The 72,089-nt window shown below is 40.9% G+C and overlaps 1 protein-coding gene across 1 annotated transcript; it reads left to right on the forward strand.

The window, feature by feature from the left end:
• Positions 1-5,026: 5,026 nt before the first annotated feature.
• On the forward strand, positions 5,027-54,877 carry T265_00422 (hypothetical protein; the record flags this gene model as incomplete). Its single annotated transcript, XM_009164195.1, has 15 exons — positions 5,027-5,307; positions 11,809-11,858; positions 11,954-12,010; positions 17,907-17,999; positions 22,278-22,373; positions 28,532-28,612; positions 30,236-30,331; positions 32,127-32,228; positions 33,444-33,542; positions 35,899-35,988; positions 37,296-37,469; positions 45,274-45,360; positions 45,478-45,561; positions 52,278-52,514; positions 54,500-54,877. The coding sequence occupies 13 exons, from the start codon at positions 11,986-11,988 to the stop codon at positions 54,526-54,528; spliced, it is 1,293 nt and encodes a 430-aa protein (XP_009162459.1).
• Between the last annotated feature and the right edge of the window lie 17,212 nt (positions 54,878-72,089).

A 72,089-nucleotide genomic window follows, 5' to 3' on the forward strand; every position in this document is an offset into this window, starting at 1 on the left:
GAACTCAGGATTTGCGTTTATGCCTAATGAATTTAAACATTTACAGCACATTCTTTAATGAGATATTCCTTACTTATTTCGTGTTGTCACAACTCTGTGGAAGGTGGCTATACTATAACTGCTTCCCTTTGAATAACCATTTGTTGCTCTGGCAGCGTCTAATGCTAACAAAAACCCAACTCAGTCGATTTCGACAGCATATCCGAAAAGACGAAATTAGCGAAGCTTTCGTAGATCCGAAACTTCTTGCAGTTATTGATCGCAGACGCCGTCAATACTATTGTGCCTACAGACCAACTGATTAAGGGTTCCGTATATCGTACCATATTTTGTGAACAGCAGGACGCTACGTACTTTGCAAGTTTATGTGATATCACTGATAAGTGCCAGTAAGTCTTCTTGGAAGTTTTTCACAAGTTGTTCAAACCATAACATGCTGTTTAGCTTTTCGGCAATGCACTCTCCATCCTAGTATTTCCAGCCTTGGATAATCACAGCGTTTGTGAAACGTTCAGTATGATGTGCATCAGGAAACCGACAAAAAGGTCTCCAAAAACGAAGTGCAAATGACTTCTCAGTAATACTTAAAATAACTAAGGTGGACCTATATCCTACTAACCGGCATTTTCTATATCGGTTTTACACATCCTTTAGTTTAAGCTGAGTACCAAGTCTGATAACCATTCTGCTCTGATTCGCTGCACAAAAAATTATCTGGACAAATTATAGTTGCCTTTTCATTTAGGCACTTGGTTAGAGTTTAATTCCGTACCGTGTGGCAAGATTCCCAAGGTAGCCCATGTAAGTTTTTGATATGCGACTCTATACTGTTCCTTCCTCTTGCCTTATAAAGCTTGTCAAGCTTCAGTTCCATGGAAAAACTAAAGCTGGGTTGGAATGATCAAGCGATTTGTTCAGTTGTGTCATTCATTTAGGCTAGGAATAAATGCTTGGCAAGTATCGGATCGTTTTTGACCGTGATGTGTGACTTATTTTTTTTACACTGACCATACCCGCAAGAATGGAACCAGATGGAGATCGGAAGGTAACTCCGTCTTTTTTTAGTACTCTTTATTTTTAAATCCAAATTAAACGACTAAAGTGCAAATTTCTAATAGTGCAGCGAGAATATCAACACCTCCACTGCAATCATCAAGGGTATCTTTGTAGCTTATTGTTTCTTTCAATAGCACGTTGGTAAAGAACAAGGCGGCATCATGCCGGTTAAAGATCTTTAAAAATGTCGATAAACAGTGAAGTCTGGAACTTCTATTCTTACCATGCAGTAGGTTAGTTAGCTAAAGCAATTTAACCAAAAAAGATTGACGAAGAACTCAGCTCGCAATGTAACATTGGTGTGGCCAATATAAGTTTCGGTGGAGATGCCAAAATATCGCAACAGACTATCGTATCACGTTGTGTGATCCCCAAGTGACTTATCGCTGTGGGTTTCCTGCAGCGAGTTTCCTCCGTCTTTATAGGTAGGCAGTCAGAGTTGGTAATACTAGCTCGGCTGTTGTTGGTCTCCGGTAACGTTTAGGCAAACTGAGTTTGGAGATATCGAGAGCATTTTCACTTGGCTGCATTTGCTTGAAAGAGTTTACAGTGTCTCCTCAAGTGTCTCACTGTCTTCATTGCCTACCGAATAGGAGGAATGGAGGAGAAAAACACTTGGGGGGTTTAAGCGGCCCGCAGATATGTGTTTTATTTTGCACATTAAACTTCCAAAAACAATGTTTGCCTCAAAATTTCTTTGTCCTACTTTGTTTTATATGGAGATTATTGGTCCCTAAATAGGACGACCGTGCATGAGAGCAACTGCGATCTCGGTGAAAATCACAGGACGCAGCTTATTTTGACTCAGAATTGTTCACACGTTGTGACAAATGAAAATTTCCAGCTGGCGGAAAACTACCTGAAAACTACTTAAAAAGTTAAAAAACCAAATCAGTTTGCAAAACGGTGCATTTCGCCAATTTCATGCAATTTGGTTTCAAGTGAAACACAAGACTGACGGAAATTCGGAGACTGCGCTTAACTGATGAACACCAAGAAGGACAAAGCCGGTCGTGGTTTGTCGAAGAATTTTCAGTATCCAGATGAGTAGTGCATTACGAATATACATTTTTCGCGATATCTCGATTATCGGAGCGACCGAAACATGAGACGGACAGGTACAGCACATTCAGTATCCTGGAAACATCACAAATGAGAGAATCAGCTGCGTTCCAGACGGCTCTTTCGTAAAACCAAATTAGTTTGCAAATGAATGTGTTTCACTACTTAAAAACCGTTGCATCACTATGGAGACACTAGTACTAGGAATCACAAATAGTGGTCTCTTCCGAGCCGGAATTCATCACCGAAATACACTTCACCAGATTAACTAGAGTGGATTAATTCTCCGTATGGGCGAACAGTTCATGGAGAACGACAAGTTCGAACTTGACTCGTAGTAACTCAACCATGTCTTATCTAAGACAGTGTTTTTCTGGTTGAATAAAAGAGTCAGAAGAATGAGGGAGTTTTCGCTTGTAAAGCAAGCGCACTTCAAGGTGATGAAAGTCAAGCCACTTATTGGTGGTGCTTGTGAAAGTGAGTGAGATTACTGACTAGACTGTACCACCTTTATATTCCTTACAACTGTCAAGTTTGTTTAGCTTATTCTACCGAGACAAACATATCCCTTTACATCTAGACTTCGTCCAGCTTGAGTGGTATTCTTTAGCACTAAATTATTGTTGAGGTCCATCTAGAACAGTGGCACAAAAAGGGTAGGAGGCGTATCACCTAGTTTTTAAATATCTTTATAAGAAGTCAAAATCGTGATATCAGGAATGTGCGTTTGTCTTTCCGTATCCTTAAACCCACTGTTTGAACGCACTGGTTGGGGGACAATCACTTTCTACTAATGTATACCAAGTCATTGTTCCACGAAATAAAACTTCGTAATACGTTTATTTCTTAACTCAGGCAACTGTTGTCACACGTAAAGTATTTTAGGCTTACAAGGATGACAAAAATTTACCAACACTCTGGTTTGCTCGCGATAAACCTAGGATATTTTGGTATTGGAGTGAACCAAGCCCGCATTGGTTAAATTCTAACTTTTCCTCCCGTTAGACATTTTGTTAGTAAAGGTAAAACAATGACATTTAGTGGGAGCAAAACTGAGCATGTTTCAGTTGCACAGTATATACGTGAGGCAGAATACTAAAAGAAGCGGTCAACAGTAGTTACTGGGAATTCGGTCATTGACCAAATCAGCTACAGTGTTATATTATAAAGTGCCTTGTTACAATATAAGCGAATCTATTCCATGAGTTTATTGATATTTTTCGGTGAGGATTCCCAAACCTCAATCTTGTTAGAGACTACTTTTTTGTTTGTCAGCTGACATTTAGAAATGGTATGCGCATTCGTCGTTCATTTCAGCAGACAGTTTTTGCATTTTGTAATGTCAGATTTGGGTTCCGAAATCCCGAGCCGCTTTACTCTCGCTCGGTGCGAGTTTGGTCTAAAGTGCGTCGGTGCATTTTTTCGACAAGCTTCATATTTTCCTGCGTTAGACAATTTTGACTGATGTGGGGACTCTTTACCTGGTCAGTCATTTATTGAAATCAAAGTGTGTGTAAATACCTCAGAGCTGGCATCCAACTGTCATTCAGACCAGTGCACTTCGCGACCGAACCACAGGACAACCGGTATTCATCAGCAGGCGACATAAACCATCACAAATCACACATCAAGCACACAAAAAACGAAACGGTGAAACCGGGTATGGAGAAACAATCATACAACCCAATGATGCCTTTTAAAGTCCTTTTGAATCAGCGCAATACACTCATTTTCAGACAAATTTGGTTTTGAGACAGACTCATCTGGAACCAAATTTGTTTTTAGGTGAGTGTATTTCATGAACTTCGTGCAATTTGGTTTTAAGTAGAACAAGTAGAACGGAAACTCGGGGACTGCGCCTACCTGATTAGCCCCAAGAAGGGCAAAACTGAAGTGATCAAGCTTTTGCTCCTTGAAAGGGCTTAGCAAACGCAATAAACCATCAGGTTCCTTGTGGATTACACTGAAGGGAGAAAAATTGCATCAAAATTCAAAGAAAGTCCGAACCCAAAGCTCTAGAACGATTCATTAAAAAATAGAAGGCCAAACCGCAAGTTATCTTTTATCAGCTATAAGCTTGTATGTCTTCCTGCGCACACTTCTGTGTCTATAAATAATACATTTTTGACAATCGTTCGACTATTTCTTATTTTTATCGTAGAACTGATCTATTTCTATTTTCCTTTCATATGAGACTTATGAACCCTATGCTTTCTCTGTAGAATATGCATAATGAATACATAATTCAGTATGTACACTCTGGAAGCACCGTAGGGCAATGAGTCTCCGAAGGTCGGTGTTGACGACAGTTTCTGTCGACGATAAACCCTCATGAGCCAAAGCCCAGCAAGCAAGGATGTAAATCGCCAATAATTACTAAAAAATAGCCAAGATGCCAAACAATTAATACTTCAGTAGTCCTCAGGAATGTGTCAAAACAAGTAACATGCGTCGGTATGTTCTCTACTGGCACGGCCCCTGTAAAATTCTGTTTGTCTATCGGTTGAGAATCCGTACAAGTATCCATCTTGAACAACTGTCATCTAGCTGAATTAGTTATTTTTGTCGTATAGATTGCTTGCTTCAGTAATTATCGTCTTCATCCATCTGACCCGCTGTAGGCACACAATCTCATTCTGTCTGTCGTAGGAAACAGCAGGGTGAAATGTTAGCGGGAATTTCCTCGACTGTGTGGCATGCTGCAAAATCCGATGACAACAACCCGAGGACGACAATATTTGATCGATCAGCTGACTCGCAGCCACTAAAATCGTAAATTCGGTTTGGATCGAACAGTTTGTCAGCAAGATTCTCCCATTTCACAACTGGCACGTGGGCACGCGTTCAATCACGCAGACGTACACAAACACGCGTGTACGCGTGTATCCATAGTCTAACGACCAAACGTGTGGTTTTCCTGGACGGTGCATACGCGCGACTGTCGCTCTTGATGTCAGCCGGCAGTCGGGTGAATTCCTTACCGGTTAGTCAGTTCTGATCCCACAGTGAATTTTTGGACCATTTGGCCAATCAGGTTTCTTTGGTGTTGTTGAAGCATGGACTGACCAACCGAAAATCAGCTGTTACCGAAACACGTGTGTTCAGACTGTATAATTAGCCTAACAACAGGTGAACAGTGCTCACAAGAACCTGAGTGATACTGTTGTACTAAATTTTGATCGGAATTTGGTGAGTCGGTGTACTACTCCTGTGGAATATTCTTTATAGAATTTTAAGGTTAGATTTTTATCAGATTGTTTCTTTTGCGCTTATCGACCCATGTAGAACGGAGGTGACGTTTACGATGAACCTAGAACACAAGAGCTCCAAAACGCATTCCGAGCGCTTCCAACAAATCAACCTAAAAATATTATGGTATGACTGCAGCAGGTTAATAAATGCGTTAGTTTCTGAGACTACACTAACATTTATGACAGTATCCACTAGCTATCAATGAAAATTCCATAAAATCAGAGTGAAAACTCTGCGCAGTCACACAGGAGTCCGCTCGTCAAACAAATGAAACTGTTCACTTTTCACATAATTACTTTCCGTTGTTCTACCGGATGGAGCGCAGCTAGTTTGTAGCTCATGCACCGGCCAATTTCGGCTATTTCAACTCCAGACAGAAAAGCTGTGTGTATATCATCGACCGAAATGTAACGATGGTCTCAATATTTCTTGAGGAGGATATGCTTGCGGAAGAGTGACATACTGTCCCATCTTAGTGTTATTTGTCCAGCCAGAGGAGAATTACCTTAAGATAGGTGGACCGACTAATCTGCCAAGGTCAACTTACATTCCTATCATGTAGCACGCAATTTAGTTAACTGTAGTTTTCTTTTGGTCTTTAAGATGGTGTACACGACATAAACGCTTGCAGACCAGACTTTCGTCCAAATTTTTTCCAGTATACTCAATTCTTGTATATCTGTTAGAGCTCTATAATCCCACTGCTCACACCTGAATGTCCCGCCAGGATTTATCTGTTCCATGGAATCCTTATTCCATCATCCACAAATCTGTAATGAGGAAATTAGTGGGGCCTCTTTAATCTTTTGTTGTCGAGCGTCTCCAGGGTAGCACTTGAAACTGGGAGTTTTCTATACTTCATTTGTATAAAGACCTCATGTTCTACCAACAGTGGAGGCAAGAGTTTTAACCAAAGTTTATGATATCGCTTAGGTTGAAAATCGAACAAAACTGAAGAGCACCACCCGAGTGTTCAAATACCTTTAAGTAATTCAGGGCGCATCATCGTGAAAAGTTTTTTTATGGATTGTGTGCTTTGATACGATGACTGACACTAATCGTTTGACAGCAGTAGAGAATCTGTTTTGAAAACTCCACTCAGATGAATGCTTTTCTACGCAGTAAGCAAACCCTACTTACCACTTCCGCGGACCGCACTCGTGAGAAAAAACGATAACTCGATGTAGTCATTGGTGATCCTGTGGATCGTGGCCATAAATGGTAACAATTTTACACTGTGGTGGGTCCCGTTTTATTCGCTTTCAAATTATTCAGCATTTTCAGGACAAGAAGATCATCCTTTTGTAGGAAGATTCCGCATATAAAACCGATTTTGAAGGCCCTGTTGATCCGGCTGCTTACTGGTTACGTTCACGACCCAGGAACCCCATAGCGCTAGGCTAAAGTCTTGGACAGATATCATCGTTTGCTTTTCATAGTAACCTGCAAACGTTCAGTTGACCTTCAATGTATTTCAAACTACGAAGCAGCCTTGGTTAATTAACTGCTATATGGGATCAGCTGATTCCGAAGTAGAAACAGGTTCATTCAAAAACACTACTTTGATATTACTATTATTTTTAGTATATTACTATTATATTACGTTGATAATGTTCCTGATACAATCTCTTCACTTTATACAAAAAACTATTGGAGTTAGTTATTTGGCTTCTGGCTAAGAAATATGGCTTATATAACGGCCAAGCCTGAAGCAAAATCACGGAAATGTCACTCCTAAAAATCCAGGGCAATATTGACAGGCCATGTGGTAAAGCTTGCCACTGGTTTATTCGGTGACTTGGAGAATTTGGTTGCGAACTCTTTGTTACTCGTCTGGATGATAGCCTCAGGGCGTTGTGAATGTAATTAGGTGAGTGTTTCAGGTATGTCACCGCTACTGGTGATGTAAATTGTGTGGCCAAATTATCCACCTCAGCTCTACCGGAAGTGTAAAACTTTGTCATGATCACTAGAAAAACACATTCTTAACAGTTCGAGGAAAATATCATTTTGTTTATGAATGATAGGGACTATCTTTAAGTCAAACAGACCATTAGCTCATCTTTGCCGGGAGAATCTTCTCCATGATAACAGGGTTTTATTTTTATGTTTTCAAAACAAATTTCAGGTCTCAGTCCAGGCAGAGCCTACGTGTACAGTGTTTCCCGAGAAACATCACTTTAATCCTTTAAGCAAAAGATAAAATATCCACTCAATACCCATCAGGAATATCCCTCTTAAGCCGCTGCACGATATTGATTGAAGCGATGTGGGCTTCTTCAACGGCAAGTTGACAACCAGTCGATGTGTCTTAGTTTGTATTAGAGGAGTGGAACTCAGTGAATCTCTATCTTCTCAGTGAAGGAAACAACGTCACGGTCACAGATGGGGTTCTTATGTATTGAGGATGTGGCCCCCATCTGCATTTTCATTTCTTAAGGCAAAATGTTTCAGCCTCAATTACTGAGGAGCTTGAAAGAAGTGATACGCACGATTTGCTACTCCTCAGACTGTTTATTGTTGAGACGAGATGCGCCGTTTGCATTGTACGAATTTAGGAGTGTTATCTGTAAAGGGTGGGCATATTCCGCAAAGACGATCCCCCGGGTAAGTGGAGGTGATCGCCTTTTGAAATCCCAAGTAAAAGAGGGAAACTATAAATACATGCTCACCTATTGCTGTTAGACTACTGGCTACGTATGCAGTCATGAATTTATTATGCCACTTGTGAAGTGGTAGAACAGATCTTGCAGAGTTTCTGTCCAGCCATAAATAGTAAAGCCGTGAGCAGGTTTCATCACCGTAGGTTGTATACCATAGGTCCTTAAAAACCATCTACCAAAACTTGTGTGCTCGGTTGCACGCATGCCGAGAAAGCAACAGTCTAAAAACAGGAAAGTGAACATAAGTTGAAAGTTGAACGAGTGCCTGCGTTTCTGGCAGCCGTGCCATCGTCGGATACACATCTGGTTCACTACCTATATGTAGGCTTTGACAAGAACCAAGTCTCCATCAGGTGTTCGCATTGGGTATGACTGAGTAGAATTTTAGAGACAGCAGTTTTCTAACTTTACGACACTGATACAAGCGCCCTTAATAGCGCTTGCATCCAAGCTATTGCCTTCAAGCATAGCTCCCACAGATACCTACCCCCCCCAAATCATCGGTGAACGAAACTGCGGCAGCTAAAACCACTGTACGACGAGTAATCGGTTATTACAGCTGACAATGATGATTATGATGACTGAAACGAGCTGTCCCTATCTTTTGAAATCAACAGTTGCACTGCAGTTTCTTGTAGAGTTAGGTGATACTAATTTCAAAGCCCCCAGTTTATCACTTCAGACATTCCTTTTGACTGAAACGCCCAAGAAGTTGACAAGACTCTTTTACTTAGCTTCTCAAATGGCCAATCAGCTTTTTTCATGTTATATAATGTTTTTCATCGAAAATATAGTCGAGGTCTACCTATTCGAATGGGAATTAAGTAGCAAAGAACAAGGTCTATTAGTTCCACTGTCAACACTAAAATAATGTCTTCGTAATGGTAGACAGGGGAATTACCGTGTTGACGGCATTTGATCCATTGGACACTGCTGAATGAGCAAGGTTTTGCTATGGATTACAATATAAAGCTGGAGGCTTAACTCCCGTATACTATCAAAAAGAATGCGCATGTGAAAACCAGTAGGAACGACAGGACAGGGGAAATAGTTGCGGCCTTTTCCTCATCTTGTCTCCACATTCACGAAACATGAATGCGTTGAGTTTGTTCTGGGCACACTGGTTACAAAATGACCAAATGAATGCTGGTAAGGGCAGGCATCAGAATGGAAAATTCTGCAGCATGGTATCAACATATGGCTCCTGGACTAGAAGGAGTCGTGTTTTCGCCCCAGAGAGTCCAAGAATTACCACAGTCATACAAATATAAGGCCAAATAACTAGCCAACTATATCCGTCTTTCAGGAATTCACTGAAACCACTGTTTGTTTAGTTGGAGCCAAAGGCTGTTTTCCATAGGGTTGCGTTATACGCCAGGCGGTTCGGCCAAGTTTGTGTACGGTTACCTTTCGGCCCGTTTTACCGGATGTCAAAAGCCTGAATAAGTTTTTTCGGGCACTTTTCACTGCTCACGTAGCCACCCCGATAACCGATTTGTACTGCGGCTGGTAGGTAAATAAGTCATTTGCCTAATGTAACTCACCCTAAGTGAAGCGAAAGCGAAAAACTCAAGGTTTTCAGAGTTTGGACAGAGCTTGCACAATCTGGCATAAATGTTTATACTACTGATGAAATACGCTAGTAGCAACCGGTCAATCGTTAAAGCGCCGTCCATGCCTCTGATGAATGGTTGTTCATTATTGTTCAATGTTTAGACAGTGTCCAGGAAATTTCTGGGATACGCTCAAAGATGTTGATTGTTCAGAATCGTTGTGCAAATGAGATTTTTGCCTTCGTTTGCGTAGTTTGTGACAGCTTATTTCGTGTTATTCTCGCCGGCAGCGCCCACAGATTAAGTGGCAGTGGTTTTAGTTAAGGAACTGCGTCACAGGTGTGACCCAGGTAATGTTTGATCCAACCGATACTTTCCGCTCTCCTTTGGAATTCGGTATCCAACGCTTGATTAGCCTATTTTCGAAATAGGTTTGTTGCTAATGTAATAAGCTCTCACAAATTTTGGGTTGTATTTAAGAGCGAAGAGGGATTTAACAAAACAGGTCTGTCCAATAAAACAAGCCACCACTCGGGCGTTGGGACAGTGCTCACAGACATGCCCTTCTTTGTCAGCGGAAATTGATCAAAACATGTATTTTCCATACATGGAGGCAGTGCGAACAACTCTCCAGTCTGAAACAGTCGAACCAGTTTAACCGCAAGAAATGTCTTTAGAAAGCTGGGTGGTATTTTAATCGCTCTTATATAAACTGAAAATATTTTATGCACTTGTGAGCACATTTGACAAAAGCAGTTCACAAATTCTCACCGGAGTCGGACGTCGATGAATCTTATTGTTTGACTTGGATTGGAAACAGTCGGCTCAAACAAACCACTTAGCTATGCACGATGGATGATCGCAAAACAATGGATGGACGTCCTCTAAATTGAACTCCCATTTTCTCATCGCTTCATCGTGAGTTCGCTTCAAGCCAACTGGAAACTGCTTCGCTTGCCCGTGAACTGACATCTAGGTCACGTGGCCGTTCCACTTGTTTGATCCTGGATAATGCATGATCACAGTCACGTGCTCAGATATGGAGTAATGCTGAGCTCACCGAATCTCAGTTACTTTGCATTTCTTATCATCGTGACGAGGGCATCTGGCCAACGCACTGCAGTGCGCATACAGATGCAACCAGAACAATTCGGAAACGTGTGCAGTAGTGCAAAAGTACTTCAGCACATAATGTTTACTGATTTCAACATCAGCAGTTTTTGTTGCCGACACTGAAACGAAGTTAAATCACACTGTTTGTAGCCATGACACTTTGTTTCCCTCTAACCATGGTAATTATTAACCACTGTTCAGAATGACCGAAAAAGCTGCACTGTATCGATCAAGTTTCAGGACTGATACTGTGAACCACTCTTTCATTCTCCGTGAATCTTGCATAAACAGTACTACCCGTGGTCACATCCGTCCTACTTTGTGAATCAGATACACGGTGGCTGCATGTGGAAGATCAGTGAGGTACGCTAAAAGGTTTTCGGGAACGTTCACTCTCTATCGGTAGATCAGCTGGACGCACACGACAAATTATGGTAATCAGGCCAGTATGTCAGATGACTGTTTGCCTCGTAAAGCCCTCCTTGAGCAGCCTTGTTCGGGATGGTGACAACCCAAAGGTGGTCAGTTCCTACATTGGCAACGAGACATGAAAGCCCTTACCGGGCGACTAAGTGGCTTGGTAACAGCCGTCTCTGCAACTGGGGAAAGCGGGACGAGACAGGCCAATGGCTGGTGACCCTGACAGATTTTACTGCTTCGCGCCAAAGCTATCGAGTTCATTGTGAAGCTACCGCACTCTGCCATACCAGACAACCAGAACCGCCATATTCAAGTGAGTTGATTGGACCAGCGCTTCCGACGCACGACTCTCCTACCCTTATTTTCCTTTAATTCGGTGAACAATGCTACTTCAGCTGGAGTCATCGCACTTCGGTGCATGGTTTGTGACTGAACCCGTTGGTTGGTTGGACTGAACCCGTCAGGGCAACTGACAATCCTGCTATTTTATCAGTGCAATGTGCACAGGCACTGTAGTACACAGGAGTTTAGGATGCTTAGACTGGGGTGATAAAGATGGTAGTCTGGTAGATACCTCACTAGGTACCTTTAAAAATCAAATATTGCCCTTTACCGAATTAAATTTCCTTTTTGAAGGATGTATCACTGTTCAAGCTCTGCATCGGCTCATATAGTGTGATATTTTCCAGGTAATCGAAAACCTCATCTGAGAACTCAACTATAGTCCTGAACTACCAAGGTATGTTGATTTCTTGTTCATTCTTTCGATTATTTTAACTTCCTGCCGTCAAAACGGTCTAAAAACGTTTAGGTTTTTGCTTTTTTGTTTTCAAGATATTGCCCCAAATGAGCATTTGAATTTGATAATGCCCGCACCAACAACAAATTCTGGTGAGTCACCCGATTTGTGTTTACCTCCTGAGCTTTATCGTCACTGTTTCTTTTGCAAACATAATTTGAACCCAAAAACTCCGGAAGCAGTGATTCATCAGAGTGGGACTCATAGACCTAGTATCGCCTGACCAAACTTTGCAATCGGAAATGAACATGCATTATGTTTCTAATGGGAACACTTCCTTGCATCATCCTGCTAAGCAATATAAAGCTTTGAAAAGAACTTTCAAGCACATTGTTGTGAAAATAAATTTACTATAGGAAGTAAGGTAGTAAAACTATTACTTCCCTTGCTTCATTTGCTAGTTTTGCTAGTAGACTATGAATATTGTTCTTTAGATAGGAAGGGTTGGGTTTTGAGCTACAACAAGTAACTCACCAACTTGTATACTTTGGCCTACTTTGAATTCCACTCTCTAACAAATTAGGTTAGTTCCCATTTTCGATGCATGAACCGTAGGCGTTTGTCTGGATCTATATGTGATGAAGCACGTCCTCGGGCTTTCAGACGTTTTCGGCACCACAATGTGACCAGGCTAAGATCCGGGACTCATTGTCATGATCACGTCACATTACATCACAGTACATTATCGTGAACCAGATAATTAAATTATCCAAAATGCAACAGGAAAACAACAGGATCAGTGCAACAAAGGGAACTATCTATGAGCAGCTGAGGTGGGTAGCACAGAAATGCCATATTACTGTTACGTTTTTTGGACGAATTCCGCCAGTTCAAATTCATGGTACATAATTGGCGGTTTTCGGAAACCTATGAAGACAAAACCCCCCTCAGGTGAATCGTCCGCAAACGGAACACATCGTACATCTCCTGACAAGCTGACTTGGTAGATCCCTACAGCCGGTTGGTTTACCAAATAGTTGTGAGATGATATGCATTGCTAGTCGAACGATGTTTTATCGAAGTGACTTCCCTGTTTACCAACCATATACCCGAAAAAGGAAAAAAATATGTCGAACAACATAGATTTGGTTGTTGGAATTTCTACTGAGGGCCTTGAAGAATCGTCACTGATGTGGACTGAAACAGTTGATTTCCGGCCAGAGGCGAACTTTTCCAATAAACAGTGAAAATGAGATCATGAACATGACCTCTAATCGCACCGTTGTCACAAACCGACTGGAGGACAGTGAACGACTGACGATTCAATTATATTTTTTGGTTAGGCCGACAGGATGTTCGGCCCTATGGATGATCATGAAGACAATCGCTGTGGCATCAATCGTGCTCACTGCAACATTGAGTTCATGCAGTAAACATAAGAAAACTGTTAATTAGACTTTCGAATTTCCACGTAGCACAGACACGTGGAAGGTGAACTAAGAGGGATGTGTTTAAAAAACCCACCTGAAAAAGCCCGTAATCTCGTTTGGGAAGCTTCAGTTTACTTAATATAAACCTCACATGGTGTGATACTGACCCAACATAGCCAGAAATACATCCAAGATAAGTGCAGTCTAGGAACAACTGGCGTCAGGTTATTGCCAAGATTTATAAAGCTGCGTACGCCTATGTTTCCTTAGATAGCTAAGACATTTCAGATCCAGTCTGCATGAGTGCATGTATAAAACAGAATACAAATACAAATGGACCTTCGAGAAATACACTCATTTGCAAATCAATTTGGTTTCCACGAGAGACTCAAACTGAATCTCTCGTGTATGGTGTTCTTCGACTGAATGTGCTGCACAAAAGCTGCCTCACGTTTCAATTGTACACGTGTGGATTTCTAGAAATCAGTCCAATTTGGGTTTAAGTAAACCATAGGGTTGACGGAAACTCTAAGACTGCACCTTCCTGATGAGACCCGAGAAGGGTGAAGCAGGTCGTTGGCTGTCGAAGAGTTTTCAACATCCTTGTGAGTAGTTTGTTTTATGAGAATATACTACAATATCTCGAATATCGTGCCAACTGAATCATGAGGCGGTCTGTGTGCAGCACATTCAGTTGTAGAATATCATAAACGAGAGATTCAGTTGAGTCTGTCGTGAAAACCAAATTGATTTGCAAATGAGTGTATTTCTCGGAGGTTTGCTTTATATTTGTATTGCTTTATACATGCACACATGCAGACTGAATCCGAAATGTCTTAGCTATCCAAAGAAACAGGTGTACGCAGCTTTATAAATCTTGGTCATAGGTAAAGTATTGCAGCTGACATCTAGATTTGTCCTCAGCTACTTCCTTAATTCCGTGCGTGCGCAATGTATCAGAAGCAGCCGAATAAAAGGGATGTGAATTTGAAATTGATGGTTAGCGTGCTTTGTGTTTCAGGGTGTTGGTGTACGCCCTGGTTCTATTTACAGAGTTTCAGTTAACAAGCAAATCGTTTCGGGGACAAAGTAAATGGTGCGTTCCAAATAGATAGAAATGACAGTTTTGTAGCTGTTCTTCAGAAACCGACTTAGCAACCCCATTCTTGGCGTTCACTAGTGTCACGCTGGATGCGAACGCACGAGAAAAACAGTTTGTTGTAGCAAGGACAGATGGTGAACATTCAGTCAACTGAATTCAACGTTCTTTGAAAAAAAAACACCCATTGTTCATTGAAGCGACATCCGTTGGTTAGAGTTCTTTGCATTCAGTCCTGGTCTGATAAGTCTATTTCTAGCATAGCCCGTTTATACGGATGTTCTTACTCTGCAAAAGTTCCTACTTGAAGTTGGAAGTCCACTTGTGCGTTAGGGTGACAATGCTAGCTGGGGTTTGATGACAAATCCCAAATATTTCACTACATTCTATAGATTCCTTCAGTGTCAAGCTATGCAATGATCGTATTGAGCTTCCTTAGCTGTCCGCAACTATTCACCAAGGTTTGGTTTTCGAAGGACAATCGCCGACTTCCTGCGTTGTTCACACCTTAGTGGAAGCATTTCCATACAACACATCTGTAACTATCCATCTATGTATTAATCATTCACAACGTGCTTTCAGGCCAGTCTTGGTTTTTCTCTTGTTGGTACATTAGCCCCAGCAATTTAGGCAATGAGATTGCATTTTTCACACCTGAACAGGTGGGCCAAGTAAATAAATCATGGGTATTTACATCACAGATTCATACCTGATCTGAATTATGTAAGTTTTATGGGCTTAAACACAGTAATGTTCGGAAATCGCTTCTGATCACGGCCTCTATGCACAATAATGTGTAGCAAGGGTTGCCATGGTGACTACCGTTATCATTCCCGTTGACTCAAACGAACTTGTTGAAAACATGCTGTTATAGCTACTGGGGATAAATGCCTACTGCTGACCTGTCAGGTAGTGTTTGGATAATTGACTATTTCAAAACTGGGGTTGCGGTGACAAATGCAGGTGGACTGAATCTTCGAATCATTCCTTGGATCATGATGGATTATGGCTGTCAGTCATAGCCTTAATATAGTTTGGCTAAAATAAGTCGTAGTGAGGACCTACAAGACAGTCGCAAATGTTTCAAAGCAACCTGTTCCTGTTTGAACGTTAGAATCATACTCATTAGTTGTAACTGATATAATTACGGGTAAAGTGATGTATGCTTTTAGTAACTTTGAAATTATTACTTGCCGCAGCTCACGATGTCCCCATAAGGTCAAAAAAACGACCTTCCTTCTCAGTCAAGGGGACACGGCTCTGCCGACAGGCTTATTTTGGGTTTCCGTTAAGCTTTTCACCATATATATTTTCAAAGTTGAGTGATTACTACACACTGAACGTATAAATCATTTTATTGTGTAAACTCGTATGAGCTGCGTTGGTATTCCGTAGCCGGCCGCTCCAGATGTTTGAGGATGAATGGAAACGCATCCGGCAAGCAATCAGATTTTAATGCACTGGTATGAAACTTGATCACATGTTCCGTAAGTTCGGGCAAGTTTGTGGGCTATGGTTCACTGATATGACTCTCATTAAAACGACCGGTTTTTTAGTTGTCGTGTACTCTTTACTCTGATGCTTAGATATCGTAAAGGTCTTAGGCATTCTAGCTACCCTGTTCAGGAAGAATGACAGAAGGACTGAAAACATTCCGCAGACTGACCTCAATTATGTATGGCAATCGATTCACTTACACGCACGTCGAGATAAAGTCATTCATTTGGCCAAACCTAATTAACATTGCTGACTATCTTTGTTCTGTCTTGACAACCAGTCTGTTCCACGCATTTGTTAATCGACCGAAGCGCTTCAATGAGAGAATTCTCAAGGAAATTCGCTAACGAGAAAGAATGACATACCCACTGTTTTATCGTGAACGATTCCAGACAAGCCTGGACAACAATGTAAACCAGTAAAAGCAGTTATGACTAGCAGATGAAAATTATGACAAATATGTTAATATGAGATAAAAAAGCGCTTGTATTCCTTCAGCAATCAACGCAGAGTATGTTCAAGATAGTGAGATGCCATTTGGATGACTGACTGCCCTAATTTTCTTCTGGTGAACAACAGTAGCAAAATATCTAAATTCCAAATAAAATCGAGTTCAACTTGTACGACTCTAAATGCATAATGAAATTATAGGCAGTGACCGACCACAAATAGGACTGAAAAATATGTCCCGGCCATGAAATGACGGTGCGCTGTACTAAGTTGATAAAAATAATGGTCGTTTAGGATGGCCAATGAGATCGCCTATAAACTGTTGAGCATCAGATGTTTTAGGGTGATCATTACTGGGCAAAGTTTATAACTCCACCTTTAAGTGTATGCCATCCTTATGGGTCGAAGCCCCCAGATGTAACCAGTCAACGGTTAGAGACACTTAGAAATGGCTCGGTAGCACCCTCGCTGGTGCGGATGCATCAAACTGTTGCTTTTATTGCATAGCTTATCCTCTAGATATCTTTTGTGAAAAGTTCAACAATATCTTTTATTGACGCATCAAGTATATCAGCTACCACCTCCAACGCGTAGTTATCCAGTCATACCTTCCTCGATCATCAGCGAAAAAAACCGCGGTTCACCAAACTGGCTAAATGCAATCCAAAAGGCTTCGGCCGCAGGACCTTACGGGGGCAAACCAATTAAAACTTGTACCCAGTAAACTAAGTTGCAGATGAGCTTCTGTCCTGTACATGATGGTAATGTAGGTCAGAAAATTGAGAATCACGGTACAAATGTTTCATCATTATTTGGAAGGATTAGCCATGGGCATCTCACAAAGGTCTACGAAAGATTCCGATTCTTAACCACCGGGGTAGTAGTTGATGACTCAACCGTTCGGCCGTGAGCGGCTGACCTGCAAATGATTGGCGTAGACAGGGTGAAGTGCAACGCGTTCTTCAACACCGGAATCTACGTCACCGGAGCACGTGAAAACCAGTTCCTTGATTGACACACTCCCAGAAAGCGCGACACTGTATCAGATCTAAGTGAGGGTTAATCGCACTGTTCATCAGCCACATGTGGCCGATTTTGGGGAGGCCTTAGTTTCAGGTCTCCATGGAGGTTCATGAGATTCATACTCCAGATTATTCATAACCACGATGAAACGACCGCACAGTGCTTCAGTACCTTTGAGCTTAGTTTAAATTTGCTTACAGGATGAAATTTTAACTGAAATATCTCAGTCTTCTTAGTGTTAACCAGCTGGACTACCGCCGAAAAGCCCCTTTTGATTAGCATTAATCAACCGACGAAGGCGAAACCAAAACGACATGTTTGATTCTGTTACATAATGCATTCAAGCAGGGAACCATCTCGAGTAACCTTTGTAACCTAAATTGTAAAAGTCAGTTAGTTGTGGAGCTACCACTGGATTGCCGTTAGGCGACAAAAGGTTTACAATGATATATAATGGTTTAGTTTTCCCATTTCCAACCTGTGCTAGAAGACCCAAACAAAATAACTATGTAGTGTTTGAGTCACAATTATCGTTTGTCATTTATCAAGTACCCTCCGAGGAGCTTACCAATGGGGAAGATGTTGAAACATTAAAGAAAGTACTAGCCCATGTGGATATGGAAACTGGTCTGAAACATCGCAGTAAGTGAAGACTTGGATGCCTTTGCACCAAACATTTACATGTATTGAAAAGAGACCAATTAGCTTGGCTGCATGCTCCGCAACAACCCTACAAGACAAACTTTACTTATGGGAATGCATGAAGATTGAGAAAATAAAAGTAAAACAACTATGTGCATGCATACATCCACGCGACGTTGTGTAAATCCATGCGCTAGCAACATTCTTACGGTGTGATACACACAAAAAATTATTTTGATGGAAAGATAGAATACGTAACTTTTTAGCATCGCGGTAAAAGTTCTTGAAATGTCCTTATTGTTGTACCCTTGTATTCCGCGAAATCATGACAGGGAAGAAAAAATGCATTTCCATTCGGTGATGCATCTACTCGTTGTTCTTATCTTGCCGAAAGTTCCCTACAGTGAAAATCAGCCTTCGCACTAACCAACTGCTAGAAGTGACATTTACCCCTTTAGAACGGTATCGAGTTTTGCGGTGTCCATCACTTGGAAACATGACTGTTATTCGTGTAAACAAAAAAGAAGTCCGAAGACATCTGTCTCTCCTGGCATTTTTACCTGATGCCGGTAAAACTATCGTGAGATTGTAAACAGATATATATTAACTAGTTCGTATCTAAGTAGGAATTCCAAAGCGATCCACTTTTTGGTTGAATAGTATCCCAACGATTTCTAGTGAAGGTTTACCTTCCTCGTGGAAAGTGAATTAAATCTCCACAGATAAGAGCAACACGCGGCATTTGTTTCAAGGTGAATGCTAGTATCATCGACCAGAAACCTTGCGGAGAATGATACATTCCAGTGCTTGAAAATCAGAACTCATCCGTACGTAATTCACAAGCGCATTTTCAAAGTTTTTCTACTGACTTGAGGACAATGCCCCTTCTTATGCTACTAGCTAATACTCTGGATATCATATCAGATCTAAGACAGGGCTACGATACGAATGGTAGCAAATGGAAACGGTTGCCGCAGGGCGAGAACAAGTTAAAGATTCTAGGATTAGAACAACCTCCAACAGAAGTGTAGAGGTCATCAGACAGCCATTTTTGTCCTTGTTAAAGTCCTTAATCCCATTCATCACGTGTTGCACTTTACGTGGGAACAATATATCTTGCATGGTTTGATGCCAGCCGTTGGTACTTTATCAAACTTAAGCCGCGAATTAACATGAGAAATACCAGGTCCATAACCGTCCAGTAATAATAATAATAATAATCCAGTAATTAGACTTTCGTGATGCCTTCAAACACACACGCATCAAAATTCTGTTGCACGTTAATTCATGCATGCACTTGAGCATGAGTGTTGGTTGTTGTTCCAGGCACACTCAGCTGCCTGATTCGTTTGCTAACTAAAGTATTACGCATGATTTTGATAAGGAAATAATACCCGTCAATAATTCTTCCACTTCCACATAGTCTACATTCTTGTCAACCATTACAAATCGATCGATCACAGCCTTCCTTTTGTCACTGATGACCAGCTGTGTTTGTTTGTCACAGAATTGTGTTTGGGATGGTGTGGTATGTCAGTGTGCTGGCTGTCCAAACAATGATCAATTGAAACCTATCATGTGTTACCGAATTACAATGAATGGGTCAGAAATTTCACCAAGAATAGGCATTCAAAATGTCTCTGTGTTGAGTCATGCGTTTTTTGAGAGGAACAGCACGATTCTGCGTATAATTCACTTCTACAAAGTTCACAGTTATGATTGATATCATGTGAAGTTGTGACCGTCATTCCAAGTGAAATAAATAGAAGCTCCTCCTCAAAAAACCCGACGTTTTGAAGAAAACTCTAATCCACGGTAGAATTCTGGCTTTCGGTGGTGGAATATGAATGCACCTAATGCTTACTGTCACTTGTAGGGTCAGTTTTTAAAGAATACGTGCGTGTGAGACGTTTAATTTCCTGTCTAATGATTTGTAACTGCTTAGTTTGTTTTCATAAAGGAAACTGCTCACAGGGTTGCTGAGAACTCTCCGACAGCCCACGACCGGTTTCGCCATTCTTGGGGCTCATCAGGTAGGCGCAGTCCCCGAGTTTCCGTCAGCTTTATGTTCTACTTGTTAGTGTTTTCTAATAAATGGCTTTGTCACAAGGGGCTTTATCCACTCACTAGTAGTGCACTAGACCGTGCCATCAAATTCAGGAAGTTACGGCAAGCAACTCGAAGGCAATCATTGTCAAGAACAGTGTGCACTGAACTGGATGATAGAAAAGAGAGGTAAACTACGTGTTTGACAATTAGAGAGTGACCCAGTTGTCTATGAAACACGAGACACTTTCATTGATAAGCCTACACGAGGTAACAAATTTAGAAAATAATTAACCACTATATCCCTGAATCTCAAGGCAGTTGTGTATCAGGTTACAGTGCGGGCTGTTTTGTTGTGTAACTATGAGACTTTCATCTGTTCGAGCAGCGGAACTGAGACGTCTTCAGGTGTTCAACAACCGTTCTTTCAGAACCAAAGCTGTTGTGAGTTGGTGTCAGCGAATACGTGACGAGGCAATCAAAAAGCGAGTTTTGGTTGTATAACAGGTATTTGACTTGAAGAATGCGTCCAGCACTAGAAGCTGCGTTGATTGGGACATGTGGTGTGCATGCCTAAGCATCGTTAGCAGAAAAGTGTACTGTTTTCCATGCCCAGCTGAGAGTAGCGGAAGCAAAGAGGTGGTCAGACCTTGATCTAGCCGAAAAGTATGAAGGAGGTTGCGAAACGTCTAAATGCCGTCAGTGCTACTCGCCTAACAGGATGAGAACCACTTGACCCCCACTGCGCCTGGTTGGAGACACTGCAAGTTATGGCTGCTAGTCGATGTCAATGGAGTTCTTATTGTTAGTTTTTACCCAGACTGCCTTACTGAACGTTTGGGGGTGTATGCGCATTGAAACGATTGTAGTAAACTAGCGATAAATCCATTTCCTCTCCATCTTTATTACTAAATCTACAATAATTTTTTTCAAATACAACATGGTTCCACGGCAGTGAAGCATCAGTGTTGAACACTGGTGTCACGCTCTCCATGACAATGTTGATGAGAGCTCTGTGTGGTTTGTCTGATAATAGTTATACAGGCAGCTTATTGTGGTGACGTTCCCAGGAATAATGGTAATGCATAAATCTGCCGAGTTCATTCAAAATAAAGTAATTTATCAGTAAACTAACTAGATCAACGCTAAGTTTGTTTCATATTTACGGATAATTTACATGTACTGGATACTCACGCAATAATACAACAATCCCCCAAGTCAAGCTTTGCCTAGAATGACCAGTTAATCTCAAGAACACCTCTGATTTGGGTTTAACAATTGCTCATAAGTCAAAAAATCACTCCTAAAATTATTTTTTATAACTAAAAAGAAGAAAACCATCTTAATAAAATTAAGGGGTTCAGATCAAAAGAGATAAGATTAACCAAGTTTTTTTTTTACAAAAACTGACTTGGCGCTATGTTTCGCCTTTGAGCACTACCTTGAGCTGTGTCAGAAGCAAAAATATTTAGCTTGAGAGCAATTCACTCACCCCTTAAAGCCAGACAAATTTTCCGGTGAGTACCCCTTGTCGGTTGCGCTCGTTTTGAAGTTCAAGTAGCACATAAAGTTAACGGGACCTCCGGGATTGCGCCTACCTAATGAGTCCGATGAAGAGCAAAACCGGCCATGGATTACAGAGGAGTAAACAACAACCTCAAGAGTAGAGCATTAGGTCAAGAAGCATTTGCCTATCCGTTTATCAATCTATCTATCTATCTACTTCTATCTATCCTATCTAATCTATCTGTCTCTCTTCCTATATATCTGCCGATCATCCATCTGCCCAATAATCGACGTACCTGTGTGTTAGTCTGTCTGTTTTCCCTTCTATTCACTCATTGGATATTTGTTAATCATTAAGATGATTTCTTATTAATACATCTATTTATTCACCCCATACAGGCATGTGTACTTTTGTGCTGTGATTCCAGTACACGATAATTTCTTTAATCACGTTGCATTTGAGAGATTTTCATTTTCGCCAACAAAGTATTTGATGGTGGTAGATTCTGCGAGCAGCTACTACCGCTCTGTCGTTCGTCATCCTGGTATGCACACCAAAGGCGTTGCTCGATTTGCAGATGGTTCTTTGGACGCAAGCGAAACCCACGCATGCTTTACGACAGTCTTGCATGTTTAAGGACGCAAATTGGGTCATACCACATTCAAATCAAGGCCCTGTGTAATTATCTCGTCATGTCAAACTATTGTTTACCATGCCCATTTCAGCGTTAAAACGCGATCCCATCACTGGTCTGGGAACGGTTACCAATGGTGCTGAAGACAAGGTCGCTCGTGCAAGAACACAGTCGTTAGGACGGAGAAGTAGGTTATTCTCTAGATCGTGGAATGCACAAGTCTTGCTTCATTTTACACGAAAGCAGCTAACTCGAAAAACTCTTAGATGAATTAAATTCCGTATGAGCGAAAAACATCAGACTTAGGTATTTGGACTCTTCGCACCAACTGTTCCTACGTTCGTCATACAGATTAGGTATTTTTGTGCAGCAGTTCTTATCTCGGCGATTAACTGAACCAGATGACCTGGCGTTCCCACAATGGTCACGCTTAATGGTAAAATTGTCGAGATGCGATTCAGGCCAATGTGTCAATAAAACAATTGATTAATTCTGACGCTTGCTTTACTCGCAGTGGCCGCAATTCTTTAACTCACAATCGGAAATTGGCCCGGAAAAATTTCTAATAAGCGAAGTTACAAGTGAAACCAGTCAAATGTCAGCTAAATAGTCATGGGAAAAAGTAACGTGCGATGACTTGAAGTGGATTGCGCTCACTCGGTGATCCAGAACAACAGTATCAAGGTGATGCTGAATAAAACCCCTTTAAATGCAGCATGTCAGAGTTAATACATGTATTGAATATTCGAACAATATTGCTCGAACATAGTGCGAATGACATTCGGAAATTTTAATTAGATACACAGGCAAATGGTTCAGTTCAAATCCGATCAGTTTCCTCTGCATGATCCAAGCTATTATAACTCATCCTGAATGTGGTGTGATGAGCAATCTTTAATTCCAATGCCAAATCTGATACATACAAAGTTGTCTTTGGTGAGGGTAATTTTCCTGCCAAACTGAAACTTCTGATTTGACTGACTGGTGTCACACTACCCAGTCACCTGCCTTAAAGGACCTCACAGATGTATGTGAAATTTGACCAGATTGGTGTCAACTAACACTGAACACTTCAACCCACATAACCCTAGGCCAATGTCAATCAGATCTTGAAATGGCTTTTACGGCAGGCTCAGTATTTGTGGTAGGCTGAATGTTTGAGAACCAGCCCGACGTATGATATACTGAAGAAATTGGGCAGCGCTAATCGTCTACTCTTATTAATGGCATGAATGAATGCTGGCAATGTTCCCTGACGTGAACAGAAGACATTTATATGGCCAACTACTCACCGCAAATTTGATGCACATTGTAACCACGGCAAAAAGCTGAATTTATATAAATACTTTGTACGAATGAGTCCATCAACCGAGTTGCCTTAAGCGGAGCAGTCTGCGTTTTTAACCAAAACATCTACAGAAATAGTTTCAATCATTACAAAGTACTTTATGGGGTGTTTATGAGGTACTATGAAGATCATTTCTCAGCACTGAAAAATCTGTGGGCTGCAAAGTCTTCAGTATTGCTCATCAATAATGCGGAAACCACATCTGACCATCTAAAAATAAAACCTATTAATGATTTATATTCAAATAGAGCGACAGACATTCAGCGGAAGTACACCAGAGTACTTATAAAAACAGGCCATGTACAACGCACAGAAAATAAGTTGCGGCATGCCATTTCATGAAATGCCTTGACTTTCATTCAACCGATGTCAAGCGTGTGATGGGCAGCTGATAATAGCCCGTATATTTTCATTTCTTTACGTTCCCTACTTTCGGTTGAACTATTCCCTGAGATGAAATTTAATTTTCGAATTGTATCGAATAAACCTGCGACAGCTTTTGTTAGAAGTTACCCAGTTGGCCATCTTGTTCACAGCCCACCCAATCGATAAAAAATCACTGCTCGCACCGGTTGACTGGTTGGTCATAATTTATCATGTACCTAACAAACCTTCAAAGGTCACAAGGATGCGATATACACCTCTTATGTCACTCCTGTCTATGATGCTCGAAATAATTGGCTCTGCCTTGATATACACTGCGTCTCAGATCAGTCCCAGTTTGCTAAATTATCTAACTCATTATTCGAAAAAATTCAGACAATTTTATTCCCAACTGTTTCCTAAATTTATAAATGCGGTTGTGAGTAGACACCTTCTAGAAATCAAGTGTTACAGAGGTTGCCCATATCTGTGTGAAAAAAGTAGTCTAAGAACTGGAAATGGTAAATTAGAACATCATAAACGAGAGATTCAGCTGGGTTCCAGGTGAGTCCCTCGAAAGTACCAAATTAGTTTGCAGATGAGTGTATATTCGCTAATTTCCTGCAGTTTGGTTTCAAGTAGAACATAAGGCTGACGGAAACCGGGGGACTGCGCTTACTTGATGAGCCCCAAGAAGGGTGAAACCGGTTGTGGGCCGTCGATGGATTTTCAGCAACCTTATGAGTAGTACATTACAAATATACATGTATCGCGATATTTCAAATATCGTAGCGACTGAAAGATGAGGCGGCCTGGTGCAGCACATTCAGTTGCCTGAGAACATCATAAACGAGAGACTCAGCTGGGTTCCAGGTGAGTCGAAAGAAAGAACCAAATTAGTCTGCAGATGAGTGTATATTCGCTAGAATAACGATTATTCTCCACCAAAATGTCCCCCATCCAATTTGCAAAGTTAGTTCTAATCAGAATGTACATTCATAGGTATTTTCTTCGAACACTGAGGAAACAAACTTTGTGTTTCAGTCTAGTGCTTCATATTTCGAAAAGTTTAAACAGCTTTTGCGTCAAATGGGTCCTGAAAAGGTCTCCAGAGGACAGTCCCTGCTCCAAAATTATTTGGGATTGGTTGCTTCCATTCTAGATAAGGTAAGGCTTCTGTGTCTCTGAGATGTACCGTTTGAACCTGATTGCTTTATCCAGTATTATTTCATGTATTCTTGGTTTTATTCTTCTGCGAGAGGCATTATTTTCTTTGCATTCTAAATATTTCTGGTCTATTAATTATTTCATGTCTTTCGTACTACATGAAAATTCCATAGTATTTTGAGTCCAACTTGTTGATTCAAGACTAACATCTGGTGTATTCAAAGAAGATGATGAGCGCCTTCCTTTGTCTGCGCACTTGTAATCGTTTGCAGAAGTAAACATACCATTTTATCTCATTTTAGGAAGGATACTTTGCATATAAGTAGAGTGAAATAGATGAATACTGCGAAGAAACCTTCCCCTATGTAAAACCACGCATGCTGACATTAAGTTACGCCGAATACTGGTCAACTTCTACAATTTGTACCGATAAAACTTAGCAAAAGATGGGTGGAAGAAGAACTATTATATGACAAATCGTTTGAAAAAAATATGCATATGCATATGTGCATATGTGGTGCATCACTCAGGGAGCCATCAAGAACAGTATTAATAATGAAAAGTGGATTTTATGCTCCAAACTAAACTGGTGCTCAAGATTCCAGGAATGATTGGACGTTTGTTTTGTCACTACCTTGCAGTTGGTCTATTATTTCTGAGCACAAGGATTTCACTAAATGCCAAGGTCACTATTAATATATGACTCAAACGTCTGGGATAAGTTCAAGACACTCCATATCGGCGGACATATCAGATTTTCATTTTGTCCGAAACACGTGTTTTTTTCGAAAATATAATCTCGTTTGAGAGCCGGATCTATCAAATTTGACCTCCTAGTACTTGTGAGTAACTCCTACTGCTCGTTCGATTTCCACGTAGATCAGTAGTTCCTCAAGTCCAGTTGACGGGTACATACCTTTGGCTAGATCGCCATCGTATTCCTGATACTTGGGGCACGAGTGTTACAAGCTTGATGGCGCATACTACTTGTGAGACGTGCGAGTAGCAGCAATCAACCCGAAATTTTTTACCTTGTTATTAGGTTTGACTATAAGTATATATAACTTGAAAATGAACTAGCATTGGGTGCACCATTGTCCAATGGTTCTTGAAGCTGAAGGGTGAGCGTTGATAAAGTAGAAATGTTAGAAAAACCTTCTTTTCATGGGATTTCGGTGATGGGGAAAACGTATCTCTCAAGTGTATCATATTCAGCGTGGTGCTGGCTAGTTTGTCTGGAGTAAAATTGATTGATTTAACATTTTTGTATGGATTAGAGTTTCTTCAAGGTTTCTGCACAACAGCATTTTATGTAGAAAACTTTTAAACTAACGAAGAAACCTTGAATACGTTCGAAATTGACGGTGCAGCCGGGAAAACCAGTAACCTAGGGAAACCCAGCCACCCTGTTGTGACGACTGAGAGCGGCGGTAGTAGCATTCTGCGGTATTTATTTTAGCCATATGCAACCGCGAGGAATTTATATACATCGTAAGATTCGGAAATGTAAACATTTAACTCCTGAATCAGCGTGGATATGTATGGAGGGAATGACCAAAAAGAGGTGTTTTGTAGTAACCTTAACTGCGTGTAGAGAACTATGGCCAATCTTTAATCTGTACCTACTAATTCCTGGAAGGACTGATAAGTTGAGGAACACTATAACATGGCGGCCTAAGTTTTTATCATCGCTATACCCTATTTCTGGGAAAGGAAGTGAGTTTCAAGAATTCCATTTTAATGGATAACCCATTATTTGAATCGAACAAGCCCCCACCTTTACCCTTCTTGGCTTTTTGGAAGAAGATTGCACCAAAAATTAATGGCTTGTTCATAAGTTGAAGAAGGAGGTAAAGTTTTAACATCCATTAACCAATATTTAGTATCTTCCAAATACTTCTAGTTCATTCAACTGACTGGTTTTCGTAGGTGCTTTTCTAAAACAACAGATAATNGAAGGAAAGGAGGTAGAGTTTTAACATCCATTAACCAATATTTAGTATCTTCCAAATACTTCTAGTTCATTCAACTGACTGGTTTTCGTAGGTGCTTTTCTAAAACAACAGATAATTTGGAAGCACTAGGCAAAATGTCAAACATTAACATATGAAGAAGACCACGGACTTATACAAAAGTGCGACAATTTACTCGAGAGCAAAAAGAACTCTAAGAAGAAAGGAGGTTGCTGATTTGCGAATCGATTATTAGTTTATATAGACAAATTAAAAAGCATCGGAATGTTTCTAAGTGCTGATTAAAGCATTTCATACGACTGTTAGGTGAAGTTCATCAAGCTGTAAATTTTGTGCCCCAAAAGCGGTTAACTTTCGACATTTCATTAAAGTTTCTGACAGACTTGCTATCACAACACTTTTTGTGAAGCATGACTAATAATCGTATTTGCAAAGTCAGCTTGGTCCAAATTTATGAGCTTATTAGTCGTCGGGTGATAGACAAAGAGTGTAAACTACACGCTTGTTGCGCAAATCTATCATTGTGACCAATACCCAGCGACCAAATTGAACAGAAAGCACTAACCCTTCAAACACCCCTTTAGTCACTTTTACTGGTTGATTTTTCACAGTAAACCTTGATAATAATCCTTGAGAAACTTATTTAAAATTTTGGTAGATGATGGCAACCACGTAGCGTTCATCTGTGCAGTCCGGTGGCGCCTGACCCTATCTAAATATGCATTAGTTTATTTTTACCATTTCATCATAAAAATGTCCCTTCAAGTTTTACGATATGCTTTGACAAAACTTCCAGTTCTGCTTAGCATGAACCCATAGATTCTTGGTGAAAACCTAAGCAAATTTATGTTGAATCGAAGTGTTGCTGGCATAGATATAAAGGGCTGCTCATCTGTCGGAACATTCCTATTAAAATTGTTATCGCCCCAGGTTCTTAGCAAGACACTTCAAGGACACTGCATGATCATTCGAAGAATCTTATCAAATAAACCTTTGAAAAACGGCGAGCAATTTAACATGCGAAATCTTTATTGCCCAAACGACTGCTAGCTGGAATATGTACTGTGATTTATGAGATTCACATCGCATACCTTTCCTAACATCCGTCTGATTTACTCGTAGGACAAGAAATCCCAAAAGCTGCGCTCGAAAACAATCTACCTTTTACTTGCATCCGAACGGTCACAAAATTGTTTGTCTATGCAAAGCACGTCATATATTATTATTTTGCTCAGCACAAGGTAATAATGACCCTTAAATATTTCTTTCTTTCAACCATGGAGAACTGAATCTAATAAAATCAGTTTTCATTTCCCACTGACCCAATCAAGCTTATTTAAGTTGCATTGGCGATAAAATGGGGATTTTATTTTAAGATACCTGGCAAAGGAAAGTATATGATAGAGTCATGGCCTGATTTCAGCCTTGAATTTTTAGCAGTTTCAGGTTTTACCAGTTTAATATCTTGAAGCTTTTTTATTCCATCATTACTAGTTTACAACCGCAAATTGATCTCGTGGGACGCGGACGAGGAACCAAACAAGGTATCAACTAGCAACTCCAGACCAAACAGAGGTAAGTTACTCATATATAAAAATCAGAATGAGCTTGATGAGCACCACCGGTTTCACCTTCCTTCTGGCTTGCTAATTAAATATGGCCCTCAAGTTTCATCAATTTCTGGTTTCCATATGGTGTTGTTTATAATGTGACTCAGTTCGGGATCTTTTATCTTTATATAATTGTTTCAAAAAAGCTTTTAATAAACTGTCTGGATTATCCTTCAGAAAATTTGCACGCAGCTGCTTGACCCTAAATTTTTATTCAATTTTTCAATGTCATGGCTAGCTCCGTAGAGTCAACTTAGTTTAAGACTGAATGTCTATTACAGGTTTAGGCGTGGCGTTATCAAACGCACGTACACGTCAAGTGCACGTACACTACATCCCCCGAAGATTAAAAAACATTCCGTGGGGTCTGTATGAAAAGTGACCACCCTTTAACCAAGCTATCAATAATTAATAGCGTGCACGCTTTATCCGACGTGTCAAGCCACTGGTAGGCGGTTGGAACCCCAAGTTACTACAAATAATTCGGCTCAAAACCTGTCATCGTGCAACACATGCACAGTAAATTTGTTGAGATGAACACACAACTTTGAAGCTTTCCCGTTGACAGGATTCTGTTAGATCTCGTAATGCACATTTATCCAGGGTAAGACGTACATATATTGGTGCGAAAATCATCGGGGACCTTATTTTCCAAGTTGTCATCCTTTGTCATTAAACTAATACGGATATAAAGTTCTTGAACGTTCACTAATGTATTAGTTTGAAAGATACAATATGAGTCATGAATTCAACTACTCTTCGAAGATAGTTGCGAGTTCAGTCTCATCAAGACAGAAGAACTTTGTGCAATATCGTAAGATCTGGTTGCACGTGCAACTGTCAGCCGACTACATTTAAATTAGAAACCTCCTAAAGTTCGCAAAGCCGATGTGACGCTGTGTTACTGTTTTCCACATGTCCAACAAAAGAATTTGCGCTGATTCATGATGCTTTAGTTTTTCCGTTCAGCTTTAGTCGACCCGATTTTCCTGTATCTGTCAGTCCGCCACCTACTGAGAACAACTGTCCCGATTATTAGTTGATTTTGACAGGGTAAATTTTGTCTATGGCCAGTGTTCTTGGGGTGGAATTTGGAGCCAAGTTTCATGTATTCTGCTTTGTGTTTTGTGCTAATCCAACGCACAAGAGAGGGGAGAAAAATTGACAGACTGAGATTGACGAATAAACTGCATTCATTCGTCAGTGACACATGAATGGTTATTCTGAAAATCAGCGAGAATTATCTTTCACTGATGGGTATTGTTGAATGACTCCTGGTTTCACACAAAGAGAATAGTTTTGTGAATTAAATGTGTCTCCAGTAAGTTGCTTAGTTCGAATAATGGCACATACCAATGTTGCGCTCGCCAGTAAACGAGCACTTACTTGAGAGATCTTCCCAGTTCCATATCACAGTCTAAACAAGGCTTTGACTCACTAAGTTTTGTTTCTGGTTTGTTAAGTCTTGCTGTACTCTTGAGAAGACTGCAGTTTTAATGATGCAGTAGAGGGAAGTAGGCTGAATCTAAATGGATCTGCTTCTGTTTTGTTCATTTACCCACTGTTTCATTTTACGCCGCATTATTAGCTATGCGAAACCCTATTGCTCTAACTGGGGAGCTGGGTGCGGAGGTGGATAGCTTGCGAACAACTTCCCGTCCCCGGCTTGGAACACCAAGAGAACGTAAGATTTGTTTATTGTTTTTCCACTGGATGATTTGGTGGCCTGTGATTTATTTGCACAGTAGGTCACTGTAGCATTTACGTCTCCGGAATATTTGACACTTCTCAATGATATACGAGCAGTTAGGCGTTTCAGTTTGGGATTCGAATGAGAGGGAGTACGAACAACAATATATTCGATACTACACTCCAGGACCAACAGTTTTGATGCCACATATTGCAACTTTGTGAAAATTAGCTCACCAACGTGAGACACAAGGAAAATCATGAAAGCACCGACATAAAAAATGGTACTCGAATTCACAATAAGACGTGAAAATCGTTTTATTTACTGTTTCTACTCGGGAAAATTACAGGAAACAATCCCAAAAAGCCGGCGACTATTGTTCAGCCGTTTCATTCTTCCTAAAGTCACTAGCAGTGTCCATCTTCAAACCACTTGTTGAAACCCGCGAATTTCTTTATAGGAGTCCAGCATTTCTTGTTATACGGATGGTCCACTAAAGGCAATTTTAGCAGCTGTTAGCTTTGACCCATGAGATATAAACATTATTTCGGCTAACGATTTTCAAGACTTATGATGGATGTAGATGGTCACGGAAACATGGGATAGATTGTACATTAATATCAGATTGATTGAGCTTTGCTTTTAGGAGGGGCACATTTATTCACCGTATCACGTTAAAAATTTCTTCTGGAAACCCTGAAGCGGTCAGTAATGCATTTATTGTGAATAATTAAGAACAACTTTAAAAGGAAACAAAGTCGAGATAGAAGCTGAAGGCATTCTATTTTCAAGCAGAAAATTGGCATCGAATTTGGGGCTAACTTCACGGAGGGCTAACTAAATGTTTGATGTTTCCAAATCAATTTGGGTTCGGCTTACAATACTGGATGACAAAGCGACCAGTTTCACCAATAAACATGAAGCTGATCCGACAAATTGAGCTAATGCCATAATCAAAAGTTTTATTCAAGAACGTTTCTCGCGGCAAACAGTTACAAAGTGGAAAGTTAATGAAAGAGCCATCATTTCAACTACTGAGACAAATAAATCATCTGAGAGGATGCTTCAGTTGTAATAATTTCTGTGATGAAAGAAACAAAATTCGAACAGTTCTGGTAGAAGATCCAATTTCCTACATGCCCCCACGTATATGCTTCATTAAAGCATGAGTGCGAATGTTTCCTACCCGGTGTAATTAGAACTAAAAATTCCAATCCTAGGAGACAACAAGAACATGTTAGTCGCCTGTAGGTGTCCTGCGAATGTATCTGATATTTCACTGCTAATGTGCATTTGACGGTCCCAGCATTTACTAAGTAGTATGCGTCCGTGTAAAATAATCATCCTTAATAGCCTTGCTGTTACATTGCAGCATAACCGTTTTTATTTGTCCTTTGGATATCTTGATTCTGGACATGACAGAGAAACATTGATACAAAATTATGGGTTGAAAGTACCCAGAATTTAAAGTCGTGAGCCGAGTGGGTAGAGTTTGCTATCTATATTACTGGAAATGCTGATGAATTCGTTAAAAACTGCCACTACTGCTGACCGACAGAATTTTATGCAAACTACTAGATGAAATTGAACAGATTTGTCTGTATACTACGCATAATTTGGTGGTCTAAGAAACTGACTTCTTAAAAGACGCGATGAATACCTGAGAATGAAATAGAGCAGAATTGGTCTGCTCAGTGGCAGACATTTTTGAAAAGTAGGGACATAACCACAATGGTAAGCGAGAGTATCATCCTTGTCTTTGCTCTATTGCCATTTTTTCCGGTGCTAGCACAACGCGATCCGATAGCTGGATTGGGAAACTTTGGAGAAAAGGAATGGGATCCAATCTGGAAATATAACGGACGTATGCGCAGATCAAAAAGTAGCAACGGTGAGCAGTTATTCAATTATCAGGACTAATTCAGTGGGGTAACAGGTTAGGATGTTAACATTATTAAAACAGAACCGCCGTCTTGATTATTCATTAGTTACAGCCAGAACTATTACTTATCCAGCAAAAAATAACTGTATGATGAAATTTATTCAGAAATGATGGCACCACGGGGCGTAACTTGCTTAGTTTCATTCAATTTTGCTCTGGAGTTTCCTTCCTATGGTCAGCCCTTGTGCCCGCACCCTATCCATCCAGAGCAGAAGTGCTATTACCTTGTCATTATTGTCACAATGCATGTGAGATCTACTGTAGTGGGTCATTTTTTCATTCCGAATTGCATAACGTGTAATTAGTAAAGAGCTAACTAATGGGATATTGTCAGACTAATACTGAAAGGTGTAGTGTCTGGAATGTCCGGAATACGCTGATATCCAGGCACTCGTATATATATATATATATATACAGCCCTGGAAAATATTTTACTCCAGAAAAAAGACAATTTTTCTCTTCAAGGATGTGTGTGAGCACCTTCTGATCCTTTCTGTGGTGAGAACATTGAAAACAGTTTCTGAGAAAGGCGGCTTTCTGAAGCATTTGTGCCCTCTCGGGAATAGACTGGAAGCTCTACTATTCCGTGCAAATATCATCATAGAAAACTCCGTTTTTCGGATAGTAATATCAAGTGAGCAGCTGTATGTAGCGAGATCAGCTCAATTCTTTAGACGACAGAAGTAATTTAAAGTGTCTCATGATCAGCCGACCCGTTTTTTGTGTGGTGCAAAAGCAACACGGCGTTACTGGTCAAGATAATCTTATTTACCTTTGTAACAACAATTACGCCAAAGGTGTTTTTCAGTAAGGTTTACTTCAGGACTGTATGGTTATAAATTTGTTCTTATCTAAAAGGACCAGAATCAGATGGGATCATTTGGGGAAGGAATAGACTTTTAGAGGCCAGGCGTTTCCTAGGGGTAGCTATGTGTCATTGAACACCGAAGTTGTTTTCTCCATGGAACAACAACTTCAATGAAGGCTGCTCTGCAACCGAGCTACTGAAAGCGGCGAAGAAGCAAAATCTGGGTAGTTTGCTTTGCTTAGGATACCAGGATTGCCTACCCGTGCAACAGTGACTGATTTCATACCTTTATTAAGCTACTCTTCTTTTCAAGCCCAACTGATCCTCACTAAATTTCACTATTTATTTCAAAACAGGAATACGTACTAATCCAATAACCGGACAGAATATGAAATCGTTTGAGGTCATGGTAGAAGAGAAGTCACCTGCAAGCCGCTGTCGGGATAGACCATCGGGTGAGTTGAACGCATTTTCGATATAATTTTCCTCTGTAATGGTGCTGATATCGAGCGTATTGATGCGAGTTCAGATATGCTACAGTTCTGATGGATGGAACAAAAAGCATATCTAAATTTCCATGTTGTACTGATTTGCTCACACTGCTTTTGTTTTTTTCAACCAAAGGTTCAGGAAATGGCCATTCGACTATTGTGACTAATGACATTTGTTAACCTCAGGATCAATTAGATTGAAATTAGTTACCTAAGGCAAGTGTACTCACACCAACAGTTTGATCACGTGACTAATTCCTAGTCAATCTTAACGCTGTAGAACTAAGAAGGCCAAGAACGGTAGAAGTGGACAGTTTTTTGAGATGTTACAAAGTTTCAGCAATCCGTTTCCGGTGCTTAAAAATGCACAATTCTACTGCCTTGCCACCAGTGATTATTTTTGCTGATGACAGCGTGCACCATGAAGCGCTGCTTGGTTGTTGGTCGATTCGCCGGACTTAAAAGCTGGGTTGCAAACATTTCTTCAACGGGTAAATGGACATCGACTCCTTTGTGGTGGTTTCTCCTTGAGAAGTGACCAGTCATTTTTCAACCCAAGTACCGAGCTCGGTTAACTGATAAAAGGAAACCAGTAACCAAATCGAAAATGCAATCAGTTGAGTACAAACAACATGTGTCAGATCTAGAGGCCGGTTTCCAGTTGATTCTTAGAATTTCCAACTTTCAAAACATACAAGTGGATATGAGAATGGGAAGATCATAGATCGTAATGAAAATTCAAGAATAATAATGAGGGGACAAAATGCTGTCCCTAAATCCACTTTAAGCAAGTTAAACTTCACTACCCCAAATAAAGTTATGTGCTGCAAAATTAGTTGGTGAGTATCATGAACGAGATGTTCTTACGAGGTTGCCTTGAATACCCGGTAACCAATGTTGTGAACCATGAAAGAAAACATGGTTGCGTATAGGTCCGATTTAGTGTTTAAGTAAGAAGTGTGACTATTTAAAATGTCCGATAAGGCAGGTTATTGGTCTACAACACAAGCATGGCATTGGTGAACATTCCGGGTACTTTAGTCTACTTCATAAGTAAATAAGGACAATCTGTCGACATATTTATTACCGTCCGGACCAAATGTGTGGTCGAGGTTCGCGCCTTCTTTCGTCGAGTTTTGAAGTAAAGCAAACTTATGATCTAGATAAGATAAAACCATTCTTTCCCATGAGCCCCACGCGGGCGAAATCAGTGACCGATCAGTTTTGATCGGAACTAATGAAGGAAAAACGGCCGCCTAGTATGTAATTTTCAGGATCTATTAGCATGAAGAATCATTTCCCTAAGGTATTTCTTCAAATCTGAAGTGAATAGGCCTGCAGGGAAATCATCGTCATGTCCAGCGTCTGAGTGCTTTAATGTTAGTTCCATTGACATTTATTTCTAACCACTAAATTGATTTATTAGCAGTATAGAGGGGTCGATAAGTAGGTTGTGCGATTGCTCTCAAGGCTCCGTGCCAATTTCGCCAACCGAACTCCATATATTTCAACAGTATTCACATGTGAGATACAAACTCTGCTGGGACACACCCGAAACTGACGCACATAAATAAATCGTGGGTCAGTATGTATAAATCATGAAATCGTTGGTTACTGGGCTAACCAAGAACATCTGTACAAACACTAAAATATTTTCTGTTCTGCACAAGGGTCTACTGAAAATGAGTTTTCCAAAAAAATTTTGACATACAAATTTTTCAGGAGTATAAATGGACGCACCATTTTTATTTTTTATTTTTTGAAAGCCGTGGTTACAAAATAGCCAGCTAGAACGAGATGACGGACTTTTGGTCCTCAACAGAATTTCGACTTATAAAGATAATATGAACACTATCAGCATCAAACTCACTCCAGTGTCGAAGCATTTTGAACACATACACGGCTGCCTTTCTCGAATTTCCAGCAAGAATTGTTTATCATACATACTAGATCAACTACATCTACCCAATTCTCGAGCGCATTTTTGCGTCTGGCGAGGTCCATTGCCGTTATTCAGCGTTATGATTTAATTATAAAATTAAAATCTTTATGTCAGCCTGTCCTGTTCCTCGCAACCATGCGGTATGCGCTTTGATATAAAGTGGTGTTGAAATCGTCACCATCTTGAGCAAACTGCCTTATTTCAATCATAGGAGCTGTAAGATAGATCACTCTGTAGTTCTTTGGGAGAGATAGACATAGTCATCATAACCTACCCATCGATGACTAATTGGACGTTTTTAAACATCCGAAAATAGCTTACTGCTATTAGGAAATAAGAGCCATTCATACTATTTCCTTTTGTCTCCACGTATTTCAGATATAAAACGAAATATATTCACCGGCGAAAACTGTTCCACTTACTCAGTTTCACCGGATATGAAGTCGCCGAGTAAGAAAGGGACAATCAGTAAGTGTTCGGTACTTCGTGCTCACTGAACCGTCAATGTAACCTAGGTAACGTGGGTAGCTATGATTTCGCTTTGGCAAACGACAGTGGCCTAGTCTGAACCATATTATGGCGTTTTTATCAGTACTTGAAGACCAATGGCTGGACCATTGTACTCTCCAAAACAACCACCTTCAATGAAATAGAAGGAACTGGAACATTTCAGATATGAGGAGGTAAAAATGGCTAGTACTTAGTCGCCCAATTCAATCACTAAGAAAGTAGGCAAGCAATACCTCTATAAATGTGTTGCGATGTTCATAGTTCTGAAAAAATCATGACGGGTTAATGTGGCGATGAAGGACATGCCCGGTGAGTTGATCTGTCCCGCTTGTGACAATGAGAGAGCACAAGATCTTCCATATTTGAGATTTGCTCCTGTTGACACGTGTTTAAGATACTTAAACTTAGACAAAACGTTGCAAACAAAGAACTTTCGGGCTTTAAATGGATTCATTTTGTCATTTCTTTGCAATGACGTGATTAAACTGCATCTAACAGCAAGGCAGTTAGCAGGACGTTTCAGAAGTCAAACCAATCTGGTTGGTTATTGTGTTCAGTAATTTAGAAAAAACTTTCTATTGGAAGTCCAAAATTTCAAAATTCCTTTGAACTCTTGATGTCTCTTTTTATTTCGCGTAAGCTGGTTGTAGCTGCAAGTTTGTTTGCAGATATTTTTGGCAAAATTAGCCTCCAAAGTTTGAGATAGATGGGTAGTTACAGCAAGATATGTTGAGGCTGGGGAATCTTGCATATATTTAACCGAATTCGGTTTTATCCTAGTCTGCTTTGAGGCGGGAAAACATCAGCAGAGAGTCAAATGTATGTTAGCCGTTCTAAACCGGAGATCAAAAGCACTCTGTATTTGGGTCGTCCCTTGATGTGGTCTAGCCTTCCAAAAGTATTCACAACAAAATAATGGTTGTTGGAGGAAGATCTACTCTAGATGGTCTGGTTGTGCTAACATATTGTACATAGTTGCCCCTTTTGTTTTGAAGTGTTTCGTTTTATCATAACTTCAGAAGGTGTAGCAGGGAACTATAACCATACTCAGCAGCTGTCCTCCAGTGTATAGACGAGAGGCCAAAAGGCATGCTGCCAAGCAGCATATTGTAGGGGTTCGGCTTACGAAAGATTAAGACTAGTTGTTCGAATTTATAATATTTTAGGATACCCGTTATGATATCTTGTAGCACGGCTCTGTCATGTCAATGTATCATTTTTAAAGCTTTAACTACACCAACATCGGTGTCTCACACCGTCCACAGCTTCTCCACGAAACGCAATAACGGGAGAAAACTGCACAAGCTATGACATCAACTCCGAGGTACACACAACGAAGGTGCGCCAAAGTCCGAAGGCGTCGAATCCACTTAGCGGGGAAAATGTCAACGTGTACACAGTCTCACAGGAAGAAAGACAACGTCCCTTAAAACCGTACGGTGGGTGCTACTTTCAGGGCATAACATGATAGATTATTATAAGAAGTAGTTTTAGACAAACACGGCGCCACTCCGTCTAGGAAATTATATTTTTTCCCCATCATCCTCTTGACGAGTACTGGCTTAAACGAACTATATAACCGCACTTATAGATGATTTTTGAAGTGGTCTTAAACCAATTATTTCCGGAATATCTTGCCTGCTGCTCCTTTAGACAGATGTCTTTAAGTACTTCTGTGTTTGAGTGTCAGAAACCGATTTATCGACTCTGAAATAAATGAGGATCAGAGCCAGTTATTTACGCTGACTGACCTGGACACCAACTTCATTTCCAGGGTTCTCCTTTTTTAGACTGGCAGCGTTTAAATTGTACTTTTGGGGTGATTGAAACCAATAATTCAATGCTCCGCGGGTTAAGGTGGAAAAGGGGCTTATCAGAGGCGATTTTTCAAACAAGCGTCTGTGAAGGCAAGCGGTAATTTCCAGTTATGCGTAGTGAAGTACGGGAGCTCGAGATCCCCGTACTGCATGGATATGAATCGGTTCGATTCATTAACTTGTGGGTAATCGCGACTAGATAAAAATTAAGCGCGAGGGAAGATGATAGTGATTGTTCATTGTGTTTTCCGACTATCGTGCAGTTAAGGCGTCCATCGAGTCTTCGTCAAAAACGGAAATGAAATGATTATATACCGACAGTAACACTGATGCAGTTAAACTTTTGCACTTTATGTTTAGGTTTTCTTTCTAAACCGCCGCGGTATTTACACCATATAATTTAATAGGAAACTCAAGCTCAAACGTGAACACGTTCACCTGTTCAAACGCGAAAATTCAGAGGTGTCCAACGTGCTTTGGTGGATTGGTGGTTACACGCTCGCATGTCAGATGTCCGGGGTTGAAATTCCGGCATGGCCATAAGGTATGCACTGCTGATGAGCTCCAATAAGAGCGAAACTCCAGTTCAGTGCTTCTTTTTGGTGTGGACTCACCGGAATAATTACACCAGAACAGGAGGACGACCGTACCAACAAGAGTGGTGTGTCTATGAACAAAATATCTATACCGCAAAACCCCAAGACTGCAGACTGATAGTCCTATAGGATGTGGCCATTGACGTTCGAACAGCTTGTCTGAAGGTTCCATTGTACGAAAAAGGCAGGTTTTTCATTGAGAGCGGTCAAGTATCACGCAATCCCGAATACCTGTAACGTACAAGTACCGTTTTCCTTCTCCAAATACGGAAAGAGATACTCAAATGAAAATCCGTAAGTGCAGTTGTATTATGCTCCAAGAAGGAGCGGGACGATAACTGGTGATGAAAAATTATGAATAGGAGTCTGTCGTAGTTCTGAAGAGAGTGTGATTTACAGGCTTCTTCCCTGAGTGCACCGTTCACTTATCAATATATATGTATATATGGTGATCTCAATGCCACAGAAGGCATTCATTTGAATTTCCCAAAAGATAAGGGTATACGAGACTTACTGTTAACAAAGATGTGACCGAGTGGCCCGACAACGTAAGCGTTCGTGTTTTAGGACTATTTATAGAGCATAAAAAGTTCTTTTGACCCAGATATCTCCATTTTTGTTTTGCAAACTGGGCCACTTAGATGCACGTTAGGCTGACCACGGCAACTGCCTACATTTTGTGACTTGCAGAAGGGTATGGGTTATCCCCCAGGATTATCTATTTAACCGTCAGTCGCAGAGGGAGTCACTACACAACGACACAATGTGAATTGTGTGTTTCGGGCATAAGTGGCGCTGTCTTAGCTACGTTCAAGTTAATAGCACTCCTCGTGCATAGACAATACGGTTTTCGGATATTCGATGGGAAGTACCAGATTTAATTCTTCCAAAGGATTCGTTGTAGGGTGCTGCCGCTAATTCCGAGTGAAGAGAAACCGGCTATACATTGCTTTCCACTTGGACGAACTCTCCATCGAAATTTCCAATGATCCTCATTATATGACGACTTATTTGGTCTTCACTACTGACAAACTCGAAAGTAAATAAAAAAAACAATCCAGTTCACGGAACTCTAACCACCACCGATTTGTAATGCCTCAATGAGAATAAGGATATCTCTTGCATTATGAACCTTAAGAATCTAACACATCCTGACTACTATTAAATTGTGTTCTCAGTGTGTTTTTGGACTAAAAGGAAACAGATACCGACAAGCTCAGCCGCTATAAATTCTATCTATTCTGACTTCTATGTTCCTGAGATTGAAAATGCGGAAGAGTCGCGCGAAAGGCCCATCAGGCTCTTCAGCTAAGCGCCTCAAAAAGACCAGATACAAGATTCTGATCCAGTGTTGATAGATTCTAGCGGAAAAATCCAGGTTAATGGAGAAGATTATAGGAATTCCACATGCAGTTCCAGCGACAATGAGCCAAAACATGGGTCTGTTGTCCGATTATCTTATACTGCATTGTTAATTGCATGAGATCAAAACTTCTAAGAAAGTATTCGGTGGCGGTTTTGAGACAAACCTCAAACTTCTACTCCTCCAGAAACGGAGAAGCCTAACTTACCTGAACAACAGTCCAAAGTTTCTTGATTTTAAGCCAATAATCAGCCGAAATTCCGTCAATCCGTCACATGTGGCAGTGAACATTGGTTTAAGTGTGATGCTCGTTCCCGTGTCCATTTTCTGGTCTACTAGGAGTATCTGAATTCGGTCCAACAACCGATAAAAATTGAACACGCACAGCAATCAAATTTCTGCACACTAACGCCCAGGTGTTTCAATAATGATACACCTGTCTAAATTCTCACTAAGCCATAAAAAAACTCGAAGTTTTGCTCTTTCTCTTTGGAAAACTACTCACTGTATGTGGAATTTTTTGGTTTGTCGGCAGATTTCATGAGTAAATGGCAACGAATATGAGATTCGTCTTCATAAACGGAACTGTTCACAGATTTGCTGAAAACTCTGACATCCTTTGACCGGTTTTGCCCTCACTGAGCTCATCAGAAATGTGCAGCTGCAAGTTTCAGCCAGCCATGAAATTCAGCAACTACAATCACTTGCACGCCTATTTAGCTTTCATAGGAGACACCTGAATCACAGCTGATTCATTCGTTTATGATATTCGTTTTATCATTTGCTCAAAGCTGTCGTGTGATCTGCTGAGCTTTCGGAACTGAGTGCAAAGCAGAAGGATTGATGACTCAAAGTTTCCTGATTGACTGTAGTGACGGATGTTTCCAGGTTGAATCAGGTTGAATGACTACACATTAAGACGAGTCATGTCTGTCACATTAGAAAAGACCAGTCACACGTGGAAAAGTCGAGTCAGTTAGCACATTCTGAGGAACTGAACATATGAGTTGATAACAGTTATCAATGAGGTACAAGTTGCCTACATGTTCAGCCATAAAGCTTTTTTACTGGAGGAAAGCTGGGGGCGTCAAACGAATTCCGTGGTTGCAGTGCGAATTAAAGTGGCCAAAACTCAAAACTCGCCAATGTGGTTTACTTTCAAACATCTTTAGGGCCACGGGTGGCCGCCTGAAGCGTAAAACTACATTTTCCTCTTAAATAGTTCTGGAGGGATTTGACTGAATGGAAGACGTCAAAAGAGGACTGTTTCCTCGTTTGCAAACTAATTTTTTTCCGAGAGGCTCACCTGGAACCCAGCTGAATCTCTCGTTTGTGATGCCCTGCGAGAACAGAACGCTGCCGCTTGGTACATTTTCCGCTTGTGTGTAAGGTAAGCATTCAGAGCAATTCATGTATCTGGATCACAGGACTATTCAGTGTCACACAAAACTGTAAAAAATGAGTTATGACGCTGAACACAAAAGATCCAAATCTGAAAGGCTTAGTCGCTTGAAAAGTTTGCGTAAAAGGCTTTGCAACACGCATAATCATAAGCGTTGTATACGACTACTGAGTTGGTGGGGGCTTCGAAATCAAGCAAGCAGTAATCAACAATTTCATCACTCATCGAATAAATATAGGCTGGTAGTAAAGGCCGGCACCATATCACAGAGCATCAATTTAATTGCATCCAGTTGAACATATGATGATTAGCATACTAACATAATAGAGACCATTAATGTATCATTATTCTACCTGCTTCTGCTCTTAGTAATAATGCTATTTCTTGCTATTTATTTAGGTGTCCAACTAAATCCGGACAGTCTCAACTTTTGGGAAAATCCAGCGAATTCAAAACCGTTAATACTTAAATCTGGAAAGCTACCAGTGGTTCAACCTTAACATTCCTTTGATGTTGAAATTTTCGCTAAGCAGAGTTTGAAGCACTTTAAATGTGACGCTCGAGTTGGCTGAATCGGACCTTTAGCTGTCAAATAATTTTACAATTTGGAATTCAAAATGCAGCTTTCATCTTGGAATTTCAAATTCCAGTTTTCTGAATTCTAAATTTGGAAACAATTTTTAAATTGAATATCCCATAAAAATATGGTTTTAGCATCCGGAAATTAATTCGAGGGAGTTTTATGTAGCAACTCGAATTTATTTTATATGTTATTGATAATATAATACAAAGGAAGATGTGGTCGTACTGAATGCAGTCAATCTTCTAAACACGGTTGTTTTGGCCCTCTGGTTTGACCGGATCCATCATGCATGTTGGATGTTTCTTGTGTGCTATTTGTCTGAAAATCTCGACGAGTGGTGGTTACGTCGGAAGAAACATGATGACGTATGTAGTCTGTATGAATCTGGTACAGTGTCACATTTGAACCCCCTATTGTGGTCACCAAATCATGATCACATATATTCATACGTTGGGAAATCATTTATCACTAGATGTGTGAAACTTTGTCGATATACGATTGTCACATCTTTCCAATCAGATAGCTGCATGATGAACAGTTAGAGGAGTTAACATAAAGCCTGGTTTGGAAAAAAGCCTGATAGTAACTGCCTCCGTGATTGACAACACACGACGTACGGTTAATCGGAGGGTAGGAATCTGGGGGAAGATGTCCGACAAAGGTATGATTGAGGTCCAACTAGTAGTTGAATTTGGCCAGGACGATTCAGTTCCATATGTGGTCTGTTGTTTGGAAAAAGAAGATTATGGATGTCCACGGGTGTATTCAGACTGTTTAGTTGTCCTGCATATAGAGATAATCTTAGAGTAACAAATGAAGGTATATACAGAAATAAATTATGTATGTTGACAATCCGGCTCTTAGCGGCTCAGTTAACGCAAAGATTTAATAGACTTCGTTGGCTGTCTCAGCCACTGCATATGTTGAGAATGGAAAACAGGAATGGAGGCTGTAAACACAGTGTTAGTTTGCGAAATACTGAGGAACATGTAGGTGTTTTTATGCAAACCGTGTTGAATAGTCATTTCCGAGGAACAAATGGCTCAGGATTTACTATTTTCCATGACTGCATTCTCCATGAAAAATCGCTTACCTGAGAAGCTCACCGAGTCCGGTATGCGTTGAAGCTGAATGAAGACTGTAAGGCGTTCATGAAAATCGCCCATGATTGTTGTTTTAAACATTCTGTCCGGGCTAGCGGAGGAAAACAAAACGTTCATCTGGACGGATTCGCCGATAACATCTGTCCATTATCTTATGTGAATCACCAAAAGGCGTGATAATATTCATCCTGAATTATGTTGTTTTATCCAACCATCAGATGTACAATAATCACATGATCCGACACAGTGTTGCAGGTCAAAGCTTAGACAGTTATCGTGTGCCATTAGCCACAGTGTTAGTTGTGATCAGGAAATAAATAGTCATTGTAAACTTGCTTGCCAAAGAAAGGGAATTCCTCACAAATCAGAAGTAATGAAAATCGAATAAGATACTGCAGAAAATGGAATTCAGTGCTTTGAATCATCCAGTTTCTATTCAGCGAAGAAAAGCCCTCAGTGTAAGGATCTCATTGGAAGGGTGGAAAACAATACAGCCTTGACACTGGCAAGTGGGTTCTTCTCTGTTTGATCTGTGCTTTGTGTTTTGCTCACGTAAGTACAGTGTGAAAAGGCTGTTTTGCAAACTTACTACCATTCGGGTGACGCAAAGACTGAAGTTTCGCCTATTCACTGACTACCATAAATGTTGCAGTCTGAAGTACCATTTTTTAAGACAATACCACATCCGGACAGGCTCTCGTTTAGGAGGAATTTCATTAGCACTCAGGCACTCCCTAGTGACTCAACGTTACTTTCAGAAGTTTTCTCAGTTTGTTGAATTCAAACACAAGAAAAACTTCTTTCTCACACAATAAGTCTGTCATCAGTATGAAATATTTTAATGTATAAATTTGAAGTTCATTATACTGTCATGTGAAAGTGATCACCGACCACTTTGTATTATGGTCTGGTATTGCAAGTATTCCCAAAAAGTGATATCTCGAAACCACATTTTGATTGTCGTGAGGGGTTTCTTTTACGAATTAGGATCGTCTTGTCAACCGCTGTATTAAACTGAATTCCACATACCTTAGCCCAAAAATTCTAAGAACAGCATTTTTGCAACGGTTTCTATTCTTCTTTGGTGTTGTTAACAAAACTGGTTAAGTAAATTAACGATAGTATTAGGGTGAAGCGCGCAGTAATTCATAAGTCGTGGTGTCCTGCATAATGAACAAACACTTTGACTATGTGGGTCGATTTTGTGAAAACTAAAATTATTCTGTCTCCAACGTGTACACTCAGTTTGGTAATTAGATTTCACGCGTGGGCGGGGGTAAGGTAAGATATTCAAGCGGTACGGGAACAAGAATGAAAGAAACCAACCTCAGTGAAGGAGAAGAGTGCCACAAGGAAGGTCCAGTTGGCCAAGTTTACCATTAGCGCGATGCAGAAGAAAACGTGGGATTCATGAGGCACAAATTCTTCAGCAGCAAAGATACGGTTGGTTGAACTAGATAGCAAGATCGCAATCATTTTAGACCGATCGAAGACCGGTTTTGTAAAAAGAGCGGCAGAAAAATGACACGAAAGTTATCTGTTCCTAGAAAATTTGACTGCTAGCTATATACGGACAGAAACTCCCCATGACGTGTAAAAGTGTGATGATAAGGCACGTATGACGCTGAAACAGGTTGTTCGATAGTAGTAGTGGAAGTATGGTGGGCAAGGTACCCAGACTTCTGTCCAACTCACTCGTAAATATGCGGAATCCTATCTTTCATTGAACACCTCCGCAAACACCGCAAAATATTTGTTCACGAGTATATTCGGTATTGGCTTCAGTAGTGTTTCTCACTGTGTCACCAAACGCACTGAATAGATTACACATTCAGTAAATTATGTGCGGAGAATTTTTATATACCAAGGTAATCTGACCAACGAGTTGCCTTAAAAGCCTTTTGCCAACCAGATAACTTGCTGCACTCACGTTCAAAGCAGTGGACGCACTATAACAGGCCTGGTCTTTGTGATTGTCACCAAAATAAAACATAAAAATGTGAAACAGCCACTACTTTAGCGAGATAAGTACTGGAATTAATGGGTAAAAAATGAATAGATGGAGTAATTTGGTTTGATCGGCGAGGCACAATAATGTGCCGATGAGCTAGCTGTGCAGATAGACTCACGATGAAAATGTCACGCAAACTTTTCAGGCACACAGATATGATGTCCAGGTGAAAGTACAAATTTTGAATTAGAGCCGCACGCCTCACTTAATTTATAGATATTTGTTTTTTTAAATTTTCATCTTGTGAAACAGATCCTCTTAAATTACGTACTTTAAATAAGTTAAATAATTTCAGGCATGACTTTTTTACCATCCACTAATCCAAGTTTGAAAACTCCTTTTTCTCTACACATCGTTTGCAAAAACAGTGTACAAAAATACAGTGACAGGAGAAAACTTGAAAAGTTACCAGATCATACCGATCGAGAGAAACATCACGCCGAAACCACTAAAGGGTGAGTTTGGAATTAGTTTTGTTGTTGTTATGCTCATCAATTTCAACAACGGTGTAGATAGAACTCATCTGTGAATTTTGGTTGGTTCTAACCTGTGCGCGCAAAACTTTGTTTCAGAGCGGCAAAATCCGCTTAGTGGTGAAAATGTGAAAACTTACAAATATCGATTCGGAGAATCCGAATTGGCCGTAAAGAGAAGAGGTAAGTTGGTGTGTGCTTCACGGTGATAGGCTACAGTGTTGAAAGCCGTTGATTTTGTTTTTAGGAGCTCTGGTGTGATCACTCAGTCAACGTCAAATTTTATGTCGGATATGGATGGTATATAAACCTGTGTATCTGTCAGCGAAGTGGGTTGCCAGCTGAGATTTCACTTGGTTTATGGTGTCCTCTTTTTGTTGATGGGGTAGCAAAGGCCTGACAAGTGCCGGTCATGGGACCTTTTACGAGAGGTGACAAGAAAGATGAGCAGAGATTACGCACTGGATTAAATGATTAATTGAAGTGGATGTTTTTATTCGTCAGACTCAAGTACCATAATTAGGTTTGTATTAATAGATTTTATTCCACCGGCAAGAAGGATAGGCGTAGCCTACTCTCCTTTGTGAAACGCACTGAATTAGGGGTGATTTCATATGAACAGAAACACGTAAAACTACGCTAGCTCCATGGACGAAAACTTCACACTGCCGCAAAATCAAGCAAGTAAATGTACAATTCTTAGTCGCGTCATGCTTGTGACAGATTTCTAACTGAGGGGTGTACTTCGATTCGCTATCATCCTTCGTTACACCTTATAAATTGCGCCTAATAAAAAGAGTGCAAAAGTTAAAGACAGGGTAAGCCTTTACTCACGAATCAAGAAGGCAAACTAATGTTCGAGAGGTGACCAAGTTCATACGGTGTACAGATACTTTTACACGCATACTTCAGTTACAAACCGCCTAACCATGTATTGCAATCAAATTTATTGTACGAAATGAAGGTCGCGCGTCAAGCTAGCTATAAGTATAATAAGCAGTGTGGCGCTTGATATTAGTGGAGATCAAAGGAGTGAAAGGTGCACTAGCTGGATTCTTCCGGGTCAATTAGGAGTAACCGAGTCTGCTACTACTTAGAACGAGCTTACTGAATAATTTGGACCCCAATGCCACTTGAATGAAACTTTTTCCATTGAAAAATAATCATAAACCATCCAGAATAACTAACTCAATTATAAATAAACTAGCGTGTAATTGAAGTTTAACCAGTCAGGGGAATACTGCATTAATTCGACGGTATAGCTCAGCGATATGGAACATTGGCATCCTTACACTGCTAGAATAGTCCATTGGTGTTAAATTCCGCGTCCTACGGCTAATTGATGGGAGGTATTTTATCTGAATGGTATCGCATAACTGGTATACTATTTTGTATTGCACTACTCATAAGGTTGCTGAAAATTCTTCGACAGCCCACGAGCGGTTTCGCCGTTCTTGGGGCTCATTAGGTGGACTCATTCCCCGAGTTCCCGTCAACCTTATGTTCAACTTGAAACCAAATTTCACGAAATTAGCGAAATACATTCGTTTGCAAACAAATTTGGTTCCGCGAGAGACTCAGCTGGAACCTAGTTGAATTCTTCGTTTATAATGTTTCCAGCAACCGTATGAGGTGCACAGGCCGCCTCGTGTTCCAGTTGGTACGATATTCGAGATATCGCGATACGTGTATATTCGTATAGTATTCGTATACTATTTCCCATACCCAAAGAGTAAATGGAGTTTACGTTGTAAAAAGCCAGGTGGTATTGTATACTGTTTTATTCCTTACTGTGGCTTATTACCAAAACGCAGCTTATGAACTCCTAAGGAGATCTGAGGTCACCACCTTCCAGGTAGCAGTTCGGTAATACCGACCAGCAACAAACTGATTTTGGTTAGCGTTTGTGACTTGGATAATATAGTGTGCCCATTGCCTTCCAGTGGGAGAACGATACACTGATCCCTATTGTGCTTTCACTTTCCAGTGAACGGTTCCTATGATATCATAAGAGTTGTTGCTTTGGAGCCTTGTCGAGACTGCGGAAATGTGCATTGAGGATGACGTGGCTGCAACCCACTACTCTGCTGTTTACCATACAGCGACTTTGTTCCCCAAGCTTTTAAGTGTTTTATCATCAACCTGCTCAGAACGGGCTACGTTTAAGCGCAGTTGGTGATGCCGATAAAAAGCTTTCGACAACGAGCAAGTCTGAAGTATTTCAAAGAATCATGTGCTTCACAGTGAAACTCGTAATAAGTGGAGATGGCTCACTTGGAGAGTAGTTAGGGGATTTCATTCAACTACTGTCTTTGCACTCATGAATTGGTTCATCCAGTCATTAAAAGCCACAAAAGAAAATTGAGGGGACAGAGCATGATCCGTCGCTCTAGAAGATTGACTGGCTGGTCTGCCGACAAAGGTAACGAAACCTCGCATAAAACTGTCCTTGTCTGAAAGAGGCTTTCGAAATTACGTGTCGTATTCAACGCATAAGAAGCAATAATCAGAAATGAAAATCATATTCATGGAAAGGTCACCAGCGGCAAATCTTCGTGTTCATTGTGATTCATCAGTTGGACTTAGTCAGGTGTCCCACCTCGTATTTCATTTCATCATTCAGGTAGTATCAGAGGTTTGTTCTTCATGAACTAAACAAGCAAAGACTGGTACGTGGTCTTACATTGACTAGTTATTTGCACATCAGATGATGCGTACAATCTCATTAGCTAGACAAAAACCTCATCGGACATTATTCCTGTGGGATCTAGAAACACGTTTTTGAATCTCATCCAATCAGATACTGAAGATATTTCTTCCTCATTCTGTCTGGTAGTCTGTCATCTTATATCCCTTTCTTCTTTTGATATTAGAAGCCAGGTTGTGTTTAAATAATTCATGAACCTGTTTATATTAAAACTGAATGATCTTCAGAACGCAGAATCTCTTCTGCAGATAGTCAACACAGATCAGCACCGAACCAACGCTTTGGTGTAAATGAGGAAAATATTTCTGTTTAGTGCACTCCTTACAGGAGGTTAGAGGGTATTCTAGCCTTACCATATTGAGTACCCTTGGAAATTCTAGAGCTCAACAAAACGGACCTTCTAACAACTTGTTTTTATTGAGATTGGTTGGTTTTTATTGCTTATCATAACTCTGCTACTTTTACAACGACGCAGCACAGAAGCTAGCCTTATTGATCAACCAAATTTATAGACTCCTATTTAATCAGGTTGTCTTGTAACATCACATTTTGCCAAAAGTATTTCAAATGAAGTGACTGAGTATCTAACACTTTGATTCCAGGAACATATTGCCCCAGAATCATGAAGATGGAATTGGGGAATTTCTCGGGTGTTTTCGTTGACATGGGAAAAGTGGTTTCACAGAAATAACAGGTTTCTTCACCGAAAAATACATCTAAAATTTGCAGCTATTTGACTGAACAATGAACGCACATATCTTAGTGAGGGAACTGATTTTTTACACAATTGTCTGCTAGTACTTAGGTGGTTAGCTAAAAACTCAGCTAAATGCATTTAAGAATCAGTAAAAGTGCATTTTAATATAAGGAGTGTGCGAAAGCTGACCAAGAATACTCTGTCCTACAGCGCGACTCATCGGATAACAGGCCATTCTAGAGGCTGTGGACGAATAAGGTTAAACACATGACTCTTTAGCCTATATCAGAAGCTGTCATTTTGTGATTTTCATGAAATATCCTGGATGCAAAGCATTGACGTGTGATCCTTGAATACAGTCTTGTCTATAAATTTTAAACCAAGGGCTCCAGAGTGTGACGTATTTGAAGTCTTGGAAATGCTTTGCGGATCTGGTTTCAACAGTTTGCTCTTAAAGACATGGAAAAATGGAGATAATCAGAATATATTCACAAAGAAAACCTCCAGCGAGATTGCTGGTGTCTTCGACGGCCTACCACCGCATTTGCCTTTCTTGAGGCTCACCAATTAGGTGCTGTCCCAGAGTTTTCGTCAACCTCATCTTCTAGTTGAACGCAAATTTTACAAAAATATCAAAACACACACGTGTGTGTATGCAAATTTGGTTTCCACGGGACGTCCAAACCGGTAGAAAAACATCATAAACCAGAGATTAAGGGAGAACCTGTTCAAAATTAGTGTAGCTGACAAATGACCAGAGTTTTATATCACTGGCTGATGACGTTCATCTTCCAAATCTGCAAGTATGTCAAGAAAAAACTGTTTACAGTTGACTGAAGTTACTGAACTGTTCAAATACTGATGCCTCGGTTTGCCTTTGCTTCAGGGAGACTTTCGACTCAATGATAGGTTGGCTCTTCTACATATACTTACCCAACAAGATGTACCTTCGAAGTCTGTTAACAGTTCCCGCCCCATTCATTTCCATACTTCTAGTCGTGATATAGGCTACTACGATCTATCTGGAAGTAAACTCACAAATAATGAGTTCCGTCAGGGGTGTTCCATCTCCCCAGTTTCGTTCACTCTTCGCGACGGCAGGATCGGAAAGGGCCACTAATCTGAGGGATCAAAATGCATTTGGACAAAATTTGCTGACTTAGATTGTGTGACACTGTGGAAATGTTCTGCTGTTCACCAATCGGACGTATGCAGAAACTGTCGGCATAGAATTTCGGAAATGGTCTACTGTTTGGGCATGCAGCATACACTCTTAAAGTGCACATTCTCACATCACCATTTTTGGTCCCACTTCAGCTTTTTCAGACCCCGTAATGAGGAGGTTGATCTTGTTGGTAAAGTTGTTTTTCTTGGCAGTAGCGTAATCGGTGATTGCAGTTTGATGGGCAATATCTTCAAACTTGTTACCTTTCGCATCAGAAACGAATGTCAGGTTGAGAGTTATCATCTTCCGCGTTCAACACCGATGCTTCGCTACCTTGGGTTGAAAGGCGGTATCTTCAAAACGACGATGAGTGAACGCCTACTGTATGGTTGTATTACTTGGCCACCCTAATCTAAAAACTTCAAACGCCTCCAGGTATTTGATCACCGAGGTATTTCTAGTATAGCGGGCGGTAACTTATTGCAGGATGTACGAAATGAAACAGTCTGTAAAGGGGCATTAGGCAATAAATCAAATTCGCCGGAGTAGTAGATGGGACCAATAAGTTTACTGTCGTTGAGATATGCACTACTAGGCCTAACAGCCATCTGCCGAAGGAAGCCATGTTTTTCACTACAAACTACTGCTGGAGAAAAGTTTGCGGAGGACGGGCCATGAACTGGCAACGACAAATGAAAACGCTTACTGTCAAGTTGAATGTTATAACACCCTTATGTTTTCCCTAGTGGGGTCCAAGTGATTCTTATCGGCCTGGAAGCCCTACTTGACATTGCATGTTACGACCTGAATGGCGAGTTTGCCGAAACTTCCTAGCTAAACTGCGTAATCTACGCCAGCTTTTCGTTGTGACATGTGCGGCTCACAAAGAACGTCAGACAAGACCCATCGATAGCGTGTTGTTATGACGTGACGTTAGGATGTGTTCACCCTAGTGGAGGATGGAGAAAATTCGGTCTCGTTCACTATACATAGTCATAATGCACTTTGAAATGAGTCTCCAACCCCTCTCTCCATATCTGCCATTTACCAGGTCCTTTCACCTCCATGGTTAAATGACAGTTGAGTAACGGTCTTCACTACTGCTTTATTACCGTCTACATTGATGACGATGATGACGAGGACAGTGATGGTGATGATAATTGTGAACGTCCTCCACCTGATTTTATCGGAAAACTGACATCAAATGAGAGTTTTTTGATGAACAAGATGACGTATACAGAAAGCGAAGATTAATGGGGACAGATGTTCTTTGACTGTCGTCAAAGGAAAAGTTTCCATACGAACCGACTGCAGTTGGTAGAACAATCTTGAGTCAGCTTTTTACACAAGGTTCAGGATTTTTGACAGTAATCTAGTGAAAACAACTGAAGTCAACAAAATACTTGAGGAACGTCAGAAGTACAGCGGGGAATTTTTCGTCTACAGCTAAAGCGCATAAAATTCTCCGGTTGGACGAGTGGATGGATTGTGTACCGGGACTGTGGATAGACGAATTGAGGTGGTTTTTTCCCAGTGGGTTGTTAACTACAAAAAGGGCCGTTTTGAACTGCGCAGTCAACTGGTCAAAACTTTGGAAACACTTTATTGAAAATTCTGACTTCGTTCTTGGCAAGTCATGTTTCATATTACGGATGACGATTTGAAATAAAGTAATAACTATCCGGCCGACAGATCTCGTGAAAAATGAGGTGCAACAAAATTGTCAAGCATCAGTGGATAAGACAGTCCACCTGCACGCTTCCAAATGGATGCAAGCACAGCAAAATCATAAAAACTCCACCTCTTCCGACTGCTCCAGATACTCAGATTTCAATTGTCTTGCATCTTGACTGAAGGAATTTACCGTAAAAGTGTGAAAAAATACCTCAAGAATGCGAAAGAATTTGCATAAAAAGAAAATAAAGATTAGGGCTCATTAGTGGGGAAATTTTCTCTCGCCATAAGAAGTACGCTGTAAACGCCAACGGATGTTGACTTTTGAATATGGAGTGGCAGTTAAAATACTTTGAATTGGATATATCATGATCTCTTTTTAGTACATTCGGGAATAGTTTAAACTGTAAATCGTGGAAATCTGAGGGCACCTCCAGTGGCTGCACCATGCAGTACTCTGCTTTTGCAGCCTGAATGTGTTCTAAGGGTCTCCATTATAACATTCTGCGCCAATTAGTGCGATTTTAAACATATTTGTTATGGCCACACAGCAGGTACTCAGTGCGGCCGGTAGTAGCCTGTATGAATCTTTTCAACCTCAAGTAGACGACAACTCCTACATTGTAACAGTTTTGCTGTTTTTGTTAATCTTACAGATTTGAGTTCTCCATTGACCGGGGAGGGTTCTCGAGGCCGAACTTATGTAGTGTCGGTTGAGGAAAAATCAAATATCCCCTTGGCCAACGGAACAGACGAGTGCAGGACACATGCAAGGGCCAGATCATCCGGACCTTCAAGGAATATTTTAACCGGGGAAAACTGTGAAACATTTATGGTTTGCCGCGAAATGCGCAGCGAACGGCTGAAAACTCCGTTAACAAGTGGGAACTCAGGTAATATGACTTCATTGTTTGCATTCAAACTAAGCCACCTCTTAAATTTCAGGGCATCTTTTAGGTCTTATTTTGCCTTACTTCCTGGTATTCAGCTGAAAATCTACAAAGTCTTTCATTGTGACAGTTGAAAAACGTGTCACAACTTTGCTGTACATGGTACAACTGTTTACTGGAGTTCATTGCCTATTGTATGAAGCATTCTGTGAACTAAGAGTAAACACTGGATGGATGGTCTTTGTAAGCTCACCTACTTCATCTGGCTTGTGTTAAGTTCGAGAAAGTCCAAAGACTTAGGTGTACAGGTGCTGGTGTCTTCGGTCATAATACCTGGTTTCCCTATCGTAACCATGCCAACTGGAAGCACCAGAGCGTCTATTTGAAGACCGACAATAGTCTGTCATAAATATCGTTAGCTTCTTATCTTATAGTCTTAGACATCTCTGACTTAGAGGAGAAAAATGCGGTTGTGCCAGAGAAGTGGCCATAGTACAGGGGCGCACACAGCTCATCCCGTGCCACTGACGTGACCAGGAATAAGACCTTACAATAAAAAACCTGATCCAGTGTTGACCCAAGGCAGCAGCCATATGGATTTGGACAAGATATCCGATACAGAAAATTCTCCTGCACAACAAAATCAACATGATACTGGAAGATTAGCCATGGTGAATTACCGATTACCCTTTGTCTGAGCGATGTCCCAGTAGCTCCTAAATTTAAAATTCTTAAGAGAACGAATGTAATTTTTATGTTTTTATGCTCTTATTTGTATTCTGAAAGCGAGCACAAGCAGCAGCCTCTCATCAGAGAAGTATCCAATATGCCCTTGGTTTTGTTCATAAGGCAAGTGGGGATGTAAGCACCACACCCTTGCGTGAGCTCTACACCCAATTCCACTCCTTAGAATCTTCATGGATAACGGTATTGATGAGTTCTTCTGAGTTGACTACCACGAGCCAAACACGAAAACCGGAAGCTGCAGCAACCGAAAAGCTGACAGTGTGCTGTTATGGAAGGTGAGACTGAAGGTGCGTTGATCAGCTTGTAGGTGAAAACTTGCTAACAATTTCAGTGAACAGCGCTTCCAAATGTTTCCTAACAAATGGGATAAACAAGGTTTGCCAGTCTTTCAAGGTGTTACAATTAAAACGGTTTAACGGGGAACCTTGCCAGCAGCTGACCATTGATGGTGTTTTTCCGGACAACGTCAGGTGCGAAAGTAGCTCCTTCGGTATTCAAACAGCTTCACAAAATTAGAGTACCTAGAAATTCCTGGGTGCAGCTGATAAGCTTAGCATGTACGAAAATGTTGCCAATTCATCCGAGCCTCAGTTTCACATGATCCATTTATTAAGCGTTTGAGAATACTCCAATGACAGCGTAACTAAGTTCACACCACACTTTGTTAAAGACATTCGAAGCAGTTGAACTATTCGTTAAGCGGACATAAGTTTCATACTTTCTGTTTTCTAACCAGCATGCGCCTATTGCCAAGGAGGAAACTTGATAATCTCCATACCTGTCTGCTTGAGGAGTTGGTACTGTGTTTTCAGCTGAAAGGAAAAGTTTGAAGTCAAACTGAGGGCAATTTCTTAACAGTGGTAATATATCTTTTTTACACTGTAATATTAAGTTTACGCTACTGGTGTTTTCGACTAAAAATCATATCCTTCATTGTCGGCTTAATTAATCCTCTTTCCGAACGTTCCCTGGTTTGTATACTAATGAGCAACAGAACCGTGATTTGTGGGCTAGATCGCAGTGCACTGACAATCTGAGCAACAATCTAGGTATTCCAAGAAAGATTGATTGAAAAAGTATTCGTTTTACAACCTGACTACTTAAGTGATGTTCTAAAATTATTCGAGAAAATGTCACACTCAACATTTGTTTTTTCTTAAATTTATGGATAGTTACTGCTTTAGGATATTCAAAGCTTTATTGCTTCAATTTTTCAGTGTGAATGCTTCTTCCATTTTCAGCTCCATATAATATATTGACGGGATCCTAACTCACCGAGTCGAACAATCTCACACTTTGGAAACCCGGTCATTGCGGTATCACCTAGTCGGCCTATGAACACTAGTGTACAACAGCTTTCTCATTCAGTTCAATCACCATGCTCTTTACGTCCCATAAACACCCTGACTAGACTGGGGTGCACTGACAACAAACTTGTGCCTGTATGCTTACACCAGTCCATTCTTCATTCGTGTTTCACATTCTTTTGAATCCCTAATTACATGATCCAAATTCCTTTTGGGATTTCCCTCCATGCAACAATTGAGCCGATTGTAGATGACTTACCAAATCTCACCCAAATTTTCAATTTACTGAAAACGGCTAGAAAAAGGTCAGAATCCTCCGCTGCTAATCGCTCGCATTGTTAGCAAAGTCGTAAGTCGTGCAAAATTACGAAACAACAGGATGCGTATTTTTTATCGTGCCGATTTCACTAGCTGGCAAACAATGGTGATTTAATCAATCACCTATTACCCCATTCTCAGCAATAGATTCAGCAACCGTGCACATCTGCGTATCTGATGGAGGCTAGGCTAGAATCAGGCTGTTTCATCAAACATATATTGATTGATGAGCCCGGCACGGTGGTTCGGGGACTGAATATGTTCTCTTTTGTGTAGACAACTCCACCGAAAACTTTCAGGTGCAACAGCGTTTCCCGTTAATTGTCCTTTAGGTTGTACTTGCAAAGCCGACATTTGAAAACAAACATGCATAGTTCTAGAGTGGAAAGGCAGGATTTGTTGTGGAAATTTTCAGACTGTTCCACAACATAACGACATACTGCCGAGCATGCCTTATTTGTCTGATTTTTGCTATTGCATTAGTACGAAGAGAACTGTTTGCGTTTCTAGCACACCTTCTTGGCAATTAAGTGAAGCAAAAAAGACGTAACTCGCAACCACTTTTTGTGTAATCTTCGCCAAGCAAATTTCGCTATTCACCAAAAGAAGTTGGCTGCAAGTTGTTGGTCCGTACTTGGAAGCTCGTGAAATGTATAGAAACGGTATTCATTCAACGGTGTTCATTCGGTGTATGCTTCAGTAGAATAAACTAGGCGCAGTCACAGAGTACTCGTCCACAGTGCCACCTAAATGCATTTTTTACGCGGGGTCATAGGGTGTCAAACCTTAAAACCAGAGTTGTGTGAGCCGACCACGTGAACATCTGGATTTTCCAATTTGCAGCCTGCATTCTTGCTTCCCTAAACAGTTCCAAAAAGTACGCCTAAACGCTGAAAAGACTCCTGTAGAATTTATCTAATTTGTTATCTGTCGTATCCAGACTTAATTTTTTAGGTGACCTTCGTGCGCGTAACTAATTCGTGCCAATGGGTAGAATTGGATGATAGAGTTGACCATGTATTTGAGTTTACTTCTTCTATTAGGTTGAGGGTCGTAGGAACACAGTCTCGTGCAGAGTCACGGCCCACATTGTACTTATCAGCCACTTTGCAACCGTTTGACCTTAATCTGAAAGCGTAGATGGGCAGCGGTACTAGAAGGCTAATCATATTAAAATGATCAACTGATACAATTAGTGGATAGGCTCACTTGAGCCTTAGAGCCATCAATTTTACACCACTCTGCACCTGATGAGACATGGGAGGGGCGAAACCGGTCGTGGGCTGTCGAAGAGTTTACAGCAACTTTGTGAGTAGTTTCCTCTCTGAAAATTAACACCACTCTGTTTGACATGAGGTTGCTGTGAAAAAGTTGATTGACGCATGCGGTCAGGTAAGATGCTCGATTGAACTCCTTGTGTATGGCTGTGGTTGGCGGCCACTGTACACGTTTTGGTTAGTAGCATAAATGGAGCAGACGATTAATTAGGCTTGCTCGAACAGGAAGTTGGTCAACAACCATGGCCTATTTGAAATCATTTGGAAAGGGATCTATAATGAGATAAGTGTTATAAGAAGAATCGGACTAGAAACCCAGTGTTCCCCAACAACGAGATGGTTGTCGAAGAAGGGATATTTGTGCATCTTAAATTCAGGATAAAATACTGGCTGCCGGGGCATGAAAGAAACAGACTAAGGGATCGATTGGCCAGCCGGTTTGCGCAAGGTATTTATCATAAGCAAAGCTCACATGTTCAACTGGGAAAATTTGAAATCCGATTAAAAGTCGCACGGATGAATGTCACATTCATCAGGGGTTTCACTGCACGTCAATACTTCAGCAAATTTCTTTGCTCGAGTGCACACATGAAGTGCGTTTTTGCTGTAACATAGCAAGAAAAACTGACTGACCAAAAGTGTACACGGAAAGGAGTATTATCTAACGTAGCTGATCATCTCCGTCGACGAATTTATAAATTGTGTTGTGATTTCAAAATGCATGGAAAACTAGCAATGACAAATAAACGATTTGTTCGTTGACGCGAGTTTTTCCGGACTTCCTCGTCTTCATTTCGGGTTGAATGGATGGCAGTGCTTTTGCGTAGTTAGTTTGCGAGCTGTTAGACTACAGAAACAGTAGTAGATTATCAACACCTTTGGTCCCATTAAGGTAGAATCCATTCGGCTGGATTTAACCAGAATACCAACACTTTTTGGCGGGTGAAACTTCCAACAAACCACAAAACCGAATCCCGTGTGCGTTAGAACAGTTTGAGTGATTCTAAGTGTTTCCCACAAAACCACGAAGGTCGTTCTATTCATTTACGCAACAAAAATAAATGAATAGAGCGGCTTTCATCACTTTCATCACTTGTTCATCTAGAACTTTATTTCCTGGAACATAGTCAAGGAGTAAATAAGCACTTAATTATGCGCACTCATGTTCACAGCGCCCTTTCCGATTCGTGTTATTTATTCTACGCACACTCACTTTTCCCAGCATATCCAGTTCGCCCGATTACCACCGCCAACATCAACAACGACAACAACAACTCACAAGAAGGCCATAATATCTGTTCGCTGGAACAAACATGTAAGGTGATAAGCCAGCTGCGATCAAGTGTCTCGTAACACGTTGTTTGTGGAAGTTAGCTCAGTGTTACGGCTGATTAAACTGACCCTGATCGGGCAACCCAAACCTTGACTAGTTTTTTCACTTCGATGCCATCTAGTTGACCGTGGGTTTGCTTCCCGTTCGAAAACTAATCATTCATTCAGGGTGAACTTACATGTGCAGATATGATGACCAGTCGTTGCAAAATCAGGTTTTCCCAATTAGAGAGCATGTTGAGCTAAAGCCGTGAGAAGTTAGGCCAAGAACGGCCCAAGAATGCTTAAGCGAAAAACCAGTTGTTTAGGGTAGCCCTATTAGCGTACCCTAGTTTCCGACTTGCGGCCTTGTATCACTCCAATCTTGATGCTGCTCCACCCTATAAAGAGGGAGGGGGGAGTTGAAAGTCTACTTTGCATAATAGGCAAGTTTTTAGTTCAATCGAGCAGTTGCTGACAAAAGGAAGAAATCTTTGCTGAGAAGCAATGTAGACTCCTAAGCCAAAAAAATTTGATCGATAAAATTTCGCTGTGAATCAAGCACGAGAACAGCGTCGCGAATGACTGGCTTCACTAGAGTGTGTAACTTGGTCAACTGATGGGTGGGGAGAGAAGATTGACACCTTGGCACCTGTCCTAACTTCATGAAAGCCCTTTACGCTGGGATACAACCTCGGGTGCGGCCATATGCAGCTAGCTCTCTTAAGTTAGGAATCCATTTTGGCTTTGAGCAAGGACGTATTTTTGCCCCACTCGTTTTCGCTCTGTAACCAACTATTACCACAGTGAAGTTACTTCGCCATTAGGAAGTTAATAAGTTGTTAATGGTTATCCTCACTTCCAAGCAACTATTGGTGACGACTGTGTTGCGTGCTGCTGCTTGCTAAGCCTTAGTTACGCAACATGAATCGGAACAAAGATGTGATATGGCCATTAGTTTAGTGATATCTTGCGCGCTTATCTTGTGTCAGTCTGCACCGTCAGTTCAAGAGAAGTCTCCAAATGGTCAGCCAAGTGTATAGCGTCGTTTTTATCGCTACCTTGACAACAAGGTATCCACGGGCCCAAAGGTTTGCAGCAAATTCAAGGCACTGCGTAGTGTTAAAGGGCTCCTCAATGCAACCTGCATAAAATGACCATCTTTTGACGGCCTTTTGCTCATCCCTCACACTATTTAAAGGAGAAATCGGGAAAAATTACAGGTGGCTGGCTTCCACCTCAAAATCGACGCGAGGTTTTAATCAGTGATACAGATTGAGGCGCGACTAAAAATTTCCAGCAAGGACTGACAAGCTTTTTGCGGGCTTACTTGTACTCAGTAACTGACTGCTCTAAAACCAATGGCTGAGAATTGCGTCCTAAGTTACCGCATTTACGGTCAGCTGAAAAAGGCTTTGGAATAAAGTGATGTCTAACATTTAGTTGCGAAGAAAATCCTCAAATAAGTATGGAAAACTGCAGTTCTCGTCATCTACCAAAAGAATGATGTTGGTAATGTCTGCCTATGCAAGCGTAAAAGATTTTGAGATATGATAGTTCTAAGTGCTTTAACACAATCGACGTATCCGGATAAAAGTAAATTCGGACACCTGACATACGAGCGAACATGTTACCACTATTCCGCCAGCGAACGTTGAACGGGTGAACGTGTTCTCACTTGAGCGATATGATTGGTTTGCCCGACACATATTCGATACGACGACCCAGTAACTGTCCTGGTTGTGGCGATCGATTAGCCCAGTCAGTTAGCGCCACAGACGCTTGAAACCGGCTTGAAACCATTAGATATGCACTGCTGTTGAGCTCTAACAAGAGCGAAACTCGATTCCAGTGCTTCCCTTTTTTTTTGGGGGGGGGGATAATTGCTCCAGGTCAGGACTGTTCAAAACGACAGCGACGTGAAACTGAACAAAAATAATTTCCCCCAGTACAACCCTGAAGTCCAATGAAATCCTGTCATCACCATCCTGTACACCATTAGAACCAGGTGCATGGAAATTGAACCTGGTCAGTGTTCACTTCCTCAGTTCCAAATCTGAAAGGGTCAGTCTTAATAAAGACACTGCAGTACAAAACAATCGGTCCAACCGCCAAATGCTGCAAATTTCCACTTCCGTCGATCATTTTGTTTTGCTTTTATCCTACTATCCATGTGCCGGAAGATGTTTACTCGTACTAAATATTGCTTGCTAAGTCATTACTGAGAATTGCATAATGCAAAGTGGCTTATACTTACCAGGCGTACCGAGCAGGAACACAGCATAGATACCAAAGCACAACTTTGGTTTTAAAAACCTACAGCCAAGTTAGCAATAAAGAGGTGACGAGTCTTAGTTATGAAAGAACATAGAGCGTCAGTAATAAACCAGCTCGTCTGGATATTTTCATCCGCCTACCAGTTTGTATCAACTCAAAACAGATCAATACAGTATGCTCGGTTGGATGAAACTGCCCTTCATAACAAGATAGAGGGGAATGGGTGGTAAACACAGTGTGGTGGCCTACTTTGGCTTTAAATCCCGACCTGCAACGTTGATATGAACAAGAGTCACCCTAACAGCGGGCTATGACGGATGATCACATTTCAGTTTCCAGTAGTATCTTCTGCATAAGCCGAGATTTGATATCTTGTGCCAAAGGTCATCATTTTTTTAGTTCGCTCAACTTTCTTGACGGTCAGTCGATCAGCCAATTTTAACCGTACAAGAAAAAGAAGCTAAAGATCCAGAGTTCTCTTACTTCTCAGAGTGCATTTCAGCCAAGACTGCTGGTCAGCTCAAGTGGCACGCATAGATCCTCAATGAATATAATCCACAGGACGTGTGATACTGTCGAATTTATAAGCCATAAAGGAAAATGATGTGTCGGTGTTGATGCGAGACTATCTCTCATTAGCAAGCATAGCATAAAAACGCCGAGTGGAGTATGTGACCGGAAATATTTGGTGATTTAAACAGCACCACTGGAGCCATTCACCGGTGAAACAGTCCAAGTACTACAGATAAATCTGATGGAAGAAAGCCGATAACAGACGACAAAACAGCTGATGCATAGGCTACCCATCTGTGTCCGCGGTCCAATGGATCAAAAGCCAAAATCTACGCATACACCTACCACCAACTTACATTCTTAGTTGCGGTTGGGGAAATGTGACAAGAAATTCTATGGGAAAGCTTAGAGTGATGAACAGGTTGTGCAAATTGAATTACCCAGATGCATGAGACTTGACATTTCATTTCATATTTAAGCATATTTATTACAGCTGAGAAAAAACCTCATCCATGCGTAATAGTGCAGATTCTCAAGTTTCTTGAACGATAATTGGATAATGCACGTATTGCACCCCATGTAATTTGAGGATAATCCATTTTGGTGAAGCAAAATGTGTATTCAGGATTATTGCGAAAGTCACTGGACCGGCTTCCACAAAGCAAAATGCGAACTTGAATTATATGTTTCATTTCTTCAATCCGAAAGTGAATAGTTTTTGTTGTGTCTCATTCACGATGTACCTATAGCCATAAAATAATGCAGTAGGTCAGAACAGTACGCACTTTGCCCATTCAATGGATCTTCCTGAAAAGCCTTCCAAAGCGCAAACCCCCGTTCGAACCATTCCAAAGTTATCTTACTGCATCCTGATGAGGAACTACTTTTCAGTCCACCCCACCAGACTGCTTTTGCATGCTTTCAAACTTCCGGCCCTTAGATATACTCGCCATTAGTCTAATGTTAGTCACATCTGTACACAACTCACTACCACGTAACTAATATGTCTGTTACGAACCGACCTAGTTTCTTTCCAGAGAAAAATTTGTGTAGTGTACACTGTTCAAAACAGAAAGCTCTATTAAATTTGTGCACTGGTTTGTTTGTCTTCTTAACTAACTAATTTGGTTCACCAAAGGGGCGTTTCTTCATTCCCCATATATGAAAAAAGAAACGCTTCACCTCACTAGAAGAGAAAACGTTTCCATAGCCTCTTTGTTTGGATGACAAATGCTCGTTAGTCCGCGAGAGTTTTAAGCAATGTTGGTACAGGATTTCATCGGAATTTAAACAAACGAACGGTGAATTCGGTAGCACTGTGTATTATGTGTATGACCTAGTCCATGAATTTTGCTAATTCGGTGTGATATTTGTTAGACTTTCTCACTAGGATCATCACAAGTGGCTGACTCTGTACCCTAAACTTACTGTCTTGGTGCTGACGCATCTCCGCACATGATGTACCATGGATGTCACAGGTATCCGATTGACATTTGAGGGCTTGAACATCCAGTGAATTACCTTCACCTGTTACCAAATCACCATTAAATTTATACCGAGGCGCTTGGGGATTCCGCGAAACATTTCAGACATCCTATTGGAATCTTTTCAGTCTCCAAATGAAAAATCTGCGAACGAAATTTGGAACAGGGGGGATGATTTTCTGGCGGTTCTTTAGTCCTACGCTATATCACAACCAGCGCAGTAACTACTGCGAAAGTCTACTCAGTGAAATCCCTTGCATTATTTTCGACAATTTGTTTCTGAATGTCAACTCTAATACGTGTATAGGCTGAAACATGTGTTTCCAAATGCCAGTGGAATAAAATAACAGCAAAGTTACGTTTTTTCAGATATGAGGAAGGATTTAAAATAAGAATTCTCTCATATGAGTATAGAAAACCACTCGTACATTTTCCATAGCAATCGCCAGATTCCAAGATTACCGCTTGGGTTGCAAGTTAGCAGCCGTTTTAAATGGTTTCATATAACGAAACAAACACGTGTTCGGAAAAACCTTTCAATAACTCAGTATGGCTTAAAATACCGCCACTGAAGAGCTTTTCGACGATATTCGACTAGTGAACAGTACTGTATTTTCGGTTTCATGTTTTTAATGGTTAATCAATTTTTGAACGAAAAAGTGTATTAATTCTGGTTTTGGGGAGTTTCCTCCCATAGTGGAGAGCATTCCGCTCCACGATATCTTGCTGGACTTCTTTAGTCTGTCTTTATTTCTAGGACTGGAATCACCTCAATAGACTGTCGGCGAGGTAGTGAAAAGTGGACGTAGAATACAACTGGATACTCTGCTTCCCGACTGCTGATACTTGATAGAACAGCAGTTGGACCAAAATCATATTTGCCGCATCGTTCCTTTATTCTACCACGCGGTTTAATTGTACATGTGCACTGCACACAGAAGTAAGGAGTTTAGGGGCAATAACTACCGCGAACTCTGTTATGTGAAATAGTAGAATGCAAGTGACAGTATTCACTTATGCTTCCTAGGTATGCCTTCAGAGGCTGCATCAAGAAATCATCTAAATTAATTTTGAAGAAAATGCTGACAGACAAACACAATTTTGATTTGTATTTTCGTCGGATAAAATGACAAAGTTCTGGAAGGGTACAAATGATAATCTTCGCACATGTTTCTGACGAATCAAAGTCAACCAATTCATCTATTACTTTGATACTGCCCAATTAAACCTTTTGTTACCTGAGGAACGGAAATTTGATGGCAGCTCAGTCTTCTTGGATACCTAGAACATTAGAAGCGCTCATCCACCTTGCACACCACATACAGTGAGCACGCATCACCTTCGGTTCACATGACATTAGTTACTTGTTATGGTACTTATGTAGACCAGAGTGGCGACATTTTTCTGGGCGGAATAGAGGACACCGCCCAAACCGGCTCGTCCTCGGGATAGAGACAAAATCGAGAGTTATGTTCAATGCCATTTCAGTCGACACGGAAAACGTCGCTGATGAGGGCATTGCATTTCGGAATGTTTACCAAGGGCCTAATAACCAGTCCAGAAAATCCAGATTGCCTAATCCCGTGATAACCAATGCGAATACAGTCCGACTCCTCACACTGGAGCTTTGTGCACACTCCAATATTCGGCACCATCACCAAGCCATTTCTCTTTTCGAAAATTGACTGTGCTGAGTGAACTTTGCCCGACAGATTTACAGAACTCCATGCCTGCCCTATTTTCGTAAATTGTTAACATTTAATCCTGTTTGTGATCTGCACTGGAGAGATGATGAATCACTGGAAAAACGTGTCTGTTTAGACTTTCGTTCTCCAGTATCAATCTGGAAAAATTTCAGCAATGCAATAAGAATGGTGCGTCGTGAAGTCACCAGTTTACGCACCATAAATCACTATGGTTTGTTGGAGGCGAGAGAGGCGCCGAAGTATTGTTAGAAAAGTGACTTTTGTGCTAAGAAAAGCAAGGATGCTGTAAAAACGGAAACAAACTCTCTCCACAAACTGGAACGGTTTATGTACTTCTCAAAAGGACATTATACCAACGAAGATTTCCCAAAGGAACAAGAGAGCAGTAAGCAGTGTTTACTCATTTTCACTAAAGTAGGTCTTCTTGACAAGCAGGATATGTTATTTAAGCTTAGACGTTCAAGGGTATTTTGTCATTCTGCCTGACATATTATTCAGATTGGCAGAATGGATGTCTTCGTACAGAAGGGAGTTCGTCCCACAGGTGGAGCGAATCTTCATTTGAAAAACCAAGAAGCTTAGGAAAGGGAATAATCCCCAGGTATATCTAACCTGTAATCTGAAAAGTCGTCATTCACGCAGTCATGCATCGTGTGTCAGACACACGTGAATCCACTGATAGAACGATGAATAGAGCGATAAATAAGGTGCGAGGTGAACACACTTCGGTTTGAGGCTCTTTAGAACTTCGGAAAATGCACATTGCTGAGGATTCCCAAGAAGTATCAGGCAGAGCTAAAATCTTCCATTTTTTAGTAGCTCTAATTACAGAATGAAGTCTACAATGAGACTTTCCAAATCTCCCCGTACCGTCAACACACAATGGTCAGTCAATACCCCTTTGGAGTCATGAACAACTCACACTCAGCTCTTCATAACAAGCAGCAAATCTTTTGAGATGCGTCGACAGTGACTAAATTGATGACTCTTACGAGTAGTCCACATTGTTGCAGTGATAAAAAGAAACAGGACAAAATAAAACGACATAATGGTGGAAGAATAAAATATCGTCTGACCGAGCAGAGGCTAGGCTGTTGAGTGAGTGGATCTCGTCACTTTGCTCATGCAAATGCGAAAATTAGTGCGAATACCGTTTGACAGTATCGTTGCAAGTTAGATACCTGTGTTGTGATCGCCTCAGGTGTTACCATACAAAGCCCCTGTATTGATGTCGGCAGCCTACGGAGCACTCTGTTAATGTCAACACGTGGCCGCGTGCAAAGGATTCCTTAATGGAGGGATGAGTGGCGCTATGTCCTGTCTAGGAATGAGTCGATGATGAGCCGCTGGCGGTCGAACGGTCAACTGTTCAAACTACCAGTAGCAAGGGCTCGGGAAGAAAACTCATTAGAATTTCGTGAGATGCCCACCACTGATTATTTTCAGTAGGGATGAAGAAGCTATTGTAGTGGTTCTCTACTTGCCAGCAAAGAGTAACTTCACTTGCATTGGAAATTTCAAAATCTACTCATACTACAAACACTCTGTGCTTGAACTGAAAAGACTCCCTTGGGCTGATTAATTGATGAGTTTCAACAATGATTGGCATGATCGATCTATTTGACCATTGTAATGGGTCTATCATTATTTCAGCATTAGCGTATTCTTTTGTCAAGCCGTATTGACTTGTGTCCGACTGATTTTGGTTTATTAAAGCAAAAACTCACTTGAATTTTGAAAGGAAACTTCTTCAGCTTGGCAGTTTGGTTACAAATTATATAAGATTTGCATGTGGTGTGGGAAACATATAAACTGAATGGATAGACATTTCAAAAAGCTGAATGTTTCAAGCTGGCGCGTTGTATGCGAAAATCACATGTGATCTAGTTCGGAAACTCCGGTAACAACTCATTCACAGAAATAAAATATCTGTAGATTTGATAAATTATAGAAATTTTACAGAAATTCACTGAGTTCTATGAGGATGAGTTGTACGTAGTGAGGACTCAGTAGTCGTATTGTGACGCATGAAGAACATGCATTTTGTGACCAGACTCTCACAACACGTATGAGCCAGGAAATGTCTTATGGGAAAGAGAAACTACAAATCTGGAATATTCGACAACTTACTTGATTCAATGACGCTCTTTGTTTTAGGCATAATAGCTTGCTTTTCCCTATGTAGCCTGCCTCAGAAAACACAAATGAACTCAACCGCTTTGCTTCTCAGTCACATCAAAACGTAAAATTGACTCATTTGCTCATAGGAAAGAATAGCTGGACCAGGCGGTTTAAAAGAAGAACAGTGGTAGATTTTTGGTAGAAGGAAGCATTTTTTGAACGGGTAGACGAAGCACCTTAATAGTAAAATGAAGCTAATATACGGTCTCGTTTTTAAGAAAAAACAACTACTAGGGTAGGGAATGTGGTGGTACATCAGAACTTACATTCACTTTTGGTTGATAGCCCATACCTCCGTTCAGATTAGAGATCAACAGTAGCTTTTCCAATGTTACCTAGAGTCCTCAATACAATTAAACAGCTTTATAAAACTTCCAATATATCACGTCAATTCTGAGAAGGGTTATTGGGGAAATATTTGCAACAAATCTGGGCTTTGGGACCTTAAAAAGCCGGAATATGGTTAGAATACATGCGAGTTGCTTTGCGCTTGCAGTACAGATAAGCTGGTAGATAAATGAATGCACACGTATGAAAAATACAGATTTTTTTGGCAACTGGCACTGCCAACAACATTACAGAGCTTAAATGATGGGCAAAATATTTGGATATGAATGGCAGAAAATAATGTACCGAGGGCTATAAACAGATAAACACAGGCGAAATAAACAGATCATCTGAACAAAGGAGGACACAAGCTCGCGGCTGAGGTAAGTCTCTGTGATTCTAATAGGCTTCAGGTATACCTATACTAATTGTATATTTGTTGCGCAGTTTGGGGATTCGGAAGAGTTTGCTAAAAAGCTTTTAGAGCTAAAAGCAGCCACAATTTATCAAATTTTTCCTGGTGATTTGAGGTTGGCACGACTATATCCGACTCGGACTTCCTGACAGTTAGTCCAGTCGATCAACCAAATTATCGTTTGAGGCGTCGGGCAACTCGATCACGTTGCCCAAATTAGGTATATTCGTTTTATTTTCGGTAGTAAAGTCACGCGAACAGGCTCGCCTTGCACGTTAGATGCACTACTGATGGGTTCTAGTAGGATTGAAACTTGTTTCCAGTGTCCTTTCGACTTGGCTTAGACTCGGTTGTATTATTGTGCCCGGATAAGAAGAGGATTGTTGAGTGAGATCAAAAACAGCTAAGATAAAATGTATCACACGCGAATGGATTTGTATAAACACAGAAGGATATTTGAAAAGAGTTTAAGCTAAGCAGCACTTAGATCACACGACTAGTGTGTCTGGATTTACTTTTGGCTCGTTAACCGGTCGCTTTTTAAGCGACTAAATTCTGACTTCCTGTTTGAAGCAAACCATTTACATCTGAATCTCCCTCCAGCCGTCGCAAGAAAGTCCTGAACGCCACCATAAATGAGGTGGGCGTTGAATTCACTATTCCTTTGCACCTTCGTAAAAGACATCATCGCGTGCCTGGAACACACAGCTCTTCTGCTTCCTCCCGCTTCGCAACACCTCAGGGCAAGTCTGAGTCATTAGGAATACCAGATAATTTGTTCAACTTCGGACTCCTGGTCGCAACATTTACACTTTTCAAGAGATGTGGCAAAATCCAGTAATCTCTCTGTCTCTGGAACATGTAAAGGGTTTGATTAAAAAAGTGACTGTGTTATACAGACTGCTAAAGGGAACCAAAAAGGGCACCTGACACATCCAGCTTACAAGTATTTTGCTGTTTACGCTCATTGAAAAAAGTTGAAACTTCGCTGGTTATTTGGAGTTGGAAGCAGGCCGCCGCATCACTTGTTATGTTGGTCATAGATGCGTCAGAACTATCGATTCTCTTGGGAAGTTCGTAAGCATTCCCAAATCTGCTGCTATTTAAGAAGTTATTTTTACAACGGATGCAAATCCGCACTACTGAGTACGACGAGGTAACCAGAGGTTGCCACAAAAGCCTAAAAGAACCGCAAAAAACAGAAGGATTAATTATTTTTGCGCAAAACCGTGGAATGATGCAACGGTGGAGTGTTCAGGAAACAGCTACAAGCTGGGGCGTTCCAAATAGGGAGAAAGAATGGTTGGTGAGTGAATTTCCACAAACAATCATCTAGTATCTTGTTATTTGGTCCACTGATCAAACAAATGATCTGATGTTGCGGAAAATTCTATATCACGATCCCCTTAAAGGTAACGGTCTAGTTTTCCCTTGAATATTAAATTCAGCCAACTGGTCTCATTGATTAGTTGTTATGTTGAGCAGAAATTTTGTGTTTGGCAAACCTGAAAAAAAGGAAATACGCATTCGGTGGTGAGTGTTTAACAAAATAAAGCTTGGATGCTAGAACAAACAGTTGGAATATTTGTGTGGCCTGGTGTTTCACATCGAGTATAGCACGGATCAGTTTCTTCAGTGTAGTGACTCTCAGAATGAGCGAATAACCCAGGGATCGGCGTTGTAACAGGGATCTTAGAACTGAAGATAGTAAAGATGATAAGTCGCATGTCTGATACGTTTAACACCACAAGTCATGGAACCTGTGTTTGTGGCTTTTTAATGAAATTCCACTCAAGTGACAGGCCTAGAACAACCAACTACCATTTCTGTGTGTATAACAATATTCCCATCGGTTCTCTCACTTTATTGGTCCCGGCAAGTCAGAGTCACCCCGTTAGGCGCAGCATTAAATTTGCTACCTGGTCTTACACTTTGGAGTTTGACTGAACACAAAGATTGACTGAAGTTTGAAAAGCTAACTGGGTTCGGTCTCGCGAGAGTTTGCATCGATTGCCTTTTCACCTTTCAAAAGACTCTGGAACAAAGGCACTGCTTTCGGCGACCAATGACGGTTATTTTCCTTGGCTCAAATGCTGTCATGGACTCTGTGGACCGTCAGACACTGTGACTATGTCTATGGGGCAAATATGCCCCCATGTAAATTCTAGATAGTATCTGAAGCGCTGTCCGCCACTTTTTTCAGACACGTGAAAGTCTACAGGAAGATCTCATTTCCTCCATTTCGAGTACTATCAGATAAGGCTATCAGCTTTAATTTGACAGGATTACGGGGCGTTTATTAAAAGATATGGAGCACGCAGACGACACAGCTGTTCTCGAATCTGATTCCATTGTAATACGGACAACACTGAGTAGTCCAAATGATTCTCTATCAAGGTTCGACTTGCGGTCCGCACATTCAAATGAAGAGTTATGTGGCAAAACTGGCGTAAGCTCGAACCTCGATCTCTTGCTTGCGAATGGGCTCACTGAGGTAGTAGACAAACTTGTCTGCCTGGCCAACTGTATCAGCCTCGGTGGTTTTGCCAAAAACTATATCTTCATCTGAGTTTGGAAGGCTGGAGTGGCTTTCATGAATCTCCATCACCTGTGGCGCAGAGGTGACATCAGGTTTTCTGTCAAGAGTCAATGCTGCGGTGCGCTCCATATTATTATTTGAGTCAGATAGTAGACAAACTTGTCTGCCTGGCCAACTGTATCAGCCTCGGTGGTTTAGCCAAAAACTATATCTTCATCTGAGTTTGGAAGGCTGGAGTGGCTTTCATGAATCTCCATCACCAGTGGCGCAGAGGTGACATCAGGTTTTCTGTCAAGAGTCAATGCTGCGGTGCGCTCCATATTATTATTTGAGTCAGAAACCTGGCCGCTGCGCGATGTGAACATTAAGAAACTTTCATTGCTTGACCGTCAACATCTTCGGTGTACTACTCCAGTCTGATTTGAATACCGGACCAGTAAAGCTGGAGCACGTCGAATGGTTTATTAAAAGCCCAGAACTACAACCACGCGAAAGGTGAAAATGAGCCAAAGGAGTCCAAGCACTTACTTGGTAGCGAAACGTGAATGCCTTAAACAGCGAACCCAGCTACGCAGGTCATTACCTCCGTCCCGAATTGAGACCTCGAGAAGAGATGCATCAATAGTTGGAGACTTTGCCAGGCATGGCCCACTGGCGCACTCAATGGCACGCATGCATCCAAGTTGCTGACTTCAGTGCACAGCTTCACATCCCGATCTCCCCATTGAAGAGTCCACCTCTGTGTTCATTCATGAGTTATTTCACTTGCGATTCCCAATTATTTACCCCAACCTTCCAAGATCATCGGTAAACGAAACCGTGGCAGCTCCAATCACTGTAAAACAATTTCCACTGAGTTTGGTGGTGATAATGGGGATGTGCGTTTAGACCGCTGTACAGACACGATACTCGACTCCCACGTGTATTCATGCAAGTCGTTGGGACTGGTGAGTGTTATAAGTTTGTCGGCAGATGGTAAGTAAGGTGACCTAGATGTTTGTTGATGAGTTCTTTTACAGCGGTGGTTGGGAATATCTGCATCTCCTTCTTCAAAATTGTTAGATGCAAACGTTATGCAAAGCTGGTGGCAAAAACTGCGAAACAGATTTTGGAACTAGGTCACTTAATTTGTCAATGAAGCAAGAGGTATTTTATAGTGAGATGTTATAAATGCCAAGTTCTGTTGAAACTAGTCAATCACTAATAAGCTGATGAATATTTCTGCTTTATAAAGCATGCACAAAGCTGACGAGAATGAGAAGTGCTTTCAAGACTCGGGGGTTTCTATTTCTGATGTAAGTGCCTTGAGCACCTAAGAAATTTATTAGTTCACTTCACTTGATAGGGCTCTGTATAGAAAAAATGACACCGGATGCAAAAAGTAAATAGATCCAACTAAGTCACAGTACAAGCTGCTATTTAAATTTGTCCAAAAAGTCAGTTTGTTTTTGCAAACAGGAAATTTGACAACAGTGTACAGGAAGTCATTTTGTAACTGCATAAATTCGAATAGAAAATTCTTCATTGGTTACTGTGCTATGGTAGCTCCAAATTATTCAGGTTTGCATACAGTCTTGGGAGAAGAGAAAATAAAATATGTTCCGAGAATCTCGAAATAAAAAATCAACATACATGGTCCTTACCTGCATTGTTTTCCCGTTGTTTTGCTGCCTTTTCATCGACGTAGGGTTAATTTTTAGTGACACTCCTGGCTACAATTATAAGGCAGCAAATTCACAAAGTGTATGAAGAGTTATCAGATTGGCTGCCAATTTTTTCAGACACACAAACAACCTTTTTATCCTTGTAGAAATCAACAGCACGCATACACATGATATGCGAGTTCAATTGATCACGATTACCATCGTAACTGACACTGTCCCTCAAAAGCCACTGTTCAAGAAGTATACACGTCTCAATCTGTTCCTAGTTTGATGGCGCAGGCTCCTTCAGTCACAAACTGTCTGCCTGGAAGCATAGCTGCTTATGAAAAATACTACCTCGGCAAACCTCTACTGACAATTGCATTCATTGAGCACAACATCCCAGATAGATTGATTCAACTTAGTCAGCATGACAAACCAAGTGGTTATACAACGTAGAAATTTTCTGAAGCGTTGACGTGCCATATCTTGAAATCTCGCATAACAGACAGTTGGGTGCAAAGAGTGAGGACTTGCCCAGTCATTAGTAATGCGCTCAGTCTGAAAGTTTCAAACTGGGTTCCAGAAACAAACAATAGTAAAATTGCGGCAAGCATTGTCCATGATATACCATTTCCCGACCTCTCGCACCGTTAGTACAGCAAAGCAAAGTTCTATAGTGGTTACCAGTGATTTGCATGCATAAGAGTGTGGCGTAGGCAAATCAAACTGTCGATGTAAGAACAAGTTTTTAGGGGATCCATTAATTTTTCAGGAAGAACGAACATGGACATTTCAAGCTTTGCGTGTGACACTTTGCGAAGTTTTGGGTTGAATGGCAAGATCCGCATCGTAGCAACAAGAACTAATGTGTACAGATTGTGTAATCGGGGTTAAACCAGGTACTCTGTAAATTTATTGCAAATCTATGGGCCAATATGCCGTAGGCCTACTCGTGACAAATGTGTCCTCACTTTATGCAAACACATCACTCAGGAGATTGCCAAAACACTCTTCTTGAGGTTGATAAAATACGTAGAATTCCCCGGTTTGAAACAACATGGTGTTCTGCTCGAAATCAAACTGTACGACTTCAAGAAATACAATCATTCGCAAACTAATTTAGCTATAGCGAGACACTCACATGAACTCCAACGGAATGTTCCTCCTATGACATTACTCAACTGAATCCCTTGGAAAGAAGCGGGCTCGTATATCAGCTGAGACGACATCTGAAATATCGAAGTGAATTTTATTGGCGGTTGCTGAAAACATTTCTACACCTTACGAATGTAATCAACGGTTAACTAATGAGACCCAAGAAGGACCAAACCAATCGCATGTAATGAGTTTTAGAAACTTTCTGAGAAGCATTCCGTCAGGGAAATATACGACGATATTTCGGAAATCGTACCAAAAAACATGAGGCGACTCTTATGAACACACTAAGTTAAAGGAAAATATCACACACAAGAGATTTAGCTAGGTTTCAGCCAATTCCCCCAATAACACAGACTTAGTTTCATCGGGTAC

Source organism: Opisthorchis viverrini, assembly GCF_000715545.1.
Source record: "Opisthorchis viverrini unplaced genomic scaffold opera_v5_4, whole genome shotgun sequence".
NCBI classification, from domain to species: domain Eukaryota; kingdom Metazoa; phylum Platyhelminthes; class Trematoda; order Opisthorchiida; family Opisthorchiidae; genus Opisthorchis; species Opisthorchis viverrini.